Raw genomic sequence first — 72,089 nt, 5'->3', positions numbered from 1 at the left:
GAGGAGGAGAAGAAGAAGGCCTAGCATAGCAGCGCTTACCTGAAATTGAAACACTTAGAGGATCTTGAGTTCAAAACCAATCTGAGCTACATAATGAAATACTGTCACAAAGAGAATAATGAGGAATAATAAGTATATTTTGAGAAATGCTGTGGCCCACCATTTTCTGGGTCTACCCTTCTTTTAGCATTACTCAGTTCCTATTCTGCCAGCCTGCTATGTACAGTCATACAAAATATAGGTGTACTTTCTGCTTACCACTGACACTTCAGATTGATTAATCAAGTCAAAATCTAGCATTGCCCTTGCCTGCTTTTGTATAATAAAAAAGTTTGGATAGTTTAAGCAATAATTGTGAAGTATCTTCTGGGCTCCATAGGGGTGGCAAACATTTACAACACAAACACTAAACTTTAATGTGTAACTGAATTACCTGGGAAAGTCAGAGGCAGGTTTATTTGGTTGGCACAAAGATGAATATAAAGTCCTTAAGACAGCCAATGAAATGCTGGCTTTCACTTTTGTTAGCTTCCTGGCTCTAGTAAAGGCACACACGCTATATGGTTTTGGATATCATACTTGGAATGTAGAGCTAGACTCCACTTTTACAGTTATTGACAATTCTGTGAAGTATCTATGCCTACCATGAAATCAATTTGTTTCACATGGAACTAGTTATATCATCAGCAATTAATAATCTCCTCCTGCTTCGAAAATGAACCCATAGTGTGATGACAACAGAACAGTAAGAACACAAGACTATGTGATCAATTGATTGATGGAACACAATGGAGTTGAGAGACATAAAAGGAGGATGATAATAACCTGTGACATCCAACAATGGGTTAATTGATTGACATTACCTATGGTCACCTGGAATGTAGTGCCATACTGCATAGCTGCTGCAAAAGATTATTATAGAAATACAAGTAACACAGAAGTAACAGTGTTGGGATTTCTGTTCCTTTGCCTGCTTTGAGTAAGTTAAAATGAAAATATAAGTTGTTCAAGCCTAGGTGTCAGGCTTGGGAAAGCACATAGGAAAGTTCTATGAGCTCCCTAAGGGAAGCTTGAATCAGTCTGCAGAGCTGATATAGTCTGCTCCGGAACACAGATTATTGAATTAAAATACAGTTTCCTGATGCTCAGACTGGTCCCTGAATCATCAGAATCATCGAAATCAGCCACAGTTGGAAACTTAACTGAAAACAAAGTTTGTTTTTTTTTTTTTTTGTTTTTTTGTTTTTTGAGACAGGTTTTTTGGAGGCTGTCCTGGAACTAGCTCTTGTAGACCAGATTTGTCTCAAACTCACAGAGTTCTATCTGCCTGCCTCTGCCTCCCAAGTGCTGGGATTAAAGGTGTGTGCCACCAACACCTGGCTGAAAACAAAGTTCTCAAGATTTATTCCAGAATTCTGGAAATAGAGACACTGGAGTGAGACTTAGTAGCCCATGCTTAAAGACCTCCATATGTCTGTGTTGCTCACTATATTAGCTACTTTTTGTTGCTGTGATAAAACAGCCAAAGGTAAGTTAAGGAAGAGAGAGTTGGGTTTGTTTTATGGTTCCAGGGGTGTGAAGAGTCTATCATGACAGGGAAGCATAGAAGCTAAGTGGCAGGCTTGGTAGTGGGAGCAGGAAGTTCCTACCTTCAAACACAAACAAACATGAATCAGAGAGCAAACTGGAAATAAAGAAAGCTAAATACTCTTAAAGTCCACCTGTACTGTCATGCCTCCACCAGGAAGCCCACACTGTTTAAGCACCTCCAGTGACAACAACTGGGGATCAAGTGCTGAGGTACACGAGACTATGCGGGCATTTCTCATTCAACCCACTACACTCAGTAAAACTTGAGAAAATTGTATGGTTTCCAGTATCCTTCTACACTCACCTGCTGATGGATCGTGCAAGGTACCGCAGCTTGAGAACTTCAATGGAAACTTTTAGGGACAGATTTAGATGGCTACAACTTCAGCAAACACTAAAATTCTGCTACAAAACCTCTTTTCTTGATATAAGCACTTCCTTCTGCTTTGTAAGTCTTCATCTAGGTATGTGTAAAGTCTCCTCTAATTTATATAACTTTATAGAGAATGTTAAGAAGTGTCTTCACATACCAGTCTTCATATTCTCCTTGCTCTCAGCCTATGACTATCATTAGTTCCCAGAAGGAGTATTCTGGACCAAGTATAATTGTGTACCCAAGGAAACATTAACAAGTTCAAGAGTTTGTTTGTCTTTATTTTATTAGCCTCAATGTGAGAGCAATTTGTAGAAATGGCTTTTGAAAAATCCCAGCCTGAGGAAGATTATAGTAAATTTGTTAATATAGTTATAATTATTAGAAATCGATTTAAATGTGCATTTAAAGATTATCTATACTAAACAAAGTAAATTTCTAGATATAATATAGAAAAAAAGATCAATACGAAAAAGTCTTTTTTTGGTTGGTTGTTTTTGTTTGTTTGTTTTGTTTTAAGGCAGGATTTCTCTGTGTAACCACTTTGACTATCCTGGAACTCACTTTATCGACAAGGCTGGCCTTCTACTTACTGAGACCCGCCCTGCCTCTGCCTCCCAGTGCTGGGATTACAGGTGTGCACCACCACCTGTAATCAATACAAAGTCTTAAACAGAAAACTTCTTAAGGTTAATTAGTCATGAGATAAATTACTTTGGAAGTGATGACATATTTGAAACATCTCTTTAATATGTAGAAGAAGATGGGCAATATTAACATAGAATGTGTATCTTTAGTAGTAGTTGTGACAATTGGTTCCTAGGATGACACAATAGGAACCATCATAGAATCAGAGGCAAAGGTGAGATTTTTCACCATAATACACAGCAGAAATATTCTGGTTGTTGGAATCATCTAGCACAAGGAAAGCATGAGCAGTGCATAAATCTTTGCTTAGATTTCTGCAATTTAGACCCAAATATGTCATTAATAATGAAACCTAGAGACCTGATACAAACTATCATGATCTGCTAATGGCTGCTCACCCAACCCAACTCTCACACTTTGTGTCTGGATCTTGATTGGAATGTGTAGGAAGCTGTATGACAGTTTCACAAGTGCTTCTCATAATTTTTCTCCTTCCCCTCTCCAAAAGTACTTTGACCATTCCCAAGGCAATTACATAATAGGAAGAAGGAAAGAGTCAATCTTTGGAAGTATCATCTATCAATTGTGAGCTAGTTTACAAAACACAGAATAGGAATATATGAAAGTTAGGAAACAAATTGGGGGTGGAAATTCTACAGGTCTAAAATCCATACTGTGATTGGGTTCCATGTTTGCTATATGTAGAGATGACTAACAATTAATCTCCTTTGTGACCCCAAGTGAGGGCTATGAAAGTTGAATTAAACAAGGAGGTAAAACTACACTCTGGAAGAATGCAAAGATAAGTCAGAATCAAAGTTGGAAGTACTCAAGGAGATACTGTGTGGCTATTGGTTATTCCTTGATAGCTTTGATAGCTTTTTTTCTCCTCTCATAGAAATACTATCTCCAAATTTTAGCTATGAAAGCAGCCATTCAAAACATAGGTTACATTTTCTTGCCACGTTGCAGCAGCTGTGTAAGGCCATATAACAAAGTTTTGGGCCAATGGGATAAGATGAGATCAATAAAAACAATTTGTGGATCTTGTCAATAAAATGGACTGATGTGCCCATCCTTTTTCCTTTTCCATTTGCACCTTTCGAAGAAATGTAGAAAAGGTACCAACTATTGTGTGTACACTGTGACAACAAGATGTAAAGGAATTGGCCCACTGATGGCTGCACCAAACATTCTTGTCCACTTACATAAGGCTTTTTCAGTTGAATGAGAGACATATTTCTCTTATAATCTTGTTTATGTTTTATCACTTTGCACCAATCTTAAGCAGCAGAATATATCTGCTAACAGATATGAGTTGCAATCCCTTTAAAGCCCTATTAGAAACATGTATTCCCTTTTATGTTTATACATGAATGAGGGTTTATTATTGTGGAATGTCAGTGTATTGCTGTAAGCTCAATCAAATGGTGTATTTTTAAGTGAAAGTGCTAGTCCACCAAGATCTCCTGAGTGTATTGGGAGTGGGGAGAGAGACAGTGAGCGGAGAGAGAGGGAAGGGAGGAAAGCACATGGGACTAGGAAGATTGAGTCAGAGGAGGAATAGATGAGAAGAGAGAGAGAGACAGAGAAAGGAGAGAGAGAGGAGAGAGAGAAAGAGGAGAGAGAGGGGGGGGAGCCATTATAGGTTTGAAGAGAAATCTGACTCTAGAGAAATGTCCAGAGACCTACAAAACAGGCCCCAACGAACAATTTGAGCAACAGTGGAAAGGCTACCATAAATGCCCTTCCCTGATAATGAGATTGATGACTAACTTATCCACCATCATAGAGCCCTCATCTAGTAGCTGATGGAAACAGAAGCAGTCACCCACAGATAAACACTGAGCCAAACTCCTGAAATCCAGATGCAGAGAGAGTGGACAAGACTAGGCTACAGAAACAGCTGACCTGAAAAAGGGGGAGCACATGAACCCCCAGACTGATAGCTGGGAAACCAGCATTGAACCAACTCAGACCCCCTGAACATGGGTCTCAGTTAGTAGGCTTGGACAATCTAAGGGACCTCTGACAGTGGAACTAGGGTGTATTCCTGGTGCACGAAATTACTTTGGGAGCACATTCCCCATGGATGGATACTCCCTTAACCTAGAGGCAGGAGGGAGGGCCTAGGCCCTACTCCAAATGATTTGACAGATTTTGTTGAGCCCTCCTGGAAGGCATCACCCTACCTGTGGAGTGGGAGGGGAGGGTGGTCGTGAGACATGGAGAGTGGAAGAGAGGAAAGGACACAGGGAGGGAGGGAGAGAGGGAGGGGGAACTAGGATCCATATGTAAAATAAGAAAAATGAATAAATAAATAAATAAAAACCTCAAAAAAAAATAGTGCTAGTCCACATGATCTCTCTTTAGTTTACTTATGTGAATCAGCAACACATCCCTGAACTCTGTGACTGTTCTAATATATTTACTTCTCTTTATCTCAGTAAGGAAGAATATCAGATCTTATTGCTGTGGATTATTCTATTTCAGATGCACCAATCCTTCCACTACAATGGGGTAGTTTAACTTTGAGACTTAAGTCTCAAAGTCAGACCATCATTCCATAGAACAGTAAGCATGTTCACTGTATCAGTGACCTTGTATTGATAGTTAGGGAATTTAGGTAGTAGCAGCCCAGCTGTATCAAAAATGTCCATGATTGCCAGTGGGTGGGAAGTAAAGCCAAGTACATTTAGATCCCTGACATCTCAGTGAAGGACTCATTCAGTGATTATGCTAAACAGATGTTCTTTCCAAAATAAAAGGCAATTTGTTTTACTTTGTACTTCTTATAGACCAGAGATAGTGGGGTACGGGGCAGTTTTCACTCAAAACCTACTGAACTGTGTTCTTTAAATGTAAGGCAAGAGCAAGCTAGTTAACGTGATTATTTTATGAACATTTATCTAACATAGCTTTGGGGTTTTGATGTTATCATTTGTTTAGTTGGGATTTTTGTTTGTTTTTATGATGATAAAAACAGTTTTGACAAATGGCCCAAAAAGACTTGACATTCCTCATCAATTGAATGAGTAAGATCTATACAATGTAAGGTAAGGGGTCTGCAAATTATTTACAAGTCAAAGAAGATATTGTATGTAAGAGTTTAACCTATGGAACAAGAAATTCAAAGATACAAGGAAAACATAATATATTAGAAAAAGAAACTATGTAAGTAGAAGAAAATGAGAGGAAACAGTCATGGAAGTCTTTTTTTTCCATGTAAACACAACATTTTATTTCTAGTATTTTCAGCTTCCAGCACTTCATGTGCTATATGGGTTGTTGTTAGATGTGTATTTTCATATATTTCACACATTGATCCCAGTTTCCTCTCTCTCCCTCCCTCCCATGTCCCCTGACACCCTCCACAGGAAGGGTAATGCCTTCCAGGAGGGATCATCAAAATCTGCCAAGTCATTTGGAACGGGGTCTAGGCCCTCCCTCCTTCCTCTAGGCTAAGGGAGTATCCCTCCCTGAAGGAATGTGCTCCCAAAGTAATTTTGTGCACCAAGGATACCTCCTGGTTCCACTGTCAGAGGTCCCTTAGACTACCCAGGCCTTCTAACTGAGACCCATGTTCAGGGGGTCTTTGTTGGTTCAATGCTGGATTCCCAGCTATCAGTCTGAGGGTCCATGAGCTCCCCTTGTTCAGGTAGCCTTGTCTTGACACCTTTTCTTATCACTCCTCCCTCTCTGCAACTGGATTCTAGGAGTTCAGCTCAGTGTTTAGTTGTGGGTGTATGCTTATGTTTCCATCAGCTACTAGATGAGGGCTCTATGATGGCATATAAGTTAGTTATCAATCTCATTATCAGGGAAGGGCATTTAAGATAGCCTTTCCCTTGTTCCTCAGATTGTTAGTTACATGCAAGTCTTTTAAGAAAAGATGTAAAAGAATCTTCTTACATTGCTGATAGGTATATAAAATAGTCTGAAAGTTTCAGAAATATTAAAATTACCATATGGTACAATTCAACCCTAGTTATTTAATATTCTGATTATTAAAAAATATATATGTCCACATAAAATTTTGTATGCAAACAACCACAGCATCAGTATTCATCACTGTCTCAAAATAGAAACAAAGGACAAATAGATATCACACAACAAATACACATATGCACACTACATTATAAAAAGCAATATTATTTAGTTTTAAAAATAGAAAATATTCTTATATATGCTCCCACATGGTTGGACTGTTGGAATAGGTGGCATGAAATAATACAGTCATCAAAACCACAAATTCTGTTTGATGGTATAGTTAGAAATCATAGAGACAGGATTTCCCAAGAAGATGGTAGACAGGAAAGTACAAATGGATATCAGTTCCTTTTAGATGATGAAAATATTCCAAAATTAGACAATGGTGGTGACTATGGATACATTAAAAGTCACTGAGTTGTACATTTTTAAAATATGAGTTTAATGGGATCTTAATAAAGCTTAATAATAATGGAATGCATAGCTGGAATACCTACCTTTGGCCTTATAGGCATACTTTTAATTGTCTGCTGCCCCTATAATTGTTTTCTATGAACCACACTGCAGGATTCTCTTCTGGTCTGTCTTAGAAATGACTTCTCAGAGTTTTGAACTCTATCTCCTGGTTTCTTCCTACACAACCTCCACACTAGGCAGCAAGGTAGCCATTGCTTTGGAAAATTAGTTTGCCGATGTTTAGATAACAAACACCAGCTCATAATAATATAATATAATTCAAATGTTAGGCACATGGTATATATATATATATATATATATATATATATATATATATATATATACACAAGTAGTTGCATTAACTTCAGTTCTAAGTCTTTAGCCCACAGACCACCACAAACTAATGGCTTCAAATATGCATTATTTACTTTGTTCATTGCCAGGACACAATGCCTGGGAAAGCAACTTTGGGAAGGAGAAGTTTACTTTGGCTCACAGTTGAAAGGTTCAATCCATTATTTCAGGAAATCATCGCAGCAGGGACATGAGACAGTTGTTCACATGGCATCCACTGTCAACAAGCAGAGGGCGATGAATGCTGGTGTTCAGTTTACTTTCTCTTTATTCATGCCAAGACCCCAGGCCATGGAATGGTGCTGTCTACATTTACAGTGTATCTTTCTGCCTCAGTTCTAGGAAATTCCATATAGATCTGCCCAGAGGTTTATTTCCATGGTGATAAATCTCATCAAATTGACAATATTTAACCATCACAATTCACTAGTCATTGTAACTATCTTCAAAGTCATGTATGAATGGTTGCTGCCCACCTGTGATTCAGTTCATGTACAGAGTGCAAATATTTGCTTCCTTGTCCCTCTGAATGAAACCTGTATGGCACTTTACAAAAATGAGTGAGAGAAAATTAGCCAGACAAAATGAAAGGACAGCAAAATGATTAAACCTGATGGAAAATGGACATAACAAAGTGACATAATAAGCCTTGCCTGCATAAAGCTACTGAACAAGGAATAATGAATAAATCAAATGAGTCAAAGTGTTTTAACTGAAGTTATATTTATAACTGAAAACCAGTTATACTGGAATTGAAACCTTTATTACAATTTGGGTTGGAAGACTACAAGTGAAAACCCAATCAGCTTGACTCCTGTTTATGTCAGACACTGAAGTGAGCTTACACACTGAAAGAAAATAGTAAAAGAGACAGAACACAAAAGAGTTCAATACAAAAGAAGGCTGTTTCAGAAGCTGACATGATTCCAAGAATTGAAGTTGAATGTTAGTGGAATTACAGAAGAAACACCTGACCAAAAAATCTTGTCAATACTCACTATTCAAAAGACTAGACATGCAGACACCAGAGCTTCATAAAGACAAATGTGCAAGCACAAATGAGAAAAGTGATGTACCAAATGGATGAAGATGTCCACAGCTCTCCAAATTAAAAGAGATTGCAGATCCATTCCACAGCCTTGAAAGTGAATATGGCAAAGGACTGGAAACAAATTCAACTGACCTTGACATAGAAAGGATTCTTGACCTTAATCTATTCTTGATCAACTTGTATTATGTTGAATGATGAGGAAAAGGGCAAAACATATTCAAACTAATTTTGATATATCAGCTTTTCTGCAAATAAAAACTCTTTATTAATGTTTGCAATGTTTTAAATTTCAGTATGCTTTATGTTTTTATTTTTATATTTACTTTAGTTTTTATATTTAATTTCCCAACACAATAAGAGAGTTTTTTAGGTTATTGAAAAAAATCATAGGCAATCACATCTTATATTTCATAGAGTCAGCTTGGGAATAATTTTTAAAGCCCTACACTACCAACACAAAGTCAAGACTACTTGCATTGTAATTAAATACAGAAAACTGAATGGTCATTAAAATATCTGGTCTTGTCTTGCTTGGGCTTTGCTGGATTTCTTCATTTCAAATCCTTGTATGGGATCCCTCCTCAAGCTGTGATGTGATGGCCTCCAGCACACTTGCCCACCCCACAGCAAAGAGCTCTGATTTTCCTGGTTCTATTGCAATGAAATTGAGATCAGGGACATTTGTAAACAACCCGCCCTCCTGTCAAATCCTTTAAGTTTTACTAACTTAAGCTGCTAGCCCTTGTTCACCAACACTACAACTAGGCACACATGACCTCTTCCTTGTCTTACAGTTACATGGGCAATCAGTGAAAAAGTCACAAATATTCAGAAGAAAGCTAAGAGAAATATACTGGCAGACAAACTGCAGCCATCCACAGCTTAATGTCATTTGCCCTTTTAGCTTTAGTTATTCTACAAAATATGTCCGCAGAAATAAACCTTCATTGCCAGATACTTTCTAGACAATTTCTTCTGAATCCTAGGAAGTAACCATAATCTGCATGTCTAAAGGTGAACCATTTATCCTCAAATCCCTAAGCCTAGCCAAGCCCATGTCCTTTTATTCACTATCTCAATGAATGTCACTACTTATGTACCACTGTTACTCAACCAGAAACCTGAGAAATAGCTTAAACCCGGACTCTTCCTAGCTATGGTCAAATTCTGATAAATTCTTACCAATTATACTCTGATATCCCTCAAACCAACCTATTTTGTTCTGCTCTGATTATCTTACTTCAGTTCAGCTCTTGTATTTGTCTCTAGTCTTCATCACAGGAGTATCCTTTAGCTTCATGCTTATACTGGTTTCTATTTTTAAAGTTTCAGTTATGTTACAATGTTTGCTAGTGCTTTCTCATCATTATGAGAAAGGAAAGTTAGCATGGCTTTTTTTTTTTCAGAGATTTAGCCCATGGTTCGTTATATGATTCATTGATAGGTTCCTGACAAAGAAGAACCATAATGTCAAGGGGCATTGTGGAGGATGGCTGTTCAACTGGAAATAGCCAGGAAGACAAGAAACAGAAAGGAAAAGATCCTGAGGCAACTTATAGCCTGGAAGGCATGGCCCTGAAGTGTCCTACTAGTTCCTATAACCTTCCACAACAATGTCATCAAATTATGGTGTGACAATGACTTAATCTATTCATGAAGTCAACACCCTCATGATCTAGTCTGCTCGAAGTACCATCAGACACATGAGCCTGAAATTTTCCAATTAAAGCCATAATACATACAAAACAAAATAATAATCTACCATTTTAAAATTCAGAGATATTAAATATGTTCGCCCTATTGTTCAGCTATTCTCATACCTGCCTCTGGAATTTTATTCATCCTGAAGAACCTCAGTTCTATATCTATTCAAGTGTAATTTCTCATTCCACTTTCTCTATGTATTTTTTTCCTTGTTTATAAAGTAAGACAGGCAGTGGTGGTGTACACCTTGAATCCCAGCACTTGGGAGGAAAAGGCAGGCTGATCTCTGCAAGGTCAAGGGCAGCCTGGTCTAAAAAGTCATTTCCAGGATAGACTCCAAAGCTACACAGAGAAACCCTATCTTGATAAACCAAAAAAAGGGTGTATTTGTGTGTGTGTGTGTGTGTGTGAGAGAGAGAGAGAGAGAGAGAGAGAGAGAGGAACCTGCTCTTAACTGTATGAGTGTAGGCACAAGTAGAAGTGAGAGGGAAAACTTGGTAATGTCCTCATCCTCTACATTGATTCAGGACATTTGTTTGCTGTTGTATATGATTCTATGAGGTACCTAGAGCAAGGTTGTCCAACTTCCTATTTCAGTTTGTCTGTGACTTTACCTGTTCTATTTGTTTTTTTATGATTGCCTTATTTCACTTTGGATAACATGCATAAGATATATTCACTTTGGAGTATCAGTCAGATTTCCTTGTACTTTATGGGAGAACAATATCCCCCTACAGGTACATATTATATTTTGTTTATTTGTTCATCTGATTTGTCATGGGTACTCTCCTAATTATGTCAACCATGTATAATATTGCTTATGAACATGACTTCTATAAAAATCTTTTCAATATCCTGCTTTCAAGTGTGGTGTGTGTGTTATGCTTTGATAAGTCTGCGATGATCATATCATTTTACCTTTCTCAGAAAAATAACAAATGAGCTCTAATTTTTCTACATTCTCAGCAATACTGGCTAGTTCCTGGTTTTTGTTTTGTTTCATTTTGTAATGTTCACCTTGATAGTTCAGCCATGCTAGACTTTCATTTTATCTTCTGCATTAGTTATTTTTCTTTTGCTGTGACAAAACACATTTACCACGGCAACTTACATAAGGAATGGTTTTATTTAGGCTTACAGTTCCAGAGGGATAAAATTCCATCATAGGAAAGTGGCAGGCATGATGATAGGTGTGGTAGCTGGAGCACCAACCTGAGAGCTCACATTTTGAATCACAAGCATGAAGGAGAGAAAGCAAACTAGTTGCAGACAAGGTTTTCACTCTCAAAACTTAGTTCCAGTGACACAATTCCTCCAGCAAGGCTACACCTCTAAAATTAACAACTATGGTTCAAATATTCAAATATCTGAGACTATTGGAGATATATATTATTCAAACCACTACATCTTCTAACGTGTGTGTGTGCGTGGTGTGTATGTGTGTTCATGTCTATGTGGGTGTACTTGTGTGAGTGTATTTATATGTGTTACAAGAGTAGAGTAGACAATGGGTCAGTTTAAAATAAGGCTAGAGAAATAAGCCAGGGAGAAAATCATGAAAGTCTTTTCATGAATTTCCTCTGCCAAGTCACATGGCTAACCCCCCAAACCCCAATCTAACCCCAGAGCACTATGTCTTTACCTTTAATCACATTCCATAGTTATAGGTATCGTTACCCTACATCTCCTCCTGTCCAATCTGCCATGTGGTTCTTGAACACTAAAATATAACAGTGTGACTGAGGCATTGATTTTTTTGATAATTTTTTATTTAAATTTGAAACCATCTTGTTTTACATATCAATCATATTTCCCACACCCTCCTGTCCTCCCCTGTTCCACCCACCCACCACCATCCCATCATCTTTCTGCTCCCCAGAGAGCAGACTTCCATGGGGAGTCTTCAAAGTCTGTCATATCATTTGGAGCATGGTCCAGGCTCTCCCCCATATGTCTATGCTGAAGGAGTATCCCTCTATGTGAAATGGGCTCCCAAAGGCCATTTGTATACTAGGGATAAATACTGAATTTTAAATCTTACCTAGTAGTAGAAAAATCAAAATTGAAATCAATATCTGAATCAGTATGGTAAAATTTTTCAGCATGCTGGAGACCTCTTGAGTGTGAGTCTGATTTTCAACTTTAAGTTAATAAAATATAGTGGAAATGTAGATTCAGCACAAAACTGAACACTGCTATAGATGGCAACTATGATCTGGATAATATTTTGGGGTGATTATGGGTTTAAGTAATATTTTCACAGATATGCTTAAATAAAATATTGAAATTAATTTTAATTATAACTAAATTGCCTTGTAGTGTAGATGTTAGAAAATAGCAGTTACAACATATGTGACTCACCTTGTGTTCTGCTGAATAGATCTTTGGCCCAGATTATATGTTTTGTAGGTATGGGAATAAGGCCCACTTCACTCATTTATTGAAAAATATCAAAACATTCAGTAGGTATTGACTTATGAACTAATTTAGGGTTACATTAGCTCTTATTCATTCTTTGTTATTGAGACTTTGCAGACCAAGCTAGCCTAGAATTCCTTAAATAGTCCAGGATAGTCTCAAACTCCTAAAATTTTCCTGCATCAGCCTCTGGAATTCTGGATTATGGACATAAGTTTCCAAGCCTGGGACAAGCATTTACTCATTCAACCCTTGAATCAATGTTTTGTATTAAGTATTATCATTATCTACTGTGTGTATGTGTGTATGGCTATTTTTACAGAGCAATTAATGTAATTGCTCAAAATCACAGAGCTGACTTTGGGTAGTTTTATATGAGGGAATGCAGAGTTTTTGTTTGTTTGTTTGTTTTTAACTAAAGGAATATTAGTTAAATAATTAGTTAAATATTAGTTAAAAGGGCCAATATGCCCTTCTTTGAGTCAATGACTCTTATTAAATAAGCAAACAATAACTAACCCATTCCCTCCCTTTAGTCTCTCCTGGCTTGTCTGACAAGTAGGTTACAGCCAGCAGTCTGCTGGGCACATGGTTGCTGTTACTTTCTGCTTCTGTGTCTCTTGACCATGACCATGACACTGGTGTAGTCTTACTTCAGTCCCCTCAGAGAATTTTAGTTGAATTGTGAGACTATGGCTATGAATATTTAGGGTATTGAATGAACATCCCAACTACATATTCTGATCCTACTTGTTATGTGGGGAAAGAAAGCAGTATCATTTGAACAAACTGAGTTTTCTATTATTTGTTGCTAAATGCATGCCTATCTGACAGTGGTTTAAATGAGAGGAATCCAGAGTGGTCCCTGGTTTCTTATTTAAGCAGTAAGATAATAGATGCAGGTGATCTTGAAGATGGAGCAGGCTGAGGAAAAAAAAACTGTTAAGCTAAAAAGTGTATATATCAGGTTTAACAGGTACCAGTATATCCACAAAATAATACTAAGCAATATCTCTCTTCAAAATTTGAGAGAAAGCTCTGGCTTTGAGACATAGATTTGAGATAACTAACAAATGGATATATTTTTTGAGATAAAGATGTAATAAGATTTGCAAACAAAGCAAAGTTCTTGGCTTCATTGTAAGATACATATGAGTTGGTAAATTGTCTGTATGTCTGGCTTGAATATTTGATATATCATTCAAATGCAGACCAAAAACCAATGTAATAAGGAAATCCAGTTTTTCAGTGTAATAAGAAAAGTAGTCAATTGGTAATTCAGAAATTATTTGAGAAAACATGCATAAATGTGGAGAAATATTATAAGAAAATAAATTCAATCAAGGATGTGGCTGCTGCAGGTAATGCCTATTAGTGTTGACACAATTCAATTAGTGTTCAATGAGAAAACAGAAATAGAATGGTCACAATTTCACTCTTGAAGGAAGCAGAAGCAGAATGAAGGAGAAGCAGTATCCTTAAGGCCACTCTCTATAGATGATTTCTCAGCAGCATGGAGCTTTATACTGCTGGAGAACCTGTGGTGCCTTTTCAGAATAGTTCTCAGTTATTCCATCTTATTGGGAGAGAGATGGGACATGGGTACTCCAACTTCCTTCAGTTACTTAGATGGCTGCTTCTCCACATGGACATAGCCAATGAGATGCACATGCAGTCAGTGGAAAGTCTGCCCAATATGCATTGAAATGACAAGGTTAAAGGAGTTATGGATGATGGACACAACCACAGTGACACAACCATCAGCAAGGCCAGAAAGGCCAGAGGATGAAATGAAAATAATAAGCAGATTTGGAAGGCACAGAATCTGTGGAAATGTATTTTAAACAAGACACTGGTAGTAGCTTTGAACGTCTGACAATCTACAAATGTCATGTGTTTTTGCTGACTTTTCAGAAGCTTTCAATGAATGGAGATGACCCTAGACATGACAGATGAGCCACAAATATTTAATTCATGGGAGAACACATTATGTTATATCTGACTATAAAACACAAAGAATTTTAATTGGATGCCATGAAACAGTTTCTTTAATTCCTATTATAGTTCACCTGGTGGGGGGCAGGACATGTCTGAGATGCCACTGTTAAATTAGATGCTCCCTGCACTGTGCAAATCTTGATGTATATAGAATAGCTGAGAACCTCTTTTTCTAGAGAAAAAAACTCAGGCCCTTAGAGAACAATGCCCAGCATTGTACACACAACCTTAGTTTTTAAGAGTAAATACAACAGAATCTTAATGCATTCTCTCTGAATAACTTTTCCCAAATAGTGATGAGAACATAGCAAAATCATGTACAAGTTAAGTAACTGTGATAAACAGCTTCTACAAAGTCGTGACTTGAGTAAGAGTATTAGAATATGCATTGTTTTGAGCAGAAATAGTTATAATTGAAAGCAGCATTGGGTGGTAGGTACCACAGATCTCCAGATGTTGACTTAAATCAAAGAATCAATAAAATAAGACAATTGTGAATTTAAGGACTTGCTAGTGGATTTACAGTGACATGGATCAACAGGTAAATGAGACTGCTGCAAAGCTTGATGACCCAACTTTGGTCCTAGAACCCACATAAAGGTGGAAGGGGAGAACAAACTCCATAACAGACATTGCCCGCTGACCTCCACAAGTGCACATGGCAGAAGCCCCACCTTCTTTCTACATTAGACACTTATTCAACCAAGTTACAAATTTTGAACAGAACACCACTGATGAGACAAAGAAATGCAGTACTGAAGTTGACAGCCATCTTATTCTGTGACAGCACTTCCAAAGGTGGCCTCAAGGAACAAAGTGTTTGTTTTGAAGGTATGTGCAATATAACCCATCGGTTTATCTTCTGTTTCTTGGGATTATAAAAAAAAAAAAAAAAAAACAAAAAAAAAAAAAAAAAAAAAACTAGAGACTCCATTAAAGCAAGTCCATATAGGGGCTGTGCCTGTAGCACAGTTGGCTGAGTGTTTGCATAGAATGTATGATGCCCAGTACTACATAAAACTAGGCATTGGGTATACTCCATAATCTGCGCTCAGTGTTGAGGCAGAAGGAGCAGATATTCAAAGTTATCCTCAGCTACATAGTGAGATCAAAGCCAACCAAGTTTCTGAAAATCCATCTGGAAAGCAAGCAAAACATCAATCAAACAAGGACAAAAACAAAAGTCCCCAAATATTAAGTTCTTTACTTACTCGTTTGATGAGAATAAAAAAATTATAATCAGTTTAAACCAGAAAAGAACATTAATTAATATGGATGAAGAGAGGCATTTTACAATTCATTTAAAATTCTTTGCCCAAATTACTGTATTCAAAAGGAGATAGGAAGAAGAGAACTTAAGTCCACAGTGTTTCTACTCTGCCTCTTCTACCCAGACACTGCTTAGTTTGAGGACATTTCCTAACTTCCAACCCACCTGCCACACTCCATCAGAGCTCAGCTTTGTCTGCATTTCCTACTCTGAATTCTATGTTGAGAGGTTAATGTATTCCTGTACCTCCACTCTAGACAACATGTCTGCATTTCAATAGGAAACTTCTAGAAATTATACATTTTACCAACGAAATCCTTGAGAAGGTTTGCATTGAGGGGAGCACACTAGACCACAGCAAAGTATCTTAGAGAAGGCTGATCTTCCTAAATCCTGCACACATTCCACTCAGATTTGCACTAGTGTTCTTAGACTAGGATTTCCCAATGCATTTGTGACAAATAATTTTTGTTATACAGGGTGATGAATTTGTTTACGCAAACAAATGTGGAAAATCATTTCACAGTGTTATTCCTTGGAGCATCATAATGACTTCAACAAAGAAAAAACCCTTGGGAATTATGTAGTAAAGGCCAGGGCCAGGGATTTTTCCATTCTTAAAATTACCAGGCTAGCCTATTGACATTTCATAGATGTTGGCAGAAGACATGAGATTCACGGGACAAAGAGAAAAAAACTTTATCATAGCACAACTAGATACCTCCTCTGGCTCCCCTCACCTTCAAAGATTGAAAGGGATATGCAGAGGGAAAGAAGGGATGCTGTACCAGAAGCTAAGAAATTCACTCTCTAGTTTGAGGAACTTCATTTGTTTTCTAGCAATCCTGCTCTTTCTCAGAAGAATACTTTATGTCATAACTCAAGGTCATTTACTGCAAGATTGTTCATGGAGAATAAACCATAAGGTTTATGTAATAGAATCGCCGAGTGTTATGATGTTGGCACACTGTGATGATGTTGGCAGAAACACATGACAATGCTCAGATCATAGAAGTCTTTTAGTAGAACAAAAACTATGCCCATTTCCTTTAACCCATGATGGTTACATTCCGTGGAACATATCTTGGAAACAGTTGATTGCTGTTCATTGAAACTGTTAGATTCCTTGTCATGTAGTCAGTCTTTCACTATAGGTTCTATTATAGAATTAAGAGTGTAATAATACAAAGGACAGCAAATCCACATGAGAACAGGAGAATACACTTCCCCCCAAGATTTCCCCTGACCCTGTGGGGTATTCTTTTGGAAATTTCTTTTCCTATTTCCCATACTGGTTTATTGCCTCAATTCCTGCAGATTTAGTGCTATTTCAATGTAATAGTTTTATTTCCTTTATTTTTTTTGTTGAACTCTGATAATTCCAATTGTCTTGCTTAATTTCTCAATATTTACCTGAGCAGCCCAGATGTCATCCACTTCCTGACCTTTGCTAGAGGAGCTTTATTAGCAACTACCTTAGCCTCCTTTTGTCCCCCTTTCTTTTTTCCCCTGGTACTTTTCCATTGGTAAATTGTGCCATTGTGCAATGAAGAAATAGCACAAGCTCGCCTTTGCAATCTTGTGCTTATACTTCCAGCCAAATATGACATTACATTTTCTTCCTTCCTTTGTAGGCTATGTAAAATAGGACACATCGTTTAACAGTGGAAGTATTTTGAGTGTTTGCACCACATAAAACCTCATAAGTATATAGAGATGTCTGCCCTGTTATAAACAATATACAATAGATACACATCACATGATATGCCATATTGCCTATAAATTTGGCTTCTATGTATTAGTTAAAAGGATAAAATTTAAACATAAACTTTTACTTCATATATCTGATTATTCTTAGGTATTTCTTGTAAAATATTTTACACATCCATATGAATATTGTGCTTAATTATAGTTGCAGTATGATACTCCCATGAAATTAAGGATCTTCACATCTGCCTGCTCATCTTACACTTCTGAAACTTCTATGATAAATCATTAGTCATGAGTGAGCATTATATATTGTGAGGCTGAATCTTGTTTTCCCAGTGTTGATCAATGTGGGCTTTCAGCTTTGTAGACTTATACTCCAGAGTGCATTCTTCTTTATTATTTCTTCATTTGGATATTGGGCTCTGTGTAACTGCACAGCTGGTCTGGCTTGAGTAGCCTCACATTTCCACCCAAATGATGGAGCTGGCTGTATTGAGAGGCAACCATGGTAACTTTAACATAAAATATGGCAAAATGATTAGGGATTCCAAGTCTTTCTGAGTGTCTCATTAAGCACTAAGAGATCACAGCCTTTGGCTCTGTCCAGGGGATGATTTTTTTTTTTAAAATAGGACTCACTGCTCTGGCCTCAAATCAAACAATCTTAGTTTCAGGATATTTTATTTTTGGAAGCAAGAGAAATTCAAAGAGTCTCAGGAATTTATGCTTTGATATTTTCATGGGAAGAATTATTTTTAGTTGTTATTTCTCCAAGCCTTCCTGCTCTCCCAGCTCTCAAAGACAGATGAGTTCTAGAAATAGGAAATTAGTCAAGAGGAGAAAGAACTTTTCAGGAGTATGTGAATTCTCTGCAGCTTTTAATTAAAATGGTTTAGTGCTACTCCATGCAAAAAAATATAAATAAATGAATAAAATAAGTAGTCTATGGTGTCAGTACTTTGAGAGTGGTGGATAAATTCCACAAAACTACTCTATGTTACTCAAGAGATGTCAGTACAGCAACAAAGAGGGATATTGCCCTGGGCTTGCATTCTAATAGAGGGAATAAACAACAGTCCATAAAATAATATTATGTACTCCTGAGAACTCAGGAGGAAATGTAAATAAGAAGAGTGATAACAATTGACAGGAAAATATAGGTGACATGGTCAGAAAAGAGTCTACTGAGAAAATGATATTAGGAAAGAGAATTAAAAGCAGGTGATAGAGGGATCACACAGAAGCCTGGAGGAGGTGCATTTTTGAGAAGAAACAGCAAGACAAAGGTCTTTGGGCAAGATTGTGCCTGACAAATTCAAGAAGAAGTAAAGCTGAAGGAAGCAATTAAAGGAAACCAGCAAGGAGGTTGCAGCAGAGACAGGTAGGGGGTGTGTAGAAGAAAGCCAGAAATCTTAAGGTGATACAAGGTCATTGTGAAGATGCTGCATTCAGTCATGTTGATCCACATCTGCAGTTTCACCTTTCTGGAGTCAAAGGCAGTTTGGGCCAGGCTAGCCTGAGCTACATAGTGGATCTCTGTCTTGAAAAAAAAATTAAATAAGAAACAACAAAAAGAATGCTATGAGCCAGTGAGAACCACCAGTGGATAAAAGCACTTGTTCTCAAACCTGATGACCTAGGTTTGATCTCCACGACCTAAAGGGCAGAAGGAGAAAACAGATTCCTAAAGTTTTTCTCTGACCTGCACATGTGTCCCATACACACAATCATATGCATACACACAAAAGGGTAAGTGTGCTGGCTCATCTTCTGTCCATTTGACACAAACTAAAGTCATCACAGAGGCTGGAAACTCAGCTGAAAAATGCCTCTACAAGATGGGGTGTTAGGCAAGCCTTTAGGGCATTTTGTTAATTAGTGGTTGATAAGAAAGGACCCAACCCATTATGGGTGGGGCCACCCTTGCTGGTGGTTCTGGGTTCTATATGAAAGCAGGTTGAGCAAGCCAAGGAGAGGAAGCTGGTAAGCAGCACTTCTCTGTGGCCTCTGCTTCAGCTCCTGACTCTAGGTTCCTGCCTTGTTTGAGTTCCTATCCTGACTTCTTCAGTGATAGTAAATCCAATAAACACTTCCCTCCCCAACTTGATGTTTGGTCATGGTGTTCCATCTCAGTAATAGAAACCCTAAAGAAGACAGTAAATAAATAAAATGGAAAAAGAATGGTATACAAAAACATTTCTATACCACTAGAGTTGGGGTAGATTATTTAAAAAGAAAGTGAAGGGCCATTTGAAATCATAGTTTGGGGTTCTAAGAGTCTCTGGGAGACTTCTAAGGAGGAAGTAATTTTGAAATGTACTCATCACATCTCAAGTCAGGTAAACAGAGATTAGGTACTGTGTGTAGGACAGCAGTGAGCTATAGCTACAGCTGAAGTATATCTGGCTGCACTAAGAATACACAGCCTTGCTATGGACACACTAGTGATTGACAAGTAGGCTCATGATTAAAGCAAAGAGCAAGGGGACTAGTGTGGCAATGAGAAGCGGGAGAAATGGAGGGCAGCTGTATTGCAAAAGGTATTGAGGTTATATTAGAGAGCTATAGGGGTTACCTGAGAGCTATAGGGGATTAATGATCCAGGGTTTGTTTTTGAAAGGTCACTCTTGATGGGAAATAGGGAGCCCATAGAGAGAAGCAAGGTGTGATTAAGTGGAGCAGTTACCACCATCCTGTAGTGGGCCAGGGCACAGGAAACTTTGCTTGTAGCTTCAAGAATGGAGAGGTGTGGACACACCTGAGCCATTAGGACCTTGAATAGAAGGGATTGTGTAGTTGACTGAATGGGGTATCACTGATGGGAGAGGTTAAAATAAGAAAATATGGAGGATGTCATTCATGTTTCTGGCTCAGTCCACGGCCATACCCTTGACACTGAACACAGCAGAAATAACAAATTCAGAGGTGGCTTGGGATACTCAGAGCCTGCTACAGATATAATCTCTAAGAAATATTTTCTGCATTTTCTTTTTCTGTACTCTCTCCACCAAATGAAAATTTTAGAGATAATCCAATCACATGTCATTTCTTGGGTGAATTAATGTAATCTTCACGCTTTAACAGAGGAATGTTATTTCCAGGCAACAGTCCCTGCAGATCCCTGTTAATGTTTGGAGCTTGGTGATTTCACACAGCAGTCTGAAAGTCACAGGCTTTTCTAAAGCTGAGCACATGGCGCCATCTTCGGGAAAGTTTGGCAAAGCCTCTTAAAGCAAGCTAATTGCAGGGCTTCCTTTGAACACTTTCTACCCAGAGATTCTGACTCCATCTTGTCCAGTAATTAAGCTGGGAACAATGTTTCTCTCAAGTCCAGTAGTGAAAGCACAGCCTTTGATTTCACTTAATTTTAAAACAGGACACAGGAAGCAACGCGAGCAGATTCTCCTTCAAAATCATTCTAGCTTAGTGTCTGCAATTTGGAAAACAAGGTTTGGTGTGGAAAAACTGCATGAGGAAATTAAGGCAGCATGGCTGAAGGTTTTCTGCCTCCTTGCTCAGCTGCTATGCAGCTGTCTGAATTCTTACTCAAAATTCTTTTTTTCTGCTTTAAATAATAGTCAACTAGAATATAACTCACACTATAGAATGCTTTACAAATGTAATATAACCCCTGGAAGAAAAAGTCATCCATCTGATTTTACCCTCAAAAATTTGATTTAGAATATGTAATCTCATAAATTTATACAAACTTCACTTTAAAAATGAAAGCCTGCCAATAAGACATCACTATTATATCCAGAGCTAACTGTACAAGGAAATGACATATTGAGAACTTAATCATTTGGTTATGGTCTCACATGCTGCCAATGAACCTACAGAGGTAAATTCTAACCCCCAAATTCTCTCTTTAGAACTCATTGTCTTGATGTAATCCTCTCCCTGCAGTTTTGCCCTCAGGTTTCCTCAACCTCCAAGGAAATGACACTCAACTGCAAAAGCAAAAGGTTTGTAGTTTGGAAAGAACGACGCCCAAATTCCCAAATATTGTGTATAAATGTTTGTTTTCATTTAATTGGACTTTGTTATATAAAATTAAATAAAAAATTATATAAAGGTTTTTATTGCTAAGAACCAAACCGGCTGGGACCTAACGCTATCAGAAGAGTAAGGTGCCTGCTTTCAATTGTGTAGCATGTTGAAAGGGAAAGGCAGGTTTGAGACTGCTAGTCTCAGCCCATAAGGTTTCCAAGGTTACAGAGATTTAATAAAGGACAAAGTTTTTACAAGGCGGGATTGTTTAGCACACCTGCTAATGGGAGGGAGGGCAGGGAGAATGTACTCTCCAATCAGGAAGTTACCTTTATCTATTGGCAGAAGCACTTGTTCCTTCTGGTTTTCTGTTCTTGCCCTGAGTCTTGTATCTTTTAGTTATTAATTTTCCCTCACACCTGCTTCTTAAGGGGAAGGCATCCATTTTGTTACACTTCTGACACTAAGCCTTCATCAAAATCCAATCTAATCTCAGCAGACGGTTTTAAGTTGAGGTCTGTAGATAGAACCTAGAGCAACTCTTCCCCTATGTAGAATTCCCTTTTGTGACTGTCAATAGTTCTGCTATAGTCATGGCCTGAGCTTGGAAGTCCTGATGGGATATCAGAATGTATGTCTAGAGATTTGAGAGAAGAAGTCTTTGAGTGCCTGGGCATCACAGAGACCACTGTCTGCACACCTAGAGGATGACCTCTCCCTCATCACAGTCTGTTCTGGATCAAGCCCAGAGATGAAGAGCCATGGTCCCTGTAAATGCTTAGAGTTATTCTGTTCCTTAACATATTTCACACTGTTCAAGCAGCCATCTTTACACTTCCAGTTTATTCTGCTATAAATATGATCTTGATGAGAGTCAGCTCATGTTCAGTGGGGATCAGAGAATGTGGTCATCTGCAGGTCACACTGGCCCATGTGGGACCTTCGCTAGCATAGTGGTATGCTCTACCAGAGTATCCTAGCATACTGGGCATCTCAGAATGACTGCCTTGTTCATCCTGACTCCCTCTTGGCAACGTATTTTCTCTTGTAAGTTCACAGGGCACTGATATTGTGTCCTTGGACTTGTGTCCAAAACTCAACAGCTCTTGACCATTTGAACTTTTTTGTTATAGCTAGTCAGGAATTGCTGCTGTTGCTTGAAAATTCATTTTTATAAAGCTTTTCTTTCACGGATTTTTCTAATGGTGCATATATGAGGATCATCACACTAGCTTTAACATTTTATATGCTTTGAGTGAAAATTGTATATTTTAACTGATTAGGTCCCAAACACTGTTTTATTTATAAATCCATTTTGTAGTTTAGAAAAATTCATTTGGGTGTTCCTTTTTCAAGGAGAATTTTTGTTCTTTAAAGGCAAAGTAAATGTTCATCAATTTCTCAAGTGAATTACCAAGTAGCAGCCATGACCACAAGGAATATAGAAATATCTTCTGCATATGAAAGTGAATATGCAGATATGAGAAGGAACATTGGATCTTTTTTAAAATCCTGATTTTGCTAAGCTAAGCAGATGACAGCTTCTCAACAATTACTTGCCATAAGCAAGTCCTGAGATTCAAGCTATAATGGTGAAGTTGGCTGTTTGGTCTTCTAAATACCCAGAGAAAGTCATGGTGTACATGTAGGCTGAATATCTAGACTAAAGTCAATGTGTCCATCAGAAAGGAAATAAAAGTGCATTGACTTTTGTCAATCATTTAACATTAACACTTCTCTAAGATTTATGGCCAAGTATTCTTTCTGTACTAAAAAGAATATGGGGCTTCTTTGAAGTACCATCTAAGTATCCTCTCTTTTGAATGAGTAAAATGTCCATTCTTGGCACATACATAGGAAAAGTATTCCTGAAGATGCAGACTTAGATGTTAGAGCACTGCCAATTCAAACAACGACTGTGCCTACGAGGTAGCTAGGGGAAAGTCCAAACTTCAATTTATAATGTTCCTGTGGAGGACTGAATAAGAATGGCCCCAGAGGCTCTTATAAGTATGGCCTTGTTGAGTAGGTGTGCCCTTGTTGAAGGAAGTGTCACTGGGGCTTTGAGGTTTCAAAAGCTCAGCCTAGTCTCCCGGACTCCCTTCCTCCCCTGGCTCCCTTCTGTCCCTGGTCTCGGCTTATGAATCACACTTGCCTGCTGCTTTGCTCTTTGAAATGATGGCAATGGGCTAAGCTTCTGAAACTGTACGCAGGCCCCAGTTAAATGTTTACTTTCATAAGAATTGCTTTGGTTGCGGTGTCTCTTCCCAACAATAGAATGGTGACTAATATAACTAATATATTTTTGTCCTGAAATAATTTGATTTTTAGAGAAAGCCACAATAAATTAAGTGTCTTAAAGTATATGGGAATGAATGAAATCATATAACTTTAGCTACCTGGAATTAAATTTGACATTTCTCTCTAGCAATATAACTCAGTGTTTCCAGGGACAAACACAAGAGGCCAAAACATATTCAGAGCTTTATGTAAAATATTTCCAGTAACTGGACAGTGCTGGTGCACACCTTTAATCCCGATACTTGTATTAGGAGTAAGGTTTTTCCTGTAGGCCTGAACCCACTGTGGCACCAGCCCCAATTAACACACTGAGACTCTGTATTAGATATATTCTGTTGGCCAGTTACTTGTTTCTATGTCTTAAGTATTAACCCATTTCTATTAATCTAAATATTTCCACGTGATCTCATCTTACTGGAGAGTGGGGCCAGCGTCTGCTCTCTCCAGTCTCTACATGCTGACTCCTCACTACTTCCTAGAATCCTAGTCCCGCCTATCTTGCTTTCCTATTGGCCAACAGTGCTTTAGTCATTAACCAGTATGAGAAACATATTTACAGAATGACATCTCCCATCATCTCCTCTTTTCTGTCTAAATAAAAAGGGTTTTAACCTTAACACAGTAAAATATATCACACACAACAGTTATCAAGTAAGAATCACAATTAACAATATTTAGTCTATTAACATTTAGTAAGATTTAAAGACATATTTCATCATCTATCCTATCTTTGTGAGTGTAAAGTCTTATATGTACCTTATCTTCAATTCTAACTCAGGAAAACTATAACCATCACCGTTTGTCTTCAACTCCTTCAAAGACCACAGAAGGATAATATATAAACTCTAGAAATGACGGAGACAACTCACTGCCTGGTCAGTCACCCAAAGTTCTTCTGTAATCTTCCATCTTCAGCCCATAGGCCATAGTGTGTTTGGCAGACTCTTCAGCAAAGCAGGAAACTTTAAACTGTCTTCTTGTATTGGCAGCTTGTCAGTCACTTTTCTATGTGTCCTGCAGACTGTCTGGCAGACTCTTCCATGAAGCAGGAACTCTGTAGCAATGTCCATCTTGAATTAGCAGTCACTTTTCTGTGGGTCCTGCATGTCCAGTTTATACATCATGAAGTCAAACAGTCCAGACAAGAGCAGTATCTTGTCCAAATGGCTAGTCTTGCCGTATTGAAAGCAAACTTTATCACATGTTTCTTTGATGTCCATCTTCCTTTCTGATGCAGGTGGTATTGCCAGGATCATTTATGTCTCACTGTCAAGAAAAACCCTAAACCATTTTATAGCAATATTCTGTAGGTCTTTGAATAATGCCTATTTATTTCAAATACATGTCTGTATATCTAGAAATCTTAACTAACTTAACTATAAGATCTGACTATCATAGGTACTACCTATAATCTGTATTGAATTATACATTACATTTCTACACAATACCTAAACAAGAGGAGAAATATACATATCACAGAATTGACCTTAAATTGTATCAATAAATGAAAATCCATTCCAAAACAAAGTATTCATATCTATACCAGCACCTGGCAATAATGAGCACTTGATGGCTTCTCACTTCATGATGATGTTTTCTGAAATGCTTTTTTCAATTATACATGAAATTGTTCTTATAAAATAGGCAACTTTGCAAGGGAGCTCCCAATTAATAATGCATAGAATACTGTTACCATTAGATTAAAATTGAAGTGACTAGTTACATTGAAAATGGCAAGCCGATCACCATGGTTGTATGGCTACTTCCCTGGAAACAGAGTGTCTGGATCTGTAAACTAGGACATTTCACTGGTGGCTGAGCAAGGATTCCTTCAACAAGAACACAAGACAAAATGCAGCTAAGAGACCTAGGCTAATGCTTTGCATACAATTGGATACTGCCTATCAGTTCAGGTCAAGTCTATCTTATGAAATATATATATATATATATATATGCATGCATATATACATATGTATATATACATATTTTTATATAACTAGAAGTTATAGAAAGTAATTTTAAAATATTTAAAATGCTGGGATGCAGGTGGCAAAGAGCTTGCTTTGCATGCATGAGTCCTTAAAATAGATCTCCAACACCGCACTTTACAAAGGTGAAAAGGTCTCTTTCCTATAGTCAGTGGATTCTAAAAGGAATGTATCAAAATGCTTTCTGTATACATTTTATACATTTGTATGTAAACTATAAAATGACAGATGCTTTCAGCCCATGTTGAGCAGTTGGGGAGAGCATAACTACAATGACAACCTCTAGATTTAAGTTTTATAGTTCTTGTATGATTTTAGCAAAGTTGCCAGTTGTTCTAAGTCTTGGTTTCTCATCCACACAGTAGAGATACTAGTTTGTGATAAGGGTCACAGATTTTTGTCTGTGTAAAATACACAGCTCATTGTGTATAATTAAATAATAAGTGATGTCAATAATGCTACGAATAACTCACTTTTAATCATTCATAAATTGTACATCACTTTAAAAAGGCTTAGATACTACCTACATCTAGAGATCCTTCTATGACAGATAGGCCTTACATTTGAAAATGGCCATCAGGAATAAATGGAGAAGTAAGTTTCCATGTCTGTGGGGCTACAGAAGCTCACTCCAAGAATATCTCTGTGACTCTTAAGGAAAGAAGATCACTGTATGGTGACCTCAACAGAAAGAAAGCTGAAGGGAAAATGAACTCATAAATGTAAGGGAGGAGTAATGGATAAAATAAAACCTAATGTTTTCTTTGCTTGAAAAGAACCATAAATGGTAGTTTTCATAATAACAAAATAAATGGTTACAGATACCATAAGATTTTCATTGAAATTGTGTCAATTTTAATGATACAAGAGGGTGGCATATGCAAATTCTGAGACACAAGTGGCAGCACATAACGGAAGTAATTTTTGTTCATGCCAGGCAGTGCAGTGGTTTCTGGTAAAGCTTCTCTCTTCTCTCCAGTTTTCACTTACAGGTCTTGCTATGCAGAAGCCATAGGCATTCAATATCTTGGAATATTGGGGGTAACAGAGTCCTACAGGACTCAGATTTAAAAATGCTTACCATTTGTCAGACTGTTTACAGCTTTATCCACAGCCATCTATATGCAGAAGAGAAAGATACAGGTTTTGAAGCACAATGTAGCCTCTACACTGTTTTTCTTAATTTAAACCAATACAAATTCATAATCCATCTAGAAACAAGAGGAAATGGATTGCATCTGAAAATCTGGGGATAATTGCACTCTCTCTCTCTCTCTTTCTCTATTTCTTGTAAATACAGATTACAACATGTGAATTAACTTTTAAGCATCATAGATTTGCAGTAATAATAACCAGTGCTGAGTTCTTAATTTGCATGAGGTGCCATGCTTAAAGACTGCTACACACTGCCCAGTTTACCTAGGATATAAAACTGAATGTGAAATTGAGATAGTCCAGCACTGGGAGACTGAGGAAGAAATGTTATCATGAGTTCAAGACAACAAGGGCTAAATTAAAGTGAGACCTTGTTTTAAAGAACCGTGTAAGGAGAGTTTTCTTGTCGTGATCAAAATACCCAGGCTGCCACTTCCCAGATAGCCACAGAAACTTCCCAAATACTTGTCTTGGAGACTTAATATAAATTATAAATGTTTAGCCAATAGCTCAGGCTTGTTACTAGCTACTTCTTACATTTTAAATTAACGCATATTCCTTATTTATACTCTCCCACATGGCAATACCTTTATTAGCATGGTAGTTCATTACCTACTCCCTCTGTGTCTAGCTGGTGACTCCCCTGACTCCACCCCTTTTCTCCCAGAGTTCTCTGTGTCTGGTTGTCCCATCTATACTTCATGCATGGCTACTGGCCTGTCAGCTTTTTCATTAACCAATGAGAGTAATGCATTGTTACAATATACTAAAGGATTATTCCACATAGAACCAAACGCCTAAACTAAAAGGTCTCAGTTGCCAAAGGTCATAGAGATAGGAAGTGAAAGGGCAAAGGCTCAGATATGGGTTTGACACCAAAAGCCATCAGAATCTAAGGTCTCCAGTGGTTTTATTTCAACTCAGATTTTCTTCACATGCTTATTTGAAATGGTGTTGTGTGTATTGCTGAAAATTTTTGTGTGCATTTTAATTCATAAGATACAATCTTTTGTGTAATAAACTTTCTCAAAGCCAGAGTTTAAGATAAGAATAATGTGTCATTTCTCAAGAGTCTTTAGGTTGACTGCATGGCATTATTTTCTGATCACTATTAGCTCATGTCACTCATGAAGTGGTTGGAAGAGTCAAGGCCTCTCTGAGAAGCCTAAATGCTTGGTTGCATCAGCCACCCTCCTTCTCTGACTTTCTCCCTTCTAGGACATCTCCTTATGGTCCTTTTCAATAGAACACCATGGTCTTCCTTATTGCATAGTGTCATCTTGCAGTATGGCAAAAAATGAATGTGGGCCCAGAGTTGGCTCAGCATTACTTCTGATATATTGGCCAAAGAAGTTATAAGGCTATCCCAGAGCAAAAGATTAAGGATGGAGACTTCACTTTTTAGAGAAAGAAGTGGCAGAGAACATGTTGCCCCTCCTTTATCTACCATGTAACAGTCTTTTTATGTGAATGATGTCACCATTCCTCATAAATTCATAGAGACAGGCTGTGGGTCTCACAGCCTTGGTGCCACAAGTGATTATTAGACTTGGCAGTGAGAAAGCCATAACCTATTAAATTTTAGTGGGAGAAAAAAGTAACCTGAAATACTCTTAGGGTTCCTGTTGTGAAATTTGGTAAATTGTTTACAACCATTCCTTTGCAAAATAAATAAAGGAATGCCTCTGAATGTCTTCATGGCATCTCTGGATCTGTGCTTACTAGTTTCAGAACCTCACCAACCTTTGTGGGCTAAACAAGGAGCTTTATTGTATATTTTTGTCTGAAAACCATGGTATGCAATACATTTGGAATTCAGAGAAAATGGACAGGAAAACATTTAAAAATGAATTAATCCCAATGGAAAGACGCCACTATAATAAGATCTCTGTTCTTTTTTGTTGTTGTTGTTGTTGACCACTTATAATGCCCAGTACTGACATTAAAGTGTATCTTATCCCTCTCATTAATATTTTTGAAAAATATGTAATTATATATCTCACTTTAGGCATGAGAAGTGGACTGTGCAGTATGACGTTGGCCATAAATTTGTAACTACTTTATAAAAGACTTTTAGGTTTGCACACTGTCCGAGAAGGTACGGCTCTTAGGGAAGTGAAACAGACTTGTTAAGCTTACCTGCGTTGTTTGCCCTTCATATCTTGAACCATGCACTCACTTATACTCTGTGATACTAAGAGTAAGAATTTTGTCTTCTGTTAAGGCCACTTCCTTTGCTGAAATCCCTATAAAGAGATAATGACAAAAATTTATGAGGGTTAGATATAGAAGCAAAGGCCTGGGGCATATTGTTGGGAAGATAAAGACTGTTCATTTGGGAGCTATCTGTTCCTTTATTACCTGAGAAAAGATGGAGTGGTAATTGACATGTGGTTCTTGACAGATGTTGACAAGGGAAAAACATGTAAGTAAAGCCCTTGGAGTTTTTTCACAGAATGATTATGATGCCTGTCTCCATGTTCCAAAACCTCCAGGGTACAATCAAATAACCCCCCCTTACCCTAAGCGCCAAGCAAGCATCCATGCAGATGGTATTGGACTGTATCAGCACCTGGCTGAAGAATAAAATTCTCTCATTTCACATAAAAGGCATACACAATAGAGACCACTAAGTGTGGAGTTGCTTTCATGTATTCTATTGCTAATCTCTCCTGAAATATATATAGTGTTATAGAGAAAGAATTCATCAAGCAAATTCTTTTTAACTTTCAGAGCTTGTATCTGGGCTTGCATTATGTAATTAATCAATTTATTATTTTTTCCAAAATTGTATTATGGAGCTAGAAATATTAACAATCATGTTATTAGGATAGCTCTTCACAAGGACAAAAATTAGAAAGGGAAAATTTCCCTATTTTTCCAAATATCCAGGTGAAAAACTGAAAAACTGTCAGTTGTACATATGTTCTAGATATCCAGATGCTATGTAAAAAAAAGGAACTTTATTCATCACTCTGTTTCATTTTACACTAATTTTGTAGACAACAAAAAATAATTATAGGTATATAGGTAAAGTATAGATATATATTTTAAAGTAAAAGCCAAGAAAAACATAGTAATATTATTTTTATATTTCTCTTCAGTGTGTCTCTAGTAGAAGACTAACATTCTTTAGGGTCTAATGAAAGAAAAATTATCCATGACAATAAAATATGGCATTAATATGATTTCTCTTCTGGGTTATCAGACTTGTACTTTCCTGGTATTCCTAAATGATAATATGATATTTTCATTTTCCTTAATATTTTCAAGTTTCCTTCCTCTCCCAACATTCATTCTAGTAAAAGCTCTGTGAGTCATTATCTGAGAGTAGGTACATATTAGAGTGAAAAGCACAAAATTTCAATTTGGTTTTCAGAGATCTGGTAGCTGTATGCAAAGTAAAAGCAAGTGCTTTTTCTTTTACTCCTATATTGTGAACTAAACCCACATTGTCACTGAACAGTGCAGGTATAGGTTATACAGTCACAATTGTATTTGTCAGCTTAGGTAGGTTCAAATATGTTTAAGGAATTGTGCACCTCCACATCTTTTTCCTCTTATGCATTTGTCATGGGCTCTTCCCATTAGATAGCCAAGCTGATGGAGTAGGCCTTATTTAAAACACTGGCTTTCTTATGACGAGAAAAAAAAATAAATGGAATTGGTAATGGTGATGGTGAATTAATTGCACAATAGCTCTTAAAATTTCTTCTCAGAGCCACCCATGTCATTTGCATTCAAAAGTAACCAGACCAAGTAATCTACAGAGCCAAGCCTGATCTCTGTGTCAAGCACAAACCTGTCAGTGGAAGGAGCCTCAAATGACAAGGCCTGAGAGGGAGAGGCAGCAAATACTTTCACCTCAGTAATTGCTTATCCCAGCTATCATTTTAAGTATGTTTGTCTGCTTAATTGTTCAGGTTACTGGTTTGGGTATGTCAAAACTAATTGCTTACTTATGACATTTTCCCTTTGCAAGACTTCTAAAATGAGAGAAAAACTAATTCAGACTTTGGGAACAAAGATAGAATTGTGATGCTTTGGGTGTTCCCAGACAGCTATACAGTGTTATGTTTCTAATCATGTATAGAATGAGAGTGAAATCAGATCCAGATAAAGGAACAAAAATAGAAGGAAACTCATCTTTCAGATGAAATTGGGAGACAACTGTGAAGAAAAGATTTGTGTGATTTGTTTGAATGGGACAGAAAAGTAATGAATAATGATAAGTAATTTTTCAGTGCCCTCTTAACAACTTACACTTGATATTTTATTTAATACAAAGCATATCCACCTGTGGGAGACATCACTGCCATTGGAGGTAATAGCCTTCATGCTTGGCTTAAATAACTTACCCACATTTTCTAGAAGCCATTGAAGCAGGATTTGAGCAATCAATTTTAAGTCTATATATTGTTGTTTTAGATGCCAAAAGAAAGACAAGCAGGGAAAGCATGTAAACAGTAGACTCTATCTGGGATGATAGGGTGGAAGAACAGCCTTGGGTATAATGCTAGACTCTTCATGGAATTCTACTGCATGAGAAAAATGAAAGAAAAGAAACTGTATCAAAGGCACTTTGTAACACTTTTATAAATGTATTCTTTAAAAATATAATACATATATAACAAATTATGGAGGAGGCCAGTACTTCTAGCCTTACAGAGCTCATAATTGTGGGAAGCAAAAACACTCTTAGTGAATCATTGAGTGGGATGGCATGCCGAACCAACAGTGGTTTCACTCTTGGTGTACAGATCTGTAATTCATTCTTTTTCTTTTAACAGACCCACCAAGAAACACAGAACTATGTCTAAAACTCTGACTTAATACATATCTACATTATAAAAGGTGGTACCTTATACTTGTAAAAGATACTGATCTGAAGTTTCAGTCATGCCTTTAAAAGCTATTCTAGCACTCTTGGAGGCTAGGGCTTCTGTATTTGTGTATGTAAGTTTAACGGACTCTATGGTCATGAATCTAGTCTTGATATTGTGGTATAAGATCCATGGATGCCACCACCATCGATCCAGTCCTATACATCTTTTGCTAGAAAGTTCTGGTTGGATGTTATATTTTCTAGGATACACAGTAGCCATTAGTTCCTAAATAGCAGAGCTAAGACTGCAGAAGGAAGAAGAAACCTATATATTAATAGGTATTACCCCTGTGATAGTGAACCATTGACCTTTCTGTGATAGAAGGGGACCAAGATATACAATCTGCCAAGGCAGCTTGATTTTATTAAGAAACAGAGCCATGACATATTAGAATTATAATTTATAGGCAAAAGTAATTATATTTGCCTTATTAATGACTCTGCATGCCGATGGGACCATGAACAGCCTCATTCATTGAGATTATATGCATGTACTATAATGCAAGTTCTTTGGTAGTCAATGAGAAAAGATAGTTAACATCAACCAGACAAGTTATTTTGTGGACTTGCTTTCTTAATACCACTATAAAGATAGACATTTTCTACTAGTAATTCATATGCAATGCAAAGAAATCCATATTTTACTACTACTAGCCTCACTCGGCTTTTCTTAAACCTTTTTCCTTCTATTATTCTAGTATATTATTTTCCAATCCCTTAACTACTACTGGGATCCCTGTATATTCTTATCTTGAGCTACTCCTTCTATAAGCAAAAGATAATCAGATTCATCACTCTTAGCTCTGCCTGTTCCTTTTCTTCACTGTCTCTCAAAGCCACACTTCAATGTGACTCTAATGGAATCACTTTCTGTGTTAGCTTTATCACTGGAGGAAGGATTCATTATTTCTGGGATTATGGTGAGGTGAAGCATCATGGCAATGGAAGTGTGTAGAGGAGGGTTGTATTTACCTCATGCCGAGAGCAGAAATGCCACATCATGAAGAAAATAGGACATCAGTCATGAGAAGTGCCAAACCAAGATGTAGCCCCAAAGGGCATACCTCCCAAGTGACTCAGCTCCTGTATCTGAGCTTTGTTTTGCACATTCTGTCACCTCTTCCAGTCTACTTAAAATTTTAATCCATCAGTGCATTAAACCATTCACTATGTCTGAATCTTCATTCTCTAATTTTTCCCTGGAAATAAACTAAAAAACATAACTAGGGATATGTTTTACTAATATCCTTGGCATTTCTCAATCAAGTTAACTTGAAAATTAAAATTAACCACAACTCTATCCATTATCATTAAATAATGTCTTGTTCTTGACCTGAGCTACAAGGCTCCATCAATCGAGGGTCTAACTATATTTTAATTCCTAATTATGAGAATCTTGGAAAAGCCTTTAATAATGGTATTCCTTATACTTTAGCCTATAATTTGTGCATTTCCTGTTTTTACCTCTTTTCTTTTACATTTATTGGATGCACAACAACTAGAATTCCACATTCTAATCAAAGAGCCAAAAAAAAAAAAAAAAAAAAAAAAAATAAGGATCCTTTTCCAAGATAGAAAGCTTCTCAGTGTTCAGGTACACATTATTTCAATGCACATTGCTTTTATTCTGACTTTAAAAAAATCTACATATGCCCAATTCTTACTCTCTCTGTATCATTTCATTGGTTATTCCCCATTGTACTGTCACCCACATTGTACATAAAAGAACATCCAGTCCATGCTTTTTATTTTACAACAGAACACAACTGGATGGTCAACAATTCCAGAGTTAAAGATGCCAAAGAAGAGCAAATTATAGTTATCTTCACTTTTTTGTAAGTCTGCCACCTGTATGGACCATTAGGCACAAAAAAATCAAAGTAGAAATTATAAGGAGACAAATTCAGATTCAACGAATCTATACAAATGCAAAGCTATGTAAAGGTACCACTGATTAGAGGGTAAAAATTGCAGTGTGCAGCAAGATGCTACTTGAAACTTGCAGATATTTTAGTAGTTAAACACTAGGGAGGGAGAAGAAGAACCTGCCCCAAAATCATCTTGAGAGAACACAGCATGGTGAAAAGGGCACAAGTATAAAACAGAACTAAAAGCCATGGCTGTTTCATAAAATAACATTTCTCTCCTGGATAAGTTGGGATAACAATAACATCACCTTGCAAGACTGTATAAAGACCCAATATATAATTAAAATATGATATGTGTCTAATAGAAAGGCCACTACATAGCTGTGGTTAATGAAATTTCTTACTATATCTGATTTTACATAGTCAAGCTTTATGAAGCTGCCAACCTTTGACCTTTACAAACAATAAAATGGCAATTTCACATGACTTAATTCATCATTATTAGTGGTACTTGGTGTAATTGAGTCTCAGTGTCTACTGTGTCCAATATTCAGATTTGGGAATAGGCATTTACAGATCCTTTGCTTTCTCTGGACTCTCAGTTATTTTTTTTTATTTTTTAAATAACCAAGTATGCTTAGTATGATAAAGCAGAAATAAGAATTCTCAGTTTGGGCTGTATGAACTTCCAAGTGATTAAGATTGGCTTCTGAGCAATGGTCTATATATTATGTGTTTTTGTTGGTTTAGGTAGAATTCTAAAACTCATGTTGTAAGGAAGCCCATCTCACAAACTGGAAAGAGCAACAGACAGGCATGTATGGATACAGAAGTTATTATACTACCTTCTACCATTCTCCAATCATTTGTTCTGGCAATTAAAGTAGTTTACCTCCAAAACTAGAGCCCATCACTTAGAGGGATGTTGTATTTATACACTTGCTTTTTGGAGAAGCTGGGAGTAGAATAAGGATTGTAAATATTTTTATTTGACAGAAAATCTTCATAAATTGCAACATAGTGCTGAATTAGAACTGGAGTCTTGGTATTTATAATGTACCATGGACTAGAACTGCAATTTTCTGTATCTTCAGCTACTAATAAAGTCACTTGGGTCCATTTGAGGCATAGATGTATTTTAAAGCAATCTATTGCCTAACATAAGTGTTTGGGACTTTAATTATAACTTGTTGGGAAAGACCATCTATTTACCTGTCTGTTGATCAAATTTTCTAAATTATGGTAGAGGAAAAATATGGAAGCCAACTGTACTTAAAAAGAAATAACAATAATTTACTTATGCAAGAAAATTGCAGAGTACACATAGCAAGTTAGAGTGAATAGTACTTTGGTAAACCATGGGTATAACAGTTATATGACTATTCTAGAACATAGATTTCTAACCATTCATAGAAAACAAACAAAACAAAGCAATCCTAGTACTTTGATTCTTGGAAAACACAAAATAAATCAACATTAGCAAAAAAATTCCTTTACTTACATAAAAGTGGTTAAAAATGACTAAATAATTTATGTCTTAAAGGACAGTTTAAACTGTGATTTGTTACACAAGTAGACCTATCACTGTTGCTTTGATAACTCCTTCATACATGAAATTAATAATGAGTAATAAAATATTTTTTTCATGATAAATTCTTAAAAGTCTAAAAACTGTATATGAAATATGCCCCAAATGGTGTGACAGATTTTGATGATCCCCAATAGAAGGCCTCACCCTTTCTATGGAGCAGAAGTAGGATGGGATGGGGGTTAGTGGGGGTCATGGGAGAATGGGAGGAAGAAGGAACTTGGATTGATACATAAAATAAGATTTAAATAAAAAAATAATAAGAAGAAAAAAGTCTAAAAACTGGAAAACATTTTTATGTCATCTGAGCAAATTTGGGCCAAATACGTTGGTCTTTTTGTCTTTAGCTTCCCCATAGATCTGTGAAGATTGGCAGTACAAACTCTATGTGTCAACAGAGTCTAGGTCACAACAGAGGTCTAGAAGACAGGGGGAAATATCAAGAATAAAAAAAGAAAGAAAAAAGAAAGTACAGCTGTTGGTGTAGGAACAGGCAGATGATTGAAATCAGAAGGCATGTATCAACTGCAAGAGTCAGGTCCAAGCCAAGTAGAGCTGTATAGTCAGTACCCACAGGGCATCTCCAAGAACAACAGCATCTTTTGTTTTCTGCCCTTTAACATAAAGGCAACAGATGAGGATAACTGACCAGGCCTCTCCAATGTGACTAGACTAGGAGCCAGCACAAACTGACTAAGATAATAAACTCTAATTCTCTGGAAGGCATGGCATGGAAGATGAGACACAGAGTCAGTGAAACTAATTCAGGTGATATTTTCTGTGTGTTTTCCTTATTTCAGTAAGGAGAGAACCAATAATTTGAATTGCTATACATGTGTAGAGATCAACAGTAGTCTTCATGTTGGGAGACTTCTTCATGTGGAATGTAGGACTGAGATCCTGTTCTCTGTTCACTAAACTGGAGTATGGATCTGTTCAAAATCTAACTCAGTGCAATGGAGAATTACACCAAATAAAAGGGGAACAGAGGTGTGATTGAACAGTTTGTAATTTTGAAGCATTTATGTTGGAGAGGATGTGGACAAAGGGGGAACACTCCTCCACTGCTGGTGGGAATGCAAACTTGTACAGCCACTTTGGAATTCAGTAAGGCGATTCCTCAGGAAAACAGGAATTAGTCTACCTCAAAATCCAGTAATTCCACTCTGAGGCATATAGCCAAAAGATGCACATTCATACAACATGGACATCTGTTCAACTATGTTCATACAAGTATTATTTGTAAAGCCAGAACCTGGAAGTAACCTACCTAGATGCCGCTCAACTGAAGAATGAATGGAGAAAATGTGGTACATTTACACAATGGAGTACTACTCAGCGGAAAAACACAGTGGAATCCTGAAATTCACAAGGAAATGGATGGAACTAGAAGAAACCATCCTGAGTGAGGTCACCAAGTCACAAAAGACAAACAAGGTATGTTCTCACTCATATATGGATTTTAGACATAAAGCAAAGGATCATCAGCCTACAATTCACACCACAAGAAAAGCTAGGAAACAAGGACAACCTTAAGAGAGAAAGAAATACATGGTCCTCCGGAGAAGGGGAAAGGGACAAGATCTCCTGCGCAAATTGCGAGCATGGAAGGAGGGGAGATGGATTTAGGAGAAATAGAATGGGAGAGAGGAGGACATGAGTGAGCAGGAAGATTAAGAGGCACCACCAGGCCTACTCCTCTCCTTAGCTACTGAGTACAAACTTCCCAGCTCCAGTCTATCAACAAACAACTCCCAACATTTCCTGTTAGTGATTGTATTAATCTGCCGATTTTCACCAACAGGAAACTTTTTTTCTGATATTATCTAAATTTTCCTATACCTAATTCCATCTTGCATTTCACTCCCATGGTTACCTCTTTGTATACTGCAGAACATTCTCAACTCCTTTGTCTGCCTCCTATTTTTAGGCCTGGTTTACTAAGCCCATGCAGTCAATGGCTTAATTTAGCTCTTCTTTAGTTTCTCCCATTAGTCATTGAGTGTGTCACTCCCTTAGTCACTTTTTGTTGCTGGGTTGGTTTCCAGTTTTGTGATGCTTAGCCTTAATAGTGAAAACAGCATTTCAGAGATAGCGCATAAGGATGGAGTCAGTTACTCTAGTCTATAGATGAAATGCCCTATATATTGCTTAGTAAATTTGTCTTAAGTTTTCATTAATTTTCAAGCCATGTTACATGACTAGTTTTGAATTAGTTAGTAACATGAGTTCCCATGATGCATTGCCATTCTCAGACTTCATCACTACATGTGGAACAGCAACTCCTGATACACTTGATAAACAAATAAAAAAGTTAGTGGCTTAAACATTGCTGATGAGATTATTAGTAAATTATTTTTATAAAGTTATAAAATGTTTTATTTTTCCACTTTTAAAAATCAAATCATCTTTTGTTATAAATTATAGGCAGATAATAAGGTGATACATGGATAGATAGATAGATAGATAGATAGATAGATAGATTGAGAGCTAGACTTAGATTTAGATTTGGCAGTACATATTCTTGCCTCATAGGATTTCTTTTTTATTATTATTATTATTTTATTTAATTTTATATAACAAAGTCCAATTAAATGAAAACAAACATTTATACACAATATTTGGGAATTTGGGCATCGTTCTTTCCAAACTACTTCCTGCTGGTAAGGGGCGCTGTCTTGGGGGATTCGAAGAAGATTCAGATATCCTGGCTGTAGTCTGTAGGGCTGTTTTGTCCAGCTGTTTTGAATATAGGATCACCTTGTACTATGTTTCAGGCAGTCTGGCGTGATCAAACCACATTAGTCTAGAAGAAATCCACATCTTTTCGCCTCATAGGATTTCTGACCTGGGAAATGGCATTAAAAAAAATCAATGTTAGTTATTCTAAAATTTTATACACTCTAAATATGATACCTGTTCATGCTTTATTCTTTGTGATAGCATCATATAATATCATGAGCAATGGGTACCCAGGCACTCACACTCCCCCACTTAAATCTCTTTAAATAATCTTCTTTTTTAATTTTTAATATTTTTTCTTATCTTACATATTGATCCCAGTTCCCTCTATGTCCCACCCTTCCATGTCCCCCACAGACCTCATCTTTCCCTTTGTTTCAAGTTCTGACATTTGGAAGCTCTCTGTCCCGAGGCATCTCACATAAGCACTGTGATTCAAAAGAATTGGAAGCAGACCTTGTATACTCATTGAACTCACTGCAATTCAATCAGAGCATCCCTCTGAGATTCTGGCTATGATCTCTTATCCCCCACACAGCGTTTTCACTTATCTATTTGTTGTTTGGGTTTTACAGGGAATTGTGAGGTTGGTCACTTGGTGGCGCTGTAGTTAATCGCTTGATTTTCTTTTGTATTTTTCCATTGCCTTCCTAGCTTTTGTTTTTAAAAGGCAGTTGCCTGAAATATGCTCGCGTTTTAAAATTCTGCTGTAGGTGAAATGATTTAATGGCGCTTGACTTCTGGATTAATTTTGAGCATTAGAAACACTGTAAAACAGATTCTTGCTAATAATGATCATTATCGTAACAGCTTGGGGCATAATCATTTACCAACATTAGCCAAGTGATTAAAATCCATCATGAGTTTAATTTGAAAAGATTTAGTTCCTTTGCAATAAATGGCTAATGATATTAGCCTCATCCGCGTGGGGCTAAAATTTATCATTCTAGGACTTTGAGCTTTTGCTACTCGATTTCTATCCACTCCTGTTAACACATACCTTTTATGCCTATTGTTTACCAAGCATGTGGCATTTCCTATAGTATTGCTAAATGGGGCCATATGGTTGGTGTACAACATACAAGCAGTCATCACTCTTTTATGACCTTCTATTTCATAATATATTATTTGATAAAGCAAGTGACCTTAACAGATGTTAAAATGAATGACCATGGTCAGCCAAACCTACAGGGAAAAGGAAGTATTTTGGCTTTATGACTCTTTCTTTCTTTTTTTTATATTATCAAGATATATTTGGATATATTTAGAATTATTAGTATTTAGTTGATATAATATTATCATCAACTTTGTCATAATGGATTTGATATTGGAAATAGTCTTTAAACCTTCTTATCTAGCCCAAAAGATCACTTGACATTTTTATCCACCTCCTTGCTATTGTTTCAGCAGATGAGTCATGAAAATTATTGTGGTAAACAGTGCTTTACCAAGTAGATACTCCATAACAACATTGACTTTTCTTTTATAGCTCCTTAGAAAATTAAAAAGGAAAGGCTAGCATAGAAAACTTTAAAACTATGGAAACAAAAAAAGCAAATGTTTTTAATGGCGACTGTTTCATTTCCAGAAATTTCCCTTCAAAAGAAAAAAGCAAGTACATACTTCACACTGAGTAGAGGTTAGTCCTCTTCAGGTTCATGATGTGATCTGCAGTCCTTTGATTACATTAGCTGTTTCCTTCTCAAAACAGGCCAGTGTTATTATTACCATTGTGCAATGAGCTAAGAGACTCATGGTGGGGAGTGAGCAGGCTTGATGTTGTTTAGTGCATGGGAAAAGGCCTGTCAATTAGCTGTTCCATGCCAATATGGAAAATAAATGCTCATTCCCCAGTCACCTTCTTCCAACTGCTTCCAAAGTCCAGTTTGACAGCAGTTTGAAATTGGACAGCAGGCTTGGACAGGCAAAGGGTGAAAACGAAATTCTAAGGAAAATCAGATGATTTAAAACTCACATGCAAGCCTTGCAGACTACAGCCAGGATTTCTGTATCTTTTTAGAATCCCCCATGACAGTGCCCCTTACCAGCAGGAAGTAGTTTGGAAAGAACGATGCCCAAATTCCCAAATATTGTCTATAAATGTTTGTTTTCATTTAAATGGACTTGGTTATAAAAATAAATTAAAAATAGCTCGCATGCAAAATTTGCTGTAATAGTTAATTGAAGTGAAAATTACAAAATTTTGGTTAACTTCTAGACATTGGTAGTTCCACAAAGCAGAGGCTACCTCCTTTCTTCCTTCCTTCCCTCCCTTCATCTTTTGACACTGTGCAGTATGTGCTCCACAAAGAGTCAGGGATTTAGCTGAATGAGGGAGAGTCTTCTGAAATTTCATACTGTTGATGTCGCCACACCAACTAGTAACAACACAATTCTAAGTAGAATGGCTTTTAGTTGAGAGTAAAGTCTACACAAAGATTTAGCATGGAGTATTGGAATAGAAGAAACTGTAAGAGATAAGGTAACTGAGATACAGAAAAATGAAATTCCTTATTATAACTTCATAGCCAGGCAATGGCAAAGAAAAAGTGAATCCAGCTTGTATGAAGGTCACACTATTATATGATTTTATACACCAAAGACCTCTGAGAGTCTTTGATATACATCCAGAGTAGCAGCTTCAATTCCATAATCTTGTATATAGTGAGTACACACTAAAGTAGAAGACACAGTAGATTATAACAATAATGAATATTTATATTAGTATCCACTGAAGTATGAATGACACAAGTACACTATTCTACAACTTAAAGGCAGGAACTTATACTCCCTGGATGTTAAGTAGTTCCAATAATGACTTTAGTGAATTAATGAATGGAAAATATTTCTCTTCCCAAGTAAATACAGAAGAGAAGACATATCCTTCCTGTGGGTATGATTTGGTCCTATGGCTACATATTTGTAGTTCTTAATATATTTATCTTGTGCTCTTGGTTACTATTGCTATTATATGAAAGCTTCTGGCTGTAGTTATTTAGTACCATCTAATAAGTGAAAGTTTACATGTTTCCATTCTAAGCTTTGTAAAACATGTTTTTGTTTATTACCAAACTATTATTACAATTATTTCAATATTTTAAACATTTTAATGTATGAAAATAATTTATGATAATGACATTAAATAATTCCAGCACTTAGGAGATTGATGATTTCAGCCTGGGCCCCATAGTGATTAATTAAAAGGTATTAAGGTGAAATCCAGAATCCATAGAACATAGAGTAAACCAGGACAAGGCAAACAGTACTCAGTGCCTGGTCCACTAAGACTTCAGTGTAATGAATGGTCTAACTACTTATCTGCTTCATTTCCTGCTAAGCCAGACATGATCACATCAATTTCCTCCGAGCAAATGTTACACAATAACAACTTTGAGGGGGAGCAAAATCATTTTGAACTCTAAACATCAAGACAGTGAATTAATTAAGTACATAAACCTGGAAGGAAAAATGCCTGCCCTAGTTGGAAAGTTTAGTTGTAAAACATAAATATAGCATTTGAAGAGGACTTACCAATAAAAAACAAAACAAAACAAACAAACAAAAAAAAACCCAACAAAATGAAACTCTCTCTGTATGTATTTCAAGACAGGTTCTCTGTATTGCTTTGGAGGTTGTCCTGGAACTAGCTTTGCAGATCAGGGTATTCTCAAACTCACAGAGATCCACCTGCCTCTGCCTCCCAAGTGCTGGGATTAAAGGAGTGAGCCACCTATGCCCTGCTCAAATCACCTTTTAATCACATTTTGAAACTTGTTGTTGTTGTTTGTACATATTTGTTATGAAAATGAATTCTGTCCAAGAAGATAATTTAATTTTTAAAGCATTCACAAACAAAAGAACAAATAAATGAAAAGTTGTCCTTATGGCAGATGAATTCCCATAGCCAGGGGAAACAATGTGATTAATTGCTGAGTTCCTTCATTCATTTCCTTTCAACAGTTCATTGCCTTTCGTGATTACTTCTCTGAATCCCTAGAGAAATGCTAGCTCGAGTGTGCCTGGATCTGAACTTCACATAAGTGGGTCCATATGCTTTTGTCCGAGATTTGCTTCCCTCCCTCAAAGTAACATCTCCAGGTTCCCCTGCATGGACTTTGCCCCTGTGAGTCATTTCTGCACTAAGTCACTGCGTAACCTCGTGAAACTCACTTATTCACTGCATGATTAATATACATCTGCATAGGATCCAGTGCTTTGCTTCATCGTTGTGGGCAAAGCTTTTCTAACCTTGCACATGTCTCCAGTGGCACATTTGTGGCAGCTTTTCCATGCTTTGTACCTAACGATGAAATTGCTGAGCCACAGGGTATTTGTTCCACTTTACAATTACCCAGCCACAAGCAATGAATGAACGTGTGGGGGCTCAGACTTGCCAGAACTTCATATTCCCCAACTTTTAAAAGTCTTGGCAAAAGCTGAAGACTAAAACTGGTATTTCCTTGTGGTTTAACTAGCAATTTTTTGATCTCCAGAAAGGCTATTTAACTTTTCCCCATTTTCTTGTGCTCACTTGTCTTTTTCTCTTGGTTTGAGGATTTTCACTAAATATACTGGATTATAATCCTCTATTATTTGTATGCTACTGTATCTCCACCTTTGTGACATATATTATGAACGGGCACATGTTGGCCTTGTTCTTCATTTTACCTCATGATACTAGTAATCTAACCCACACTGTCCTGGGAGATGGTCTGAGCTTCCCCACTGAGTTTCTTTCTCAGCCCTAATGAGACCCTTGTCATTTTGATGTATTTGGTCATGATTTGTACTATTTCTTTCTTATCTAAAAAAGTTGTCTTTATCTGAAAGCTTGAAGAGGATTTCCTCTATTTCTTAAGACTAAACTTTCACCTTTAAGTCTTTAATCCATTTGGAGCTGGGGCTGATTTCTAAAGGAAGAAATCTTTTTTTTTTTTTTTTTTTTTTTTGATCTGCAAATGATCACTTTTCTACAATGGGTCTTCTTAAAAATTGGAGAGCAACTATAGGATGATATATTAGAATAAATCCTTCAATGATAGATTGATGGGAGAAAATTGAAGAGAGGGAACTCCTATGAAGGAAATTATGTCCTTTCCATATTATTTTATAATGGCAGCTTGATCACATGTGGGCCATACTTATTCATATTTGTGGATCATTTGTTAAAATTGAGTACTTTCTGTGTACCAGGTAGCATTTCACGCCCTGAGAACACATCAGTGAACAATAAGTCTCTCTCTCTCTCTCTCTCTCTCTCTCTCTCTCTCTCTCTCTGTGTGTGTGTGTGTGTGTGTGTGTGTGTGCTTGCACATGCATGTGGTTTACACTGTAGACAGTTACAATGTTAAAGACTGTTAAGTTGCTAAGAAGAAAGTAAGGTAAAGAAAGGGAATAAGGACAGTGATGGAAGTGTAGGTAGCAGACTTTGCTGCTTTATGTGATGACTCCACACTGGTAGATGCTATTCCAGTTGAGACACAGAAACTGAAGTCACAGAGTGTAGGGTCCATGATCAGTCATATCATTCATGTCATCAACCTGGTATCCATCCCTGTGTTAACACTGGAGTCTGAATTTCTATAACTGTATGTAATAAACCCAACATGCAGACTAAGCCTTTTAAAAGTGCCCTCTTCAGTCGACCTTTAAGTGTTCGTTTAATTTCTCACTTAATTTCAGAATCTACTGATCAAGTACCAAATCAAATCTACAAACAACAAAAAGCTTGAGCTATGGTTTCCAACATATACATGATTTGACTTGAGGATAACTGACAACTTTATATCACCAAGACTTCCTGATCCAATCATGAGTATACAGCACATCCTTCCATTTACTTAACCCATCTTTAATGACTCTCAGCCTGCCTTCAGTTCCAGCCTTATTTGCCTTGCCACTCCCCGGTGCCAGTGCACTTCTACTATCCTTAATGACTTTTCATGTCTCAAAGTCATCATGCCTTTTGTGTTCTTCCACCTTAGCACAGACTGTTCTGCTCTGCTGGGGGGCACCCTTTACCTTCTCCCTCCTTCCTGTGACTAACCCAGACTCACTGTACCACACTGGATTAAGCTTTTTCTTTAGAGAAATTTTACTAAGAGAGTTCCCCTTTTCTCTGTCCTGATGACTCCTATTTTAGTCAGTATTCTAGTCAGATATGAATGCTATGCATTTATATTCCAGCTATAAGCTAGCAACTTTAAGACAAGGACTATATTCTGTATCAGGATACTGTGAACATTCAGTTGATGTCCATTAGATAAGCGAGTGTTGACATCGGTTGAGTTTTTACGCAGCTTGGGTGTATCACTATGATGACAGTTACTGCCATAGCCCAGAAGAGACTGGGATCCTGAGTGCTTGGTGTTTCTGGAAGTTTCCTCTCTTAAAGCTGGTTTCACATATACCTCCAGAAATTTACCACTTCTTAGAGCATTCTGTATTTACTTCCAACTTCTGTTAAGATTACTACAGAATTTATGCTTATGAATTGAAGGATTAAAATGATAAGTGCTTACATTTAAAGATGAAGGTTCTTCTGGAAATGTTTTGTCTGAGGCTCAAACCTATTTCAGGCAGGAAGCTTTAGGTGGTAGCCTGCTCTTGCATTCAGGAAACTTTTACAGGCTTCTTCCAGGATTGGAGACCCTAGTGTTGATGAAGAAGAGGACATCCTGAGTTTTAAATGGATGCACAACAAAATAAATACGAAATAGCAGCTTTCTTCTATGGAGTCATGTGGTAAGATACAAAGCTTCATTCATTGGCATTTCTGACTAATAAAAGGGAAAAGCCCCTTCTCTAAAAGGTGCATCAACAACAGCTGTCATGTGTCTTTGCCGTGTGCTAGGGGAGTTTGTGGCTTCTCTCTTACTGACCAGAGACTGGGGCCCTTGTGCTTCCCCCATCTTATCAGTGCACACTGCTTTTGTCCACTAAGAGGTTGCTACTTGGACATTTTTTTCTCTCCTCCTTGATAATGTAAATTGATAGAACTGTTGTCAGTAATCTCACCCCAACCATGTTCACTTTGGTGATTAATATCTCAGATCATTAAGAGAGCACTGTAAGAACTGACAGAGTTGAGGTGGATTGGATACTCTCAAAGATCAGACTTTGTAACCTGTAAAGGTTAAATTCAATGCTGAGGAACACTCTACTTGAGAAGGAATTGAATACAAAAACAAAGATAAATGAACACATTCTATTTAACCATGTGTTACAGCAGATAACATTATCTGAGAACCAATTGTTCTTAAAAATCCAGGAAAGAAATGAAGCAGCTAAGATCTAGTTCTAATGTTTAGACATGTTTTCTGTTTTTCCTTAAGGTAACACTAGCACTGAAGCTGCAGGCATAAAACATAAAGACTTGATGAGGCAGCTCTCATGCAACAGAACCCCCAAAGACAATGGAAGGTGACATGGGCCAGAAGAGAGAAAAGAATGAGAAGATCACAGTATCTTGGACTGAACTTCAGGAGCATGGGCAAGGTGCTAACAAGGCTTCTTCTCCTCCTTGCTGGAATTAGTCTATCAGTTTTGAGGTGACTCCAGAGAGCTCATTGGTATGCTGCATATGGTGTAAGGAGAGTGACAGGCCCCATCATGTTTATTAAGAATGCCCCAGTACAGTATAAGCTTCTTTGCCCAATGTATTTGCAAAACAAATGTTCAAATTCAGAATTCTGGTCCAATGCAGTGGTTCTCAATCTTCCTAATGCTGTGACACTTCATACAGTTTCTCATGTTATGGTGACCCCTAATGATAAAATTACTTTTATTGCTACTTCATAACTGTAATTTTGTCACTATTATGAATCATAATGTAAATATATGCTATATAGAATATTGATATGCAACCCCTGTGGGGGTCATGACTCACATGTTCAGAACACTCATCTAATGAGACTTTAAGAACCTCTATGAAAATTGCAGCTATTCTTTAAAACAATTTTCTCTCCTTGTCCATCTACTTGTACTCAGAAATATTGGACACACACACACACACACATACACACACACACACACACACACACACACACACACACACACACTAGAAGCTAGCTTATACAGTGATCCTAAATTGAAAAGCTAAATTGGCTTGAAGTCTCTGAAACCTTCACCTGTTTCTGGGGTAGATTTACACTGCTGTTTAGGCTTCCATGGAAGGAACTACATGGAAGCAGAATTGGAATTGCCATACAGAGTCTGTTATCTTAGTAGATACAGTGCTATTGTGTTGACCCTGGCATGGATGATGTTTCAATTGAAGGGGAAACTTTTTCTGAAAGGGAAGTACTCTTTCTCCTGTGTTCATACTATTTTTTATACTTTTCTGTATATGAAAGAATTTTCTCAATACATGTTCTGAAGTAAGAAAGCACATTTAATTGTTCAACTCTAAGGAGGATAAGAAATATCTGTTTGGATGAGAGTTTTGTTTCTTTCAAATAAATGTAATCATGACTTTATCTTAGCTCTTTGGAGAGAAGCCACTCAATAAATGCCCTAAAACTTGCAGCTCTTCACTTTGTCTTTTTTATTCTTTGGGCTTTCACAGTTTGATGGTTGGTTCCTTCTATGTACCTACTCTCAACTTCCCAGCCTCCCAAAACTACAACAGATTTATTCTGAGGGAAGAAAATTCAAATATAATGAGACATTTGTAATTTTAAAAACACAAGTCAACCTTGAGACCGTCAGAAATTACAAGCAATATATTACTAAGTATAAATAAATATACTTATTTAAAATAGCAACCAAGTTCATCAGTGTAGTCCTAATTCTATATTTGTATATTTACATGAATGTATTTTTACAGTTTAACTGGGAACAGGGAAGGAAATTGAAGCTCACACCTCACCTACCTACCTGAACATATACCCACATGTTTTCTTTTAAGCCTATATGTAGGAAGTACTGATTTAAAGGTTATGGTATAAATGTCAGAGGCTGTTTTATCCTAATCATCCTCTGGAAAGGGGTATTTGAATGTCATTGCATATAATACAGGAAACAGACCATAGATCACACATGACAATATAGTTACCTGTAGGTATTCACCTGTGACACAGATGTCTCTTTTAATTGTTGTCAGAGAACAGGTCTAGGCTAGGATTTTTTTTTTTTATTGAAATGTTGGGTCCTTTTGCAGTCTTCCCTACACCATAGGATAAAAGCTTTCCTGGAGAAAATGTAGCTAAGAACCACATTAGTCATGACTTTAAGAGGGAGAAAGTGAAGCATGTGGCATTCTTTTACAAAGGGACAGGCTGAATTGCTTCTACAGAGGTGCAATGGCAATAGCTCAGGTCACACAGCTCATTGTTTTGCTTTGTGGTTTTTTTTTTTTTTTTTTTCTCTATCTTTATGCTAGTCCAGCTGAAAGAACATTTTCCTTTTCCATACCTTTGGGCTCCCAGTGTGTAAAATGTCCAAACAGATGTATAAAATAAAAGGGAAAGGTTGCTTGTATTCCCAGAACTGATAAAAGAAAGGTAATTTGTCAATTGACCCTGGGAATAGCATGGAAGTTGGTCATAGAGAGATGATTTAATATGATCTCCTGGTTAAAGCATATTCGAGCTCTTAATGATTTTCATTTCCAGCCAGTAAAGCCCTGCAGGTGAGTCTGTTGTGTAAGTTTGTAATTCTATCCCTGCCTCAGTTTTATTAGGACCACCCACTTCAGGAACCAAGAGGACTAATTAATACTCAAGTTCTAGGATGGAATGAACAAGTCTGTTTTGGTTGTATTATTGTTCTTTGCTCAAGTTCTAGGATGGAAAAGACAAGTCTGTTTTTGTTGTATTGTTGTTTTTTTTTTTTTGTTTTGTTTTGTTTTTGCTATTTTGGAGAGCCTCATTAGTTTGCTTTTAACTTCACAGTTTTGTTTTAGCTAGTCCTTCACAAAGCCTCCTGTTGTGCAAGTTGGTGCCTCTGCAGGTCATCACTGTACCTACATCAATTCAGAGTACATCACCACTGACATTTTAACCTGACCTTGATCATCATCATCATCACAATGATAATTTTGTAAGTATCATTACCTAGATGAGGTGCTGACAGTTCAGTTGGAAGAAAATGAAAGGTGAAAACAGAGGAAGAAGGAGTTGTGATCCTTCAAGGAGATCCAAGGAGAAAGGGAATGGTTCTTCATATTGGTCCTCTGTTGTTGTTGTCCAGAGTCACAGCATTCCTACGGCCTGGGATTGAGGGGTTGAGTCTGTGTGCAAGTTCCAAGCTGCTTCCCAGCACACTGCCAATCCAACTGGGGTGACCACCAAAGGCCATGTTGACGTCTGTGATCTGTGTTTCCACCTGAAGCCTTGTTCACTTCTGACCTCAGCTGTTTCTCACTTCTGTCACAGCCATCAAGTCTCCAGTTCTGCCTTTCTTCACAGTGCATGCACTGCTCTTCCATCTTTCCCACCTCTCATGACACATTTGTTCATTGTAGTGGCAGCTAAGAGATGGAGCAGGGGGTTGGGGCGAGGGCAGGAGGGAGGGAGCTGGGAAGGCAAAGGGGTGGGGAGGCAAGAAGTTTGGGGGGTAGGTGGTGGGTCAGGTCAGGCCAGCCTCTGAACCTGTCTGTGCCACCCACATTTAGCCCTTTCAATATTTTTAAATAACCTTACCATCTTAGGGCAGTTGAAGATTTGGTCACCATTCTTCATTCTAGGGCTGCTGTTTCTTCCCTCTGTCTCACAAAGCTGACTGGGCAGAGTACTCTCACTGGCCACATGGGAGACTGCATGCTGAATCATTCCAAATGGTAGAGAGAATGATTAAGAGCTGACCACAAATCAAATAAGCAAGAAAAGTCTGAGTCAGAATTGGAAATGTCTGCTGCATTCTCACACTGAGCCTGTGTACAGCACATATGCACTATAAAATCTCCCAGGTATTTTAAATCTGCAAAAGTAATAATATGCTAGTCTTTGAAAAGGAAATTTTAAAATGGTCAAATATTTTGCTTTTAGTGAATGAGTTACAGAAGTATGTCGTTATATTAATTTTGAATTTTTTGAATGTAAAGTGTACCAGAGGAGCCTTATTGCCAGTTAAAACTAGTAGTAACACAAATAAAAGTGATAAGCCTTAAAATCTTAGTGTAAAATGTGAATTTGTACTTTGACCTTGTAATTTCTTTTTGCCTCTCTCATGTTAAAACTGTTCACTAGCTCTGTATCTTATTATCTTACTGGGTTTATTTTTGCCTGTTTTTCAATCACTGTTTTCCTGACATTTTCCTAAGTGCTTCTTGCAGACCACCTGTCTTTAGTTCTTCCACTGGACCCTTGAGCTAGCAGACACTTCTCCTCATACTTTGTAGGCAAAGAAAGCCCATATTCCTACTCCTATGTCTTTTCTATTCTAGGATATTGGGCAACAAAGCAGTGGCATCAAGCCTTGTGTAAGTATTTTTGTGCCCTACAGCCAATAGATGAGCCACACAGAAAGAAGTCTTGGAAGTAAGTAGAATGTCACTCTGTTTTGGACAGGGCCACTACCTTTCTTTAGGCAACTTGCAAAAATAAAAATCATGTTGGTTAAAGTGCTAAAAATTGAATTGAAGGGGATCCTTAGTCCCGGTTTTCTCAATATAGCAAAAGCAGCTAAGAAACGTTGGTAAGTTTTTCCTTGGGTCCAAAAAAATTAATATGATTTAATACTGAGAACATTGGATCAAGAAACAGGGAAAAGGGTTAATCTCTATAGAGATATGCGAGACCACTTTTCCAATCTAGATTCACTCTGTTCATCTATAATTGTTGTTCTAAAAATCATTTATACATTTGTTCAGTTGGTCAGTTGGTATATAGAAAGTCAAAAATTGCTTGTTATGAACCAAATCGTTGGTACAACTTTGATATAAAGGCTATAGGAGATAGCTTGATTCTTATGACTTAGTGGTAGCGGGGCAAGTTACTAATTACTACTTAGGGTTAATTGGGTGGTGAGTTTTCTGTGGAACATTTGGGAAAGAGGCCTGAGTGAGACAGGAAGGCATAGGAGAAGTATTCAGACAATGCTTCTGGAAGATGAGTATGGAAAGACAAAGTCCTAATCAGTTGTCCAGGTAAACAAAAGCAGGAGGGAGTGATTGGAAAAAAGAAAATGGGGTATTCCAGGAGTGGGTAATACCTAGGCCCTACAAAAAATAATATCTGGTACCTGCAGATTTTCAAGGAGCTAAAATGATTGGAGTTTTGCAGGTATTAAGCTGAGAGTGTCCACATTTGAGTGTGTATGTGTGTGTGGGGGTGGGGGCAAGGGGCAAGAGTGAGTAGGGAAAGTGGAGTATGAATATCTGCAGAGTATACGTATCTCAACTGCATGAAATGAAGAACCTGAAAAAAAGTTATACAGACAATCAGTATTTTAAAAGGGTACATGGAAATTGTGGAGAATTATTTACAGTAAGTGAACTTGGAGTCTGGGAGGCTGGATAGATGTAAGCCAATGGTTCTTGAACTTTAGTGGGTAACAGAATCCCCTCATGGCTTAATGAAACAAGAAGGCAAATCTGCCACACCAAGGTTAATGAACAAGAAGGTATAGATCATGACCTGAGAAAACACAATTCTGGTATGTGGTCCCGATGCTGTGGTACTGATGTTACCCCCTCAACAAACAGGCAGAGAACCACTGTATGACACAGCATTGATAGTAAATTCAAATTCTACAGGGACTTGTAGGCTTTGCTTCAAAAGCACCTGTCCTGTCATGAATGTATGTATGTTTTATGCAACCTACTCACTCTAGCCAGAAGACTTTTTCTTAACATCACAGATGTCAGTTGATAAATGAGTTAATTATTGTTATTTGTTTCAATTAAGTTTCTTATCTGTTTCTATTTTGCTTTTAATGAAAACCCTTATGAGTTGCTTTTATAGGAATCTGGAAGTCAAGAATCAAGACATGTTGCTGCAATTAGTCTAAAATCCAATGGAATTCACTGTTGAAATGACAGGGGACTTTCTCCCTCAAGAAAAACAAAATTGTGCTGATCACTTTAGTTTGCAAGAACCTAAAAAAAGTTTCTTTTTGGTCACCCAAGCTTATTTATTTAAGTTTTATCTCTGAAGTTTTCCTGGGATGTATTTCATTTGATACACAGGAGAAAATCCTCAAAATTTGTAACAGAATAAAAAGCAGATATACTACCACACTGACTAAATCCTTTGTCTAAACTGAAACACAAATGAACAATTGAAGGCTGTCATATTTGGGCTCAGATTCTAGAAACGAAACCTTGTTGGAGGAGGGGGAAATCTCTTCTGTTTTCTGTAAATTAAAAACCCAATAGTATTATTTTGAGCCTAGAACAACAAAAAGGTCACATTATAAGCTATCTACAAATTCACTGATCACAGTGCCTTTCACCCCAGCGAAAACAGACTATGCCTCATTAGAAAATATAAGAGCTCCATTAACTTGGGAACAAAGTTGCATATCTGTCTCATTATAATTGACCGCAAAGTTCTGTATTATTTTTTTCATCAAGATGACAGTGAATTTGTAAAACCATCAGGCTGTTTGTATATCAAGGGTAGACTACTTTCAATGCTGAATTATTTTAGCATCACAGAATCTGTTAGTGTTGAGACATGTAAGAAAGATTTTTGTCAAAATAAAGTCAATCTGTAATGATTTTTGTGACCATCCTTTGATAATTTCCTTCTGGCGACTTCCCAGTCTCTTCTGCTATGGCATACCTGCAATACATCAGCAGTTCCTTTATCTCCCTATCAACTAACTTTCAAAATACCTAGCCTCATTATGCTTGTCCAGAGTGTCCCAGTTGTGCTTACTAACGTCATAATTACTTTGAAAATGCAAGGATGCGCCCATGCTTCTGAAAAATGTTGGCCACACGCATCTTCTGAGAAGATGAACTGCAGCCAGCAGAAGCAGTAAAGGAAGATACTAATGAAGCAGATTCCATCGACTCAGGCATTTTCTCCCTGCATAGTGACTTGGTTTGTGAACTCGAGATGGGTTTCAGCAGGAAGGGATTGCAGCATCCCTGAGCAGTGGGCCATAATTATAATTACAGGTGTGGCACAGACAGCAGGAGAGGGTGAGCTCATAAGAAAAGAAGATTTGCTCTTCTGGATCATCCATCTTCACTGGAGAACAAAGAGCATACAAGTAAATAAGCGAGTTACCATGTAAACAAATTGAGCAATCCCCAACACACAGCAGAGTGCATGTTCCTCAACCAATAAATACATGCCTCTCTTACAGGAAACTCTTGCTTTCCCTGTAGAGGTAAGTGCTGCCCTTCTGTTCCCTCCCAACCTTCAGTGGGTGGACAGGGACTGATTGCATAACAGTAATGGAGTTCTGTTCCTCCAGTCTTTCACCATCTCCCCCTACTCTAGCCTGTTTCACAATCATCACACGAGGACAGCACAAGCATTGACCTTGAACGAGAATGTTCAGGCCTCCTCGCTCTCTCAGTGAGAAAGAGGACAGCAAACTATCCTTGTTCCATTTAGAGCCCAATTCAAAATGATAGGCATTGCTTTATTTTTCCTTAGACAGCTCTCTTTTAGGCCAACAGCAGATTCATTTGGGTTTTAAACTAATTGGAGCAACATGCTTTTATTTCGTCACTTTCAGATTTTCATAAAAGCAATTTGCAGGGCTTGGAGCCAGTTTTCTACTGGAAAAGCAAATCAAAGGAGTGCAGCAATTATGCAAATGATAAAGAAAAAAATCACTGCAATACAATCTCTTGTTTGCCTATCTTTAGGCAGCACATTTACACCCCTATCTCTATATTCTGCTGTGCCCTCAACAACTGGTTTGCCTGTAGGCTGGGTGGTGGAAGACAGTGCTGAGGTTCCCCAGGGAGGGTGTTCTGACACAGCCAGAGGAAGATCATGAAGTGGATTAGAAGTGTTGTCAGGCTGGCAAGCTTCTGATCTAGAATTCACAAGCTAAGCAGAACAAAGTTTACAGGGAAAGCTAGAAAGGAACTTTGAGCTTTAAGAGTAACAGCCATGCTTGCTCTGTTTTAACTCAGTGTGTGTGTGTGTGTGTGTGTGTGTGTGTGTGTGTGTGTGTGTGTGTATTGTTGTTGTTGTTGTTGTTGTACCTTAACCAAAGTCTTAAAGCAAAATAGTTTGCTTCATATCAAAAATTTGCCTTCGGATGTAGTGCTGATAACATGAAGGTGACAACTGCTGAAGAGTTTGGGGCACAACTTTTGTTAAAGCAATAGCAAGCTTTACAACACGAACAACTCTTTCTTAGGAACTTGTACCTAAGTCCTATAACACTTTGCATTTATCAGTTTAGCTATTGGGAACTTGGAGGTCAGAGGAGAAAGTTCAGTGTGAGCCAAGTGTCGCTTGATCAAAAAGAGATGACAGGAAGCAGAGCCTTGACTTCATAAGGAAAAGAATGGCTGTATTATCCCTTAGAGGGAGTGGACAAAAAGCAAAAGAGAAGGGCAAGGCCCTTGACAGCTATTACAGATTAGAGTCATTGACAGGCTAGCTCCTTTCTGAAGTGACTTCTTGTTGTTTTCCAGCAAAAACCAAGCAGCCTTGTGGTTACAATTTGCTTGAAACCACCCAGAAAAGGACTAAGGCCTTTTCTTAGCAAGAAACACTCTTACAAAGCTGGGGCTGGAGTGTTTGTCACATAAGGCTACCTGGACTACCAAAACCTTGGAACGTCAAGGCTCTAGGAAGCATACTATATTCATGGACGAGAGCACAGATATAGGCCTCTTTTGCATGCACGCACACTTACTTTTGTTACCTGACTCCAAGTGATGCAAACTGAATGTCTTGTAATACCACCCCTAAGCATGCACACTCATCACTCACTCATCACTCCTCATCCATCCAGCAGGGAAAAGTCGAAAAATGTGGAAGAAGGTGTTGGGGGAGGTAACAGAGTGTATAGAGGGGCAAGGTGGGGGTGGGAAGGATGCTGAGACAAAAGGATAGTGTGGGTGGGGTTCACAAAAATTATGCAGCTGGATTCACAGTTAAGAAGGAAACTGTTGCAGGGTGCCTGTGGTCCTCAGCTAAGGACCTGTTAATCTCTGGGATTCACAGGGAATGACACAGCTTGTCCTGCAGCAGGCAGGGTTTGACTTAGCAAAGTAATTCTAGAATCTGTCATTCACGATAGTAAAGGATTCAGCAAAATATCCTAGAAGGCCTCAAGAGACAGTTCAGTGGTAGAGCACCTGGCTAGCATATTGGAGGCTCTGAGGTTAGTTATCAGTGCCTGGGTGAGGGTAGTTCTAGAAGAAAAGAAGGTCTGGATGAGACGTAGTACATAGTAATTGAAAACAAACAACAATTAACAGGAATCATTTCTGAGAGAGTTATCATAATATTGTTCAGAGGGAGTTGTTACAAAGGGAAGCATACAAATAGAGTTTCCTTTAATATAACCACCACAGGGAATGGCTAAGTGAAGATGGTGCCATATACCCTCATATGCCATGTTTCTTTTCAAGTGCTTCATTGACTGTGAACAGTAAATGTCTTGTGTATGCAAGTCATTGCTTTTCAGATATGAATGCTTTCACAGGTGTGGGTTTTAATAGACCAACACATGAGCATTTGAGCACCAGCCCCCTCATTTTCAAGGATCACTACATTAGAGTAAGAGGCAGGTCAGTATCTGGATGATGCAAGAGTAAATTTGCAACTCTCATTAAGGTCTCGCCCACTTCTGAGATTCCTGGAGGCAAAGCCTTATTGGGAGCCCTTCCTAGGGGCTGCTTTCTCATCATTTTAACGTTTCCTTTGCCCCACTCTTTTTCTTTTTCATTGGACTCAATGCCCTAGAAATTCTTATCCAAGGTGAAAAGACGGTACGACCTAAGTACCTCCATCCTCTCTCATCAGCAATGCCCACCGCCACACAGTGAGAATGAGGTGAAATGGTCTTTTGCATTGTTTCCTGTGCCAAGCATTCAGTTATCTCAACCCTTTAAGAGACTCTGCTGTTACATGCTGTTGCTGCCATCCTACTTCAGAGCTGAAGGATCTAGAGGCACAAAGAAGAGGCATGATGATTATCTGAGAGAAGGGAGATTTGATTCTACCCAGACCCATACATTTGAGTGTGACAAGTTAAAGAAAAATTTTCCTTTCTAAAGGATAAAACAGGGTGATAATTTTGTTCACTCTCAGCTTAAACTCAGCTCTGTCTCTCCTATATATTTCCCATAGTGAAAAGGTAAGTCATTTTAAGCATCAGTGCTTTAAGTCAGAAGTGGCTTTATTCTTTTAACTCTAACCATTAAGGCCATTAGACCTGAATAATATATAATGGTATTATTAACATCATTCTTATGCTGTCTGAGGCTGGGTCCTGAACTGGAGGAAGCCTGCAGAGAAATAAACAGATGCTGTTCTACTGGGAAAGTGCTTGTATTGCTTTTAGTATTCAAATGATATTGAATTCAAGTTTTGATTGTGTCAAGAAGCTGGGCCCACTCAGAAAGAGGCAAAACCTTTAGAAATGGGTCGTTGGCTTCCTTGCTGTAAAAGATATATAAGGATGCCTTTCTATCAGGCTATCTAATGGATCTCTAGCAGAGGGAGAAGATACAAATACCTCCATTTAGCGTATGAGATAATTAAGGTCTATTACAGTTTAATTACTTGTCCTAGGTTCCATGAGAAGGCAAACCCAGAAAGTCATTATACACAGTGTAAAGCTTCCCTTTCTGGATGGTTCCTAAGCAACAGCATAAACCTATCTCTTTATGCTCCTGAAGCCACTAGGTTGTCTTTCAGATTTAGTAACATTTTTGTGCTTGGAATCCAAGTCTCTCGGTTTTAAATGAACAATTGAAGGATTGTTGCAGGCTTCCTGTTTTTTCATGCCTTACTTTGCCTTCTTTGTATGAAAAAGTGCTTTCCATAAATATTAAATAATTGGAGAGTTGAGGGGAGCCCTAAAGGACTTTTTATTTCTGCATTCAGTTTAATATGGAAGAATATCTTACAATATTTTTCAAATAATATAGAAGTTCTTTAAAAACAACAACAAAAAAGAACTCAATGCTATGATTGTCCTGGCCTTTAACAACAGGCTTAGGTGGGTGATGGTAAGAGGCCTTTAGGATATACCTAACGAGGCCTTTAAGCTTTCATTATTACCCAGTCCCACAAGATCTGTCATGTTTTATTGGTTTTTATGGTTAGTCATTGTATGGTTTGGCAGCTTAGTAGAATTTCACATTTTTGGACCAAGGATTAGGTTTTTCTTTCTGCTATATGTTATTGTATTTGCTCTGAGTGTTCAGACAACATTCCCTATATCCAACCATCTACATAGTCTGTCCTGTGCCAGCTGCATTCTTCTGATCAGGGATATTGTATTTGTGACTTGGATTCATAGACCTCTCAGGTAGGAGGTGTCAAGGAATACATGGTGGTGGTTGGAGGAGCACTGGGATAGTGGCATGGAACAGAAGATGCAGGAGCAGTCATTCTAAAAGAGGCAGAGAATTGATGAGGGTGATTTACAATGGCAAGCCTATAAGGTATGGTAACCAGCCTGCTCTGTGTGTGGCCACACCTGTATATGTGATACAAGGCTGATTAATTCTATAACATACTGGATATAAGCAATGGGACATTGGTACATACAATGTATCCAGCACAGCAGAGGCCCTCAGTAAATTTTAAGAATCCAAATTTAGACTTTTTAATATGATTTTTTTTTTTCTGAAAGAATTTTCTTTCCAGATCATCAAAAGAAAACCCCTCAGGGGAAAAAAAATCATTTTCTCTACTTCTAATTTATGCAATCATAATTCAAGCTGAGTTTTAAAATGTAAAGATGTTTTAAGTTAGCAGCTAACTCAATGACTCACTAGTAGCAATGTATAGTTGTTATACTCTATGTATGATTAGACACTAGAAACAGAAAAATGTGTTTGGTTTCAAAAAAAACTTACTGCTATAGTTTAGGAAGGTTGTTCTGTTCTGTTAGCAAACTTCCAAATCACAACATGGAGGTGACTTATTTATTGAATACTTGGTCAGTAGCTTAGGCTTGTTTCTAACCAGCTCTTATAACTTAAATTAATCCATTTATATTAATTTAAGTCCTGCCACATGGATCTATGGCTTGTTACCTCTCCTCCTGCACGTCCTGCTTCCTATGTGTCTCCTAGCATTTCCTTGTGCCTCTTCCCAGCATCCTCTCTGCCCTGAAAGAAAATCCTGCCTGCTATTGTCAGTTCAGCTTTTTAGCAAACCAATCTAAGAGACACATTTTCCCAGTGCACAGAAAGATTATCCTAAAATACATAGTATTTGAATGGATAGTTTAATTTTGCTACTTTAGATTATACTTAAAATTTAAACCAAGTGTTGTGAATTTATGTGTGTTTGAGTGAGTGTGTGTGTGTGTGTGTTCATGTGCTCATATGGCGCATGTGCTCAACATGCAGTGCTTGTGGAGGCCAGAGGTTAATATTAGGATGCTTTCCTCAATCATTTCATTACCTTACACTTTAAGATAAAGTCTCTCAATGAACCTAGAACAAGTCTAGCCAGTGAGGCATCAGAATCTATCTGTGTCCATCACTGAAGTACTGGGATTACAGGCTCACATTGCTACATAGGTTGTGCATGGGTGCTGTCCATCCAAATTCAAGTCCTCATGCTTGTGTAAGCACCATATCCAGTGAGCCATCCCAAACACTAGTGTTGTGAATTTCAGGTACAAGTCTTTATTTTGAAGAGAATGAATCTGTTCCAAGGAAGCCAGTATCTCTCATTCTTGTTTGGCTAATGACCAAGCATTGTTTTTGTTTTGTGGGGTCCTTGTCTTGTTTGTGGTTCCTCTTTACTTCATAGCCAGCTAATACTTGTTGATTAATATGAGGACTTTGTGTGGAAATGAAGAGTATACAGTGTATGTATAGCTCAGTAGTAGAGCATTTGCCAAACATGGGCAGAGCCACAGACTTGATAGCCAGCAGTGCGCATGCACGTGTGCATGCGTGCACACACACACACACACACACACACACACACACACACACACTCTCTCTCTCTTAATGTGAAACTAGTATGTTCTAAAAGTTTTCTTTACATCAGAGTAATTTTAATGCTAAACACATTAAGTGTGTTAAATAACTCCTTGGGAATGAGTTTCAGAAGATTTTCCCAATGCCTGATACTTCAAAACATATTCAAGACCTCAGCTGCCATCATCAGTTGAAGAACCACCAGCTCAGAGACCTAGGGCATGTAGCATCCATTTCAAATTAGTCATATATCCTAGGGTCTCAGAAGCAGCTCAAATGCTTCTTAGAAGGCTAACCTTAAGTCTTTCCTTGATTGCCTTGAAGATCCAAACTAAACAGACCTTACTGATTCATATCCGCATCACAACTCCCTGGCCATCATATAGAGAAGCCTCCTGGCCTCCTATAAAGAAGTCTGTATATGGGATGAAATTTTGTATTAGAGCTGAATAGAAGTTAGGACAGGCAAGGGATGTGTAAGGAGTCAGATGGTATCTCCATGCTAACAGATACAGATTTGGCTGTCCAGTCTAAATTAATCTCTAATGCTATGCCTTGGATACTTAATCTTATCATTAAGAAAAGGCACTGCTATCTATGTCTTGCAACCAGTAGGAAAAGGTAGCGTTTTCAGCCTCATGTGCTCCTCAGGTTACTAATCACACTCTGCATTTTTATTATTATTGGGAAATTATTAACAAATTTCTCAAGATCTCTGCAACATTAAAAAAAATCTGGATATCCTGTATTTTCCCCCAAAATATTTAAGGTAGCTTATAAAAATATAACAGATGTATCTCTTTGTATATATTCTCAGAACCCCAAACCAGGATGTTTTAAATGTTGCTTCTTTACTTCCATATGTGGGACAGAAAAGCAACAGAGATGATTCGCTCTGTGTTGACTGCACTGGCTTTTCTAGCACAGTCATCATCTGGAGGCATCTGCCACCTGAAACTGGGCAGAGCTACCAGACCAGTCACAGCCAGCACTGCACACCCACGAGTGTTGTCAGACACTCTTGATGTCACCACCTTTGGGTGTTCACCAAGGAGCAATGCCACCCAGAGGTATGAGGCTGAGCAGTAATTGTCAGGTGTCTCCTTCTGCTCAGAAGTAAGATCATTAAGAGTCAACTTTTGTGCCATTATTTACAGACAGGATGGGAAATAATAACCCTTAAACTGGACCATGCTGGGTCTGGAGAACATTTGACTTTTTAAAGTTCTGCTGCTTAGCATGTGAAATTACACTTGGATATATTTCAAGGATACATAGCCAACTTGGCTTTGACATTCAGAATCTTATGGGCCAACCTGGACACCTTCAGAAAGTGATTAGCATTATACAGTCTGAAATTTTCAGGGCCTTGTCTCCCCCAGTCCCTTTTCCTTCACCATTATGTTGCTTGTGTTCTCAGCTGATTGGTGCCAACACGAAAGTTGGCTGGTAAGTCAGGAAAAACACAATCAGTCCAAACTGAAGCTTGCTAGTCACACAGTTGAAAGATTTGGTATGGAAGGAAGTCGGTTTTCAAGTGAATGTCAACAAAGTGTTAGTTTTATTAATCTGTAACATATTTGATATAATTTATCAAAGTGCATATCCTACTATGTTCCCTCATTATGAATGTATCCAAGTTAACCCTTTTTATAACAAGCTATTAACAAAGCTAAATACCTCCAGCTTGCCCTGCACCATCCTAAATATGTTTTGCATGAAACATTTTCTATCCACAGTATAAAGGTGGCATTCCCTTCACATATATATGCCCTCTACCCAGTGTTGTGATTCTGGATGCTTCTGTTAGGGATAGGCTGAATGGTTCCACATTCTTAAAAAGTATGTGCTGAAACGTGATCATGAGTAGAGAAGGTATTCAGAGGTTGGGCCTTTGGGGTGGAACCCTCCCAACTATGCTTAGCACAGAGATCTAGCTACCTTGCTGTTTTCACTAATGGAAGACAGACAAAAGGCTATGATATATCTTCACCAGACTCTAAGTTTACTGTCATGTTAATCTTCCATTTTCCAGTTGCAAGGAATTTCTTGTGTTTATAAGCTTCCCCGTTATGGTACTTTCTTACAAAAGTCTAAGTGGATTAAGACAAGTTCCTTTTGATTGAGGTAATAACCACTTAAAAATTAGTAAATTGACTAGTCTCAACTTTCAAGTTTTAGATTTCCAAATTTCCATTATTTTCTATTAGTCATCATCACCTAGATAGCTCACTGGCTTCTCAAATGTCCCTGGATGTGTTCAATTTTCATCTTTTCTTTTTCATTGTCTCTTCATATTCTCTTCCTCTATTGATTTCATCAGACTTTGATTTCAAACTACACTAGAGGTCCATTTTACATTCCTTAGCTCATTTGTCTTGGCTGTCTAGATTTTCTAGTAAACACTTTAAATTATTTTCTTTGCTCCATTCCTACAGCTACTACTTTACTCCAGTCCTTCTCACTTTTTGCTGAGATTGATGTAGTGGCTCTAAACTGTTCTTTCTCCCTCCAAAATATAATCTGAAAGACCCAACTAAAATGTAAATGTGACCCATGCTGCTCTCCTGCATAAGTCTCTTGAATGCTTTTGCCATCTACCTACCTAGGAGCATTTAAGATGCCCAGTGTGCAAAGGATTCTCTACAAACTGTGTCATATTGCAGTTTTTCCAACACTATGCCATATTCTAAGTTTCTTGCAAAGTTGCTGATTGTTCATTTTACTTGTAAGCCTTTTCTTTTCTTAGTGTGATCTCATATTCTTAGATTGGCTTTTCATTTCTGTTTACCAGTAACTATTCATTCTTTAAGGCTCAGGACTAGGTGTTTCATGTAATACCACAAATGCTAAAGTGCTACACAAAATTTCTATAAAATTTAAGGTCATCTGTCTCTATCACTTTTGTATTAGTGAATACTACATAGCTTTCCTAGTATCACACAGAAGATAAGCACTGAGCAATGTTGTTGACTATATAATATAGTGCTGACTGTGTGCTGACATGTATGGTAAGTCGTTTAAATTCCAGTATTTGATGTATAAATGCTAGATCCTATTGTCCCATATAAATTTTGCCCTAGTGCTATCTACTTAAGTTTCCTTAAGAATTGGAGAACATTACAAACTTTTATACCCTTATAATACTAATTCTTGCAAGTGTTGGCTCCTCCTTCTTAGATAGCTAGGCCTTTTTAAAAACTCTAAGTTTTATTTCTTATTAAAAAGACTTTGTGTTCTCTGCTATCACCCTGGAAACCACTGTGAAAAAGAAAAGCAATTTCAATGCACACCTCTACCTTGCTGACATGCCAAGTTCCTTCAGGGATGACAAACTGCCAAGCACCAAAGCACTGTAACTCGTCGGCCTCAGTGAATGAGAGGAAGAGGTGGTGTGGAAAGTACATCCTGTTTTGCAGGGCTTCAGTAACTCAATTGTTGTCATCTCACATTATATATATTTTTTTTGTTAGTGCATCTGTTTAATCTTAAACTGCCCTTGATACTCCATGGTTAACTTAGATTTCTGAACCCAGCTAGGACAAGGAAGCTGGAATATGAGGGAGGAGCTAATTGAGTGAGCTCCTCCTTTTCCTCAACAGGTTTAACTGGTAACAGCAGCAGCACACTTATGGACACTGTCTTCTCTTTTCTGAAGACCACTGAGAGTTATGTTGCTAATCCTGATCTTGTCTAGCCTTTCTATTTGAATTGTGGTATTTCTAGAACCATTTATGTTTTAGAAAGGTACTTATAAAGTTGGAGAACATCAACCAATACAGAGACAAATCTTTATTAACAGCAGTACTTGAAGTGTACAGATGGCAGGTTTCATTAGCTATTTGAGCACCTACTCTCTATCAAGTATGTATGACTTGCTTTGCTTATGTTCTCTATATAATCTGCCTGAAAACAGTCTAAAAGATGACTCATTTCTTAGATGTGGACACAAAGTCTCAAAAGACATACATAATTTGCTTGAGGCTATATTATCAGCAAATACCTAAACACAGATAAAATTTGTTTATTATTCATTTCATGTTAAGTATTCTAAAATCCCTTTTTCTTTTTTGATAAAATATAAGTTTTTAAAATTGACTCTTTTAGTAATTTTAGATGTTTTAAAATTTAATAAGCTTCACATTGAAAATACTGATTATATAATTACAAATTCTTGGGCAGAAACCATATTACTATCAGAGTCTCAAATATAAGAATTTGACAACTGCTGTTAGTAATTAATTGCTACTACTCAGTGATAGTAGTAGCAATAGCAAATAGAGATAACCATTTTTACCCACAAGGAAAGGTGAAAAAAAAATCTGTTTCTTGCATGGGTTATATAACCTGTTTGGGTTTGTTAGTCCTGTTCTTGTGACAACAGCTTAGCAAGTTGAGAATACTTATCTTTATGGCTGTTCAGTTGAAATTGATTTTGATCTAAGAAATAAAAAGATTGGCAGAGTGCTGTCTTCGCATTGCTTGGATACTCATGAAACATGATTTTATCTAATACACAAGGAAAATGTCTTCAGGAAGACCTTGCTCTCAAGATCTTTGACAATTCTCTCCCAGGCTAAAATATTTTCAAATAAGGAAGGGACTGATATACCTGTTTGAGAAAATAATAAGGATTTTAGTCACTTTAATCAAAAGTTTAATGTAAATATTTTTGCCATTTTTTTCTGGTTCATTTTGGACATATAATTCTCTCCTAAAACATTAGAATACAGTGTAGTTAACTGAACTTTGCTAAGTATTATCAGCCTTCAAGTACTGTTAGAGGAGATGCTTTGATAATGAGCTTATATCTTCCATTAAATTTAAAAAGTCACTCTTTATTTGGGGGATTACTTTATTTTGGGGTTATGTCAAACATTTTTAGAAGTATGTCAAAGTTGTCTTTTAAATGGAATATCATATCACTATATTTCAGAGGCATTGTACAAAGGGGTAAATTTTTAGAGTGTAACCAGTAACAACTTGTATGATTTAAATACAACTTCTGAGTCTGTTTGGACCTTACTGTGCTGTGTAAATACACAAAGGAGGCAGTGAGGCTGAGCTGAGTTTCAAACCCATAAAACTGGCTCTTAGCAGTGTGAGTCACTCGGAGATAAAGGCATCCAGTGATTTACTTGAATCCGTTTGGTGCCAGCCTGGAAAAGATTTGGGAAATTAGCAGTGTCCTTGCTTTTTTGATGATGTGGTTAAATAAAGGCTAATTCATGAAAAGGAGAACCCCTTTTCATTTGACATTGGACTTTTTCCTAGCTCAAACTCAAATGGCATTTCTAATAACAAAGCAGTGTACTCGCAGGCTGGAGGGATATTATGTGTCATTAAGAATAGGCAACCATTTTGAACTTAATAACTATGGATGACTTGGGAAAATTTGAACCTATAAATGGGCTCATTTGACAGACATTCCCATCTAGCTTAAAAAAGGGAAAGCAAAACCTAAAACATCAATAATTCATCAATAATTTCCCAGGAAGCTGTGCTTTGTAATGAACTTGACAGTTTTCATTTTTACCCCATGAATGATGTCTTGGCATGACTAGAATGTACGATTCAGAAATGTATGAGTTCTCTGTGGAACATTAAGATGACAAAGTATGCTTACAATTAGAAAGCACATTTTCTATCATCTTTTCTTTGAAGATGTTGATAGCTAGAATGTCATTAAAACATGACAATAATAAAAATTTCAGGCCTCACTAAGTTAACTACAAACTAATCATCATGACATAAAGTGATGCTTGTATCCTTAGGAAACGGTTAAAGCTTGGGGAAGGTGACAATCCAGGTAACATGTCTTCCTGTCACAGCGGAATGATAGGGCATGTATGCTGAGACCTACCCAAAGATGGAAGGATCAGAAGACCACCAGTCCTTTACACTGACCTGATGTTTGCACTTGTCAGGATATATCTGTGGTAGTTACTTCTGTGTCTTCTCTGGCTAGCTTGCCATCCAAAGATGCTTCATGGCTGAAATATAAATAATGTGTTTCATGATCTCCTCAGAGAGCCCTGCAATTGGTCTTTTGGCTGCCAGTCTTCACAATCTAAATAGCATTTAAAAACTCCCCCTAATGTCCTCTGAACAAGAGCTGATCTCCAGGGAGAACAATTCTAGATCGAGTTTGATTTCGCTCTCACATAAGGAACCAGCTTCTTCCTCTCTCTTTCACTCTCCCTCTCTCCCCACTCTCTTCTGACACAGCAGTTGGTTGGCCTATTTTACAACTTGGTTTCTGTTGGTGTGCTCATATTGTTCTTAGTTTAATAATAAACTTTGTTGTTGTTGCTCTTAGCATAATTTATAAATTACTTCCCAGAAACGCCCTAACTAAATGTCTGTGACCTTATTGTCAAGAAAGGCTTGACAAGCAGAAGCTGCTGCCTAGGGGCTGGAATGTCCCTCTTCCTGTTCTTTCTCTCCAAGTTGGAGCATTCTATCCAAACAAAAACTAAACTTGGTGCACGTGGGATCCAGAGTGAGCTTGAAAGGAAACTTTATAAAGAGGAAGAACTTTACACATTAAGTTGAGGTTTCATTCCATCCACTGAGACTACTGATACTACAAAGAGAGCCTTTTCAAAAGAACCCAAATAAACAAATGCATGCCTCAAACTGTGGACTAAGAAAGTCAAGCAAACAGCAGCCACATATAACAGCAGAGTAATTGCTGCTAGGCTCTTACAGAAGAGCAGAAATGGAAAGCGCTGAGGTGGTAATCTGTAAGTAAATGATACTCCTACCCTCAACTCCTGACTTCTAGACACCACTCAGTCCTAGGAGCATATTTACAGGTGAAGGAAATCAGTATCTGGAAGGGTAGAATAACCCAGTACCACATTAACTACAACAACACACAGCACCAGTCCTCTGCTGTAAAAATCCAAGGACATACTGATGTATTCCCTGTAGCCATGGATCCAGTTTTTCTATCAATAATTTACTAAGCTATAACACAAACCCTACTAGAAGTGACACAAAGCCAGACATTGACTGGAAAACTTGCTTGCTTTCTTCTAGAAAAGCAATTAAGAAAAAGACATAATATCCATGGATACAGGAAATCACTAGGTAATCACTGAGACAGCTTTCCTTAAAACAATGGGGTGGGGAGATTAAGAAGAAAGAAAGAAAGAAAGAAAGAAAGAAAGAAAGAAAGAAAGAAAGAAAGAAAAAAGGAAGGAAGGAAGGAAGGAAGGAAGGAAGGAAGGAAGGAAGGAAGGAAGAAAGAAACCAAATGTCTAGTTTTCAAAAGGGGGAAGTTGGGAAGAGGAAAGGAAGTAGAAAGTGGCGACTCTGATGGGTACTGCCTTTCTCATAGGCAACACCTTGGCAGGACTTTACTCAGGCTCATGTGGTGACCATCAGTGCAGTATGTCATTCCTGTGATAAAGTCTAGTCCAGCCTATTGGAGGGTGACTTTGCAGCATGTCTCCCCTGGGGAGATCCCTAGAGCCCAGCATTCTTAAGGCAGCTTTCTCAGGGCTGTTGTGTCTCAAAGTAGTGTCCCGTGGAACAAGTCCAGTCCAGCCCAAATTTTCACTGGTTAATTCACATCTGGGGAGCTAGCCAAGGTTTACAAGAGCTGCAACTCACAAGGCCTGGCCTGGCTCTAATATGAAAATCCACTCAAATATCCTCAGATACCACCTGGGATGGATGAGGGATTACTTCCCATTTCACATCCTAAATACTTGTTCCCATGTACAAGGTTGCTAACTTGATCTGTGTGTTTGCTGCAGAAGCTGTGGTCTTCTTTCAACCTACACAATTTACTGCTGTGTCTCTGAGGCCAGCTTATTAAACAATAGCACTACTCCATGTTGTCAGGGCATGGGCAGAGAGTGTTCAGGTGATGGTTCCTTTCTCCAGGCTCCAGCATTTCTGTATGTTGTAGGAGACTGTTGGATATACAACAAGGAAGGAATGGAAGCCTTGAATGAGGGTGGAAATCACCTGTTTTATGAGTCTTGATCCACTGTATATTAAAACGTTTATATTACACAATGGAGCGATTAACTGTGGGATCCTCAGTATGCTATACATTTAGTATGGTATAGTATAGGATACATTTAGAAAAATAACCACAAAAATCCTGGTCAAATCAAGAAGAGGCCACCTTGTTGTACACCAGGTTTCAGAGTGGAGGAACTTCATCTATTGTATATAATAAAATTTTAAATTAGATTCTGATCATTTGGAATTTTGTTCAAGAAGTGGCTAAAACATATTTCTTATGAACTATCATAAAAAACACAAAGGTAGCACATAGAAATTTAGAGGAAAATGTTTTCTCTAAGCACTTACATACCAGGGATATACAGGTTTGTCAGATTAATACTGTTCTGATACATTTAAATTGATGTTCATAGCCTCCAGCTAAAGAGTACCATTAGAATACCATTATAGTTACTGTGACTAGAAAATTTATATTACTATGCAACATGAGAGAATTATAATCATTTCATTATATGATCTTTATAGAAAGCTTGAATATAATTTAGGATATGGAAAGGGAGACTCAGAGAAATTCAGTGTACACTAAAAGCCTCCACATTTTATAAGTGAAAATGTAGGATACTGAACACAGAGCTCTAAACCAAGTGTTTTTAAGTTCTTAAATAACATGTCAATCAAAGAGAACAGCATATATAAAGGACTGCTGCTAGATTAGACAGCCCGACATGTTAAAGGAAAGCACTGCTTAGTAGAACATAGAGATGAGATGAGATAGTTAAGTGGGTAGAGAAAGCAGTACACCAATGGAGGCCTATTGAGAGTTTCTATAGCCCTCATCTAATAGCTGATGGAAGCAGAAGCAGACACCCACAACTAAACACTGAGTCAAACTCCTGGAATCCAGTTATAGAGAGGGAGGAGTGATGAGCAAAGGGGTTAAGACCAGGCTGGAGAAATCCACAGAAGCTGCTGACCTGAACAAGGAGGAGCTCATGGACTCCAGTCTGATAGCTGGGACACCAGCATAGGACCGGCTCAGAACCCCTGGATGTTAGTTAGGAGGCCTGGGCAGTCTATGGGGCCTCTCATAATGGATCAGTATTTATCCCTAGTATACAAATGGACTTTGAGAGCCCATTTCACATAGAGGGATACTCACTCAGCCTATGAGGAGGGCCTAGGCCCTGCCCCAAGTGATTTGACAGACTTTGAAGATGCCCCATGGAAGGCCTCACCCTCCCTGGGGAGCAGAAAGGGGAGAGGCTGAGGTTTGGAGGGATAATGGGGGAGGATGGGAGGGTGAGGAAATAGGATTGACATGTAAAGCAACCTTGTTTCAAGTTTAAATTTCAAAAAGAAAAAAAGTTTCATCTCTAAGAGAAGGTGACAATAGTGTAATAGGTGAATGAAATGATCAGACTTGGGTGTAGGAGAACTCCACACTGATGCTGCCTCGAAGACCTGCCTGTGGAGCCCAGTTAGGATGCTACTGGACATGTTTAAATGGGCAAAGTCAGTGGCATAGAGGAAGATGGTGGCAGTAAGAGTAGAGAGATGTGGAAGGACTTGAGAGATAAACTGGTTGGAGTCCGTGGATTTGACTGGATGTGTGGGGTTGAGGAGACTGAAAAGTCAAGAATGACCTGGACAGCACATACTTCAGGAGTAGCAGACCATGTCAAGATTCTGACCGTTCCTCCACCGTTCACCTGGAAGCTACAGTAGAAAAATGCAAAGCAAGGCAACATCTGTAATACACAGTAAAAACTGGAAAGCAACATTTACTATGAACAACCTGTCTCTGAACATACTTCTAATGGCAGTAAGGTAAAATTAACCTTTAAAATCAACTATTAATAAAACTTGAAGTGAAGTGGGTATAATGCTATTTACTGGGAACATAATATTTCATTATTATAATATAAAGACTCCTTTACATATACCAAACAAATTATTTACTTTGAATTTTCTAAAAGTAGGGAAAATACTGTAGAAACATGGAAACAGATTCATAGTCCTTCATGAAATATTGTCTGCTTTAGTCAGTGAAAATAAATGAATATGCTTCAATCTATACATTTTAGTTATGAAACACATTCCTTTCCTTTCCCACCCTGGTAAGCAGAGTACCATAGAGATTCGTTCCCACTTAGAACTTCATAATATGACCTTCCCTGGAAACAAAGTCTTTGCGAGTATTGTTAATCAAAAACCTTGAGATGAACTTACCACAGATTCAGTGTGGGTGAGCTCCAACCAAATCCAAAGACTGACTCTTCTGCAAGCAGAAGGCTGTGGGAATAGAGACTTATATAGTCATAAGCCAAAAATTACAAAGGGCTGGGAACGGTAAAAGTGGATTCCTCCCTGCCATTTTTCAAAGAGAGTATAGCCTTGCTGACACCTTGATTTCAGAAACCCAGCCTCCTGAGAGAATTAGTTTATGTTATTTTAAGCCACCCTGATTGTGATAATTTGTAATGGCAGCCCTAGGAAACTCACACGCCCACTAAACAAGTGTTGAACAAATGGCTTGCTATTATCTGTGTAAGAGTCCAACTGTAATCTCTAGTTTCTGTCAAGAGCAATAAGAAACACATGATATGTTTTTTTTTTTCAATAGAATACACTGGAAAATAGAAGATTTTGGGGAAACTGAGTTCAGACATAGGTATGATGAGGTTCAACAACTGTGCTGTATATAAATAGAAATGGTAAAGTACTGACTGTGTTATTGCTCTGGGCTTTCAAATTCTGGGCTTGGGCTGTACATTAAAGTACCCAAACCATAGGAGTGGCTGAGATTGCCTACAGAGTGTTGTGAAAGAGGAATCTCTTCAAGTAGTTTCCTGGGGAATTCTATCACCTACACAAGGCAGAGAAGGAAGAGCTGCACAGAGAGATTAGGAAGGAATATAGAAAAAAAATAGAGAGGCCAGATGAGCAGTCACAGGGAAACAACTTGAAAAAGCAAGCAGTCATCCTCATGTTGGATGTCAAGATACCAAACAAGACCCAGATTAGGCTTGGCCTTCAGTGTTGCCCATTTGAGGGCCACTGATGACCTTGCCAAGAGGAGTGTAAGCAGAATGGGATTCAGTCTGGATCTGGATAAGAAGTGTATTTGTACAAGTAAAATATTCATACATTTTCTAAAGTGAATTTGAGACATCAGTGTTTACAAAATTTGACTGTGGGAGAGTAGATTAACAGTGAGGGTGTGTGCTCTGTGTGAAGAAGGAAGAACAGAAATGTGTTTAAATGCTGCTGAAAGGGATAGCTGGGAAGAACTGTTTACGGGAAGGGAGTCTAAGAACACAGTCAAAGGAAAAAGGATATAATAGCACAACATTCTGCACATGCATCCACAGGGAGACAAATTATAATGATTTATGGTTTTCAAATGGAAAAAATGTTTTGAAAATTTCCAAAAGATTCAGGCAAAGCTTGGAATCAGTCTTATATCATACTTGCTATTCTGCAGTGATCTGAAAAGCACATTAAGAATATCTTGGAAGGAGTGGTTGCTGGGATGTATACACATATAGTATGTAGAAGAAAGATAGGCAGGCATGTTTGTAGGCATGGGTGGAGGCAGTAAGCTGCTAAGCGTCTGTCATCTTCCCCTACTGGGACCAGGCACACAGGAAACTGAATATGACAGCTGCTCATTGCTTTAACTCTTGAGATTTCTGGCTTGTGGCATAAAGAGAACTCTAGCATCACGCTCAAGTAACATTGAATAATAAACCCCACAGTACTTTGGAAATATGTGTGGTCCTTTGAATATGCGTTTTTCTTTAAACAAGCTGTTTTTCTTCTTAATCCTTTTAGTCTCTAAATTCTTTATGGGGTATTCACTGCAAGGAATGGCAAGAAAGACATCTTCTAGCTTTGCTGTTTCCTTTGACATGATGATTGACTGATGATGCTGTAGTAGAAACAGCAGAATGGCTGGAAAGCAAGACTGACTTTGCATCTAAGTCTCATGTTTAGATGAAGCGTTTGTGAGGTCACTACTCAAAAACAAGTTGTTCTGACCAGTTGCATTCCTTTTGAGACATAGAGAATGGGCATTGTGTCTTGGAAATGAAATTAATTTTGCTGCATTTTCTCTTGTTTATACATTACAGGAGGCATTATAGTTCATTTCAGTAATTTTTTTCATAGGTCATTAATATAGATAGTATTGTAATAATGGAGCAATGTTTCCCTTACAACTTATGACTGTTCATTTAAAAATATTTTACATTTCCTCACTCTTCTGATGAAATTATCATTCATTTATGCTTCAAAAAGTGATAATTTTTATATAGACACTTTTCAGTTTCTAAACATAATTCACTTGTCATTTCCACAATGTTAAATTTCATTGTTGAAACTGCTGAACATAGTACAATATAACTTAAATTTTTCCAGATTGGTAAATTGGGTCCTTACACATCTCAAAAACTTTCTAGAGAGACAAGCATTCAAAAATGTAAGGCTCTAGAGACCAGGGGGCTTATGTATCCTATACAACTTGGATTTAGAAAGTCAATGTCTCTAAGAATCTGTGCCTGTCACTTTAAAGTACTCACATATATTAAACGTTTCTTCCAATGCTACAGTTCTCCAAATAATTACATACTCAGAATCAGAGAATAACCATACAAATAATTTATTTGTTCCAGAAAATAGTAACTTCACTAAGTGGCTGTATTATAAAGCACAAGAGGAACACAATCACAGGGAAAAGGATATAGCAAGACTTAGACTGGGGTGCAAATCCCAGCTTGCCCATTACTGGCCTTAAGCATTTTGTGTTCCTCTTTTTGCCAGCTTCCTCACCCTAAAATTGAAATGCTGACACTCCTTTGATGGGGTTGTGACAAAAAATGGCCATGCAGATGAACAAGAGCTTCTGGGGCTGGTTTCATCATTGCTCAGGAGGGGTTAGTTTTTTTCATTGTTGACTGAAAAAGATTATTATGAATGTCCTGATGTCTAGTTCAGTCAAGGTTTTATGCATTTTTGATGCTTTTTAAAACTTAAGAAAAGCTGTTGTCAAAATGAATGTAGTTGGAGATCAGAGGTGTAGTTTGAGGTCAGAGGTACAAGATTGACTTCAGAATATGTGCAGATCTCTTACTGAACCTGCTCCAAACTGAACCTGCTATTTTGCTATATTTTTGACAGCAGAGTCTAGTAATCAGAATGTGCACCTGGCTGTGCAACTCTAATGTGATTGTGGACAGAGTGGCACTGTGGGATACAGGAAGTCACATACAATGTAGGACATGCCCTGTAAGAGGTGGATTTCAAAGCATATACCCCCTTTCATGTAGTTGCTGCTGTTGCTTGTTTGTTTTGTGTGCAATGAGCCTGTGTCAATGCCACCCCAGCTATACATGTTCTCTGGGATCTGTAGTCTATAACAGAAAACTTTCAGATCCATGCATTTTTCTCTCTCCACCTCTCCTTTCCCCAATCACTACTGATTAAGTTATTGCTTGTACTTAGAAGGTAGAATTTCAGAAACCCGAACTCTTCTGACATTTCTGTTGTTGGATGTGAGTGAGCTTGCTCTGAACCAAGCTTGAGTTCCTGAGGTATGGATTCAACTTTCCTTGTTCTACACCTACTGCATAAACAGAACACAGGGGCTTCCTGTCCCAGAAGGGCTTCAGTCTTCTGGGGGTTTCACCTTGAACCTAGAGCATGACCAGGTACAATCCCTGTGAGAACAAGGCCAAGTTCAAGGGGATGTTTGGTGTGTGTGTGTGTGTGTGTGTGTGTGTGTGTGTGTGTGTGTGTGTAGAGTGTGGCTGTGTGGTCGAGTATGGCCACCCTTGATGAAGAAGGTCCCTCCTTATATGGGACAGAGTCAGCCTGGGAATAAAAGGAAGTGACTTGTGGTCAGAAGGTGGTGGCAAAAAATTCTAAATTTGAGCTTGATTTCAGGACATTATAAAGAGAAGCTTGTCAACAATAAAATGGAGAACATTTC

This window comes from Phodopus roborovskii, unplaced genomic scaffold, assembly GCF_943737965.1.
Source record: "Phodopus roborovskii unplaced genomic scaffold, PHOROB, whole genome shotgun sequence".
In the NCBI taxonomy this organism is placed as follows: Eukaryota; Metazoa; Chordata; class Mammalia; order Rodentia; family Cricetidae; genus Phodopus; species Phodopus roborovskii.
The sequence above is the reverse complement of the archived record's forward strand: the minus strand, read 5'-3'. Positions refer to the sequence as shown.